The sequence below is a fragment of the Mya arenaria genome, chromosome 12 (genome assembly GCF_026914265.1).
Source record: "Mya arenaria isolate MELC-2E11 chromosome 12, ASM2691426v1".
Taxonomy (NCBI): Eukaryota; Metazoa; Mollusca; class Bivalvia; order Myida; family Myidae; genus Mya; species Mya arenaria.
The window spans coordinates 42,842,372-42,911,024 of NC_069133.1; the positions used below are offsets into that span (position 1 = coordinate 42,842,372).

Sequence of the window (68,653 nt, forward strand, 5' to 3'; positions counted from 1 at the left end):
ATGTTTTATCGGCCTCATACTAGCTCGTATAAATAATTCTAGGCTTATTTTAAGACGATATACTATATTTGCCGATCTAGTATACTCTAGCCGCTTTAATAAATTAAATCGTTTACGTTTCGTAAGATAATACATCGAAAACAATCATTATGTGTGAAATATGAGTGTTCCAGTGGTAATACATCATCTAAAGCTCCAACTTAAGCTTCATTGTCAACATTATTTCAAAGTGTGTCAAAAATCAGTATTTCTCAAGTTTTCCAATACATTTATTTCAGTAAATCAGCATTAAGATGTAACTGATTTTAATTAGGTGAAGCGTTTATTTTTAAACAGTAGTATTTTACACAAAGAAATGTAGACCACTAAAAATAATACAATATATTTAAACAAAATTAATGGCAGGTAGTTTACACAAAGAAATGTTTAGCCATTACGTAACGCTTTTCAAATTTCATTGATTAACTATTTATCAAAGTTTGTTCATAAAATTAAGTAAACTAAAATCAATTGCAACAGAGTTGGAAAAAATCATGGTCAACATGAAATCCGCGAGTGAGTTCTTTTAAGTGATAGCCTAATTTTAGAAGAAGCACTAAATAACGTTGGCTGACAGTTATATATATGCAAACCATCTCCAAGTCTAACATTTCTGCATATCATTATTAATCACAATGCGAAAACATATATTTTTTGACATGTAGCAAATGTTTTTGTTCTTTATACGCTTGTCAAAGACTGTCGTTGGCCAACATTTACCTCGCCAAAAATTGTAATAAGGAAATTGTTTAACGTAAACGTTAATAATCGACATAGCTTTTCTTAAGAATTGCATTAAAAGTAAAAAAGGGTGGTTAAAAACTTAAAAAACAACTTAAAACTTGTCTTAGTGGTCAACATTATATTTTGCTTAATCAGAAGTATTGCTCATTTTTTCAATTCATTTTTTTCAGTAAATCAGCAGTGAAACATTTTTGATTTGAATCAGGTGACGCGATTAATTTAAAACAGTGGCTGTCACAGTTAGGGGAAAGATAACACTAAAAACTCAAAGATTGTTAGTTTGTACTTACAAAAACAAATGATGTGGTGCGACGCACTAATACTTATATTATTTAGTACGCAATTACACAAAATAAATGGTAATACGACTGCGTCGCACCAAACTAGTTGTTTTGTAAGGACTCACTTATTGTATGTACAGATATATAGCAACATCTGATTCGAAAGTAAAGACTTACACGCACTAACCTATGACAATGACATAAACAAACGTTTTATTATAATGTATATGACAGTACAACTAATGTTGATCATCAAGTATAGTTTACTGTTCATTTAAAGGTCTGTTTTACAATTAATTGTTCAAATCTGACGCAGACAGGCGAACTATTAATTTCCATTTAGACCTTCAAATAAATCATATACGTATATTATAGTTGACATGATTTTAATACTGATACATTTCCAGTACAAATTTCATTGAAAGCGTCTTGTTACAGTGCTACTCACATAAAATTAGGCCTACAAAAATATGTCTGTTTCCTGTAACCCGACCGACCGTATTTTTTTACCGCCGACTGCAATTTTTTTATGCCCCAAAATTCGAAAGGTCGGATTTTTAGCGATCTCTGGCCTGTGATGACAACGATAATAAAAATAATTTAGCCGTGTCCAAACTCGTCGCATAGTTACAAACGTTTCCGGTTTGACATTTGTAGTATGCGTCAGTTTTGACCTGGGATATTTCGATGTGAGAGTCGGTATCATCTGAAAGGAGCCTCAATGCATGATCTGAATGTTTGTTTAAACCGCAAGAGCAATTAACACCCGAAGTTACAAGTGATTATCGATCTCGAATCTGATCGGTAACCGTGTCAATTAGCAGCACTCAAACTCAATGACGTAATATTAACTCCGCCCATTACGCAAATTAACGGATACCTTCCGCTTTTTCGCTAGGTGCGATGGTATTGAAAAACAACAATGCTAAGATATATTTTGTTCATTTATTTTAAGTTGTTTTATTAAACCTCCGGTTAATTAAAAAAATATTCTTATAAGTTTTTAATGAGTTAAAAGAAAAATAAACATTTTTCGTAGCACTTGGTCTGAAAAGCGCGGGAAACAGGTGCACGCTAACTTCCTGTCAATTTTAATGAAAGTGAAAGGAGAACTACGTAGATCGTTGTCAGTGTTACAGTTAAGCTCTATAACAAAACAGTATTGTATAACAGTTATGGTTATGCCATTTATGAAAAATACAATGTTGCAATATTGGCAATAGGAACGTTGAATGTTTTTGTTTACTTCCGGAAAAAGATAAACGTGAAAGTGAATCTGAAAGAAAGATGTCGTTGCAACTAAACAATCGCTGGTGCATATTGGAATTTGACAAGGATGCATTAGGTTACATAACGAACATGCATTAACTATATAATACGTTCGTCAGAGTCAGAACATATTTTTCCAAGTTTTGACTCTGGGAATGTTTTAATCACCTAAGTCCAATCAAGTCCAGAAAAGGAAATAAGACAAGGTATTCAAAGGTATTCTATAAAAAGTTATATTGATTATTTTTCATTGTGCTTGAGATTTTTACAGAATGAACAGTGGATCTAATACAGCAGATCTTTTTAAAACACTGGAAATTGTTATTCTTTTAAGTTGTTGAAACTATTTAATGAAGGTACTGTACGTGTACTAATTTTGCTGTTTTACTGTTTAAAAAAGAAAATGGTATTAATTTTTGATCAGTCAGTCTAAGCTTTTTTGATACAGATTCTAGTCAATTTAAACCTATTCCAGTCCAATCTATCATTTTATAAAGTATTGATTTTATATTCTATTATTATATATAACGTGAAGCACGACTATATCAGGCCTCTGTGACCTGTGTAGACCAATCAGGGTCTACACTGTTCGCTGCCGAGTCAGTAAGTAAGGTTTAAGTGTCCAAGCAGTCCCAAAGACCTGTACAATTCTGACAGCGCTCTAAGAGTTAAATGGTTTAGTCATTGATTCTATACATTTATCATTCGAAAAATTGATTTATATATGTTTTGTGGAGATTCTTGCCAGTTCACGTTGTATTAAACAGCGGTTTGATGCTAGTCAGATTTTATAGTCTAGTTATGATTCTTAGCATGTCTAGCCAACTGTTTATTTTATAATTGTTGCCATGTACATTTAATTGTAATACAACTTGATATTATTACACAGTCTATTTTAAAATAGTTTATGCAATAATATCATGTTTTATTACTACAAAATGTATGCATTTTGAAAGTTTTGTTTAAAACATTTGCCAAAAATAAATTGTCTAATTGTTATTTGATTCACTTTTTCACTGGGTTATATTTGCAAAGTGTAAAGATGAACTGCTTCCCTGGTGAACATACTGACAATGCTCAAAACCCATGTCGAACCCATGGCTTGCCCTTCAACAGGATGCATTCTACAACTGAAATACATGTACAATGGCTATCAAGCTAGCAGTTTTAGCTTATTAAAGGCAAAAAGCTTGAATCTATATATATATCACACTGAATTATTTTATTAAAAAATAATTCACCTGAAATAAACATGAATATTGGATCATTCTGACATTTTAAAACAAGAATAAAAAAATAAAAAAATCCCTACCTACCGACCCATCTTTTTTTCAGCATGTTACAGGAAACAGACATATTTTTTTAGGCCTTATTAAAAATAAATAATAATCAATAAAATTTCATCTTAAATATGAACGACTAATATGTTGATGATTCAACTCATCTCCGTACGACAAAAAAACTTAAATCAATATGAAAATTTAACGTTGAAAAATCTTCAAAATACTACCATACATCAAAAATAATTTCAACCATAATGGCATAATACTTTAAAAAATGATTAAAGGTTGTAAGTACGTGCTTTTATAAATAAATCGTAATGCGTTCATACTAACAATCACAAAGTTATTAAGTGGTCTACGTTATATTGTGTAAACTACCCACTTACTGGGCCAGCCGTTATTTTATATTTACCGCTTCACCTGATGAAAATCAATAACGGCTGCCTGCTGATTTACTAAAATGAAAGAAACTTGAGAATTACTGCCATCTCATTGGACAAAAGATAATGTTGACCACTTAATTATCACTCTAATTTGATTTCAATCACACGATCCATATAATTTGACTTCGGACATCTTGTCCAAAAACAATTATCTAAAGTGTAAGCGCAATTTTCAAATATCACTGCTCCCCAGTTTATCAGTAGCATCCTATAGCAGAACTATTTAAAGCGAGCAACAAATGGTATTCTGTATGACGCAGGGAAACCACCAGCGGATCCAGGAGAGAGGGGGTCGCACCTGGCACCCGCTCCCCCTAAAATCGTACACGTTTACTGTTATATTTTCAGTATAAGAGAAAATAAGTAATAACATAATTATGCCTTAAATGCATCTTTTCGGACAGGAAATTGTTAAACTCTGAGGGAGTGGCGCAATTAAAAAGCTAACGCATCTACGCTACGCCCCCTCTAACGTTAAAATAAGTTATTATTTGTATCAACTATCGGGTTAATACAAGGGGTATCTCCCAAAAATGGGATAACACTATTAATCATTTCCCTTGATGGATGAACTACTCTGAAAATTTTGGGTATTTTTCGTAGACTGATTTTCCCCGTATGGTTCTCATTTACCATAGCATCTGTAAATATTATTAATAAAGGACATCTCATGTTTCAGATATGAATGACCTCTTTGCCTACCAAGCCTTGACAGGGATGGGTTTTGGAATGGGTCCGATCCTTCCGCAACGACCAAGCGCGCGAAACCAAGTATTAAGGGACATAACGACGCTTCAAAGACTGGGGATTTTGGAAGGCGGCACTGATGGTCCAGATCCCGTCGGTCGAAGAGGTGGCGGACGGGCCCGTGGTGGAGAAGCCGCGGGTGAGGGTGGTCCCGGAGGAGAGGAAGCTGGAGGGAGGGGTGGTGGTCGAAGGAATCAGAATCGAGGTGGTGGCGGCGGCGGTGGTGGCGGCGGTGCAGCTGGTGCCGGTGGTAAACGTCGTGGCGGTGGTGGCGGCGCTGGCGGCGGTGCTAGAGGCGGTGCTGGATCAGGTGGAAAAGCCGCACCGAACCGTCAACGTCAGCGACCAGTTAGGGCGCAGTAAAACGGATTGTTTCAGCGCGTTACCTGTGAATGTGATTTCCGAGTGAATATGGTCGAAATGGACGCCGTTCAGATCAAGATTTCATCGACACATCATGGCAACTATCTCTTATAGGGCTTGAAGAATTGCCGGTGCCAATGTCATACTCAAAAGAGTCCTTCGCTAGGATCACCACATACATGCTGTCGCCGTTTATTGGTGTAATATGTCTATGGTAGTGAGAATGGTGTAAATGTTGCGAGTGTCGCCATTCATATGTTTGAGTAATATTTCATCGCGGAAGACAGTGAACAGCGTGTAACTTGGGGTTACAGTTTCTCTAAGTCATTTCGTTTTTTACATAGGGTATTATCATTTAATAAATTATATAATAATATATGTGAGATGCTCGAAAGCCAATATACAATACAACATAAAATACAGTGATATCGCGTTTAGTCCACGCCAAGTTGATTTCACTTAAGCCTTATCTGTTAAGTAGGTTTTGGCCCTTAGAAAATAAAGACCTCAGATTTAAAACCAAAAAATATAGCGAGAAAAATGCCTTTATGCATCTGATATTACATTTAAAGAAAGTAAATTCTAAAACAGAAAGAAATGATTAAGCATTTGTAATAATGAAAAAATAAGAATTATAGTGTGTTTGTTTATTTTTTCTGTCGACATTTCTGCCTGTTAGATATGTTTAGAAAATGCAACCTGTCGCTAAACATTGAAAAACCTTATAAAGATTCACATGTTATCTTCCGTAAATTCAGCTATGTTATTTCGATTATTAAAACTCGTTTCTGGCATAAATGACTGCTTGTTTTACATTATCGTGATGTTTGTCTTGTTGTTCTTCGAATATAAAGGGTTGTTAAAATAAAGTTTAATCATATCGTATATTGTTTGTTGAATACTTGAATATTTTATTAAAGTGACACTCTTATTCAAAATCAATACATACACAAGTATAAGAAACATAACTTTTGAGTGATACACCTTAAACTACTTACTAAATAATGCATTTATTGGGAATATCGATAACTGATAACAAGATTGTAACCGTGTATTTAATAGCTGAAAACGCATTTTTTTTAAATGATTGGTGAGTGCTAAAAGATTTACTGTTATCCACTATAGTCTCATAAGGAAGAAATACCATGTTTTCTGCACTTTTCTTTCAAATTATACACTTAAACAATTATATGAAATGTGGATCTTTAATCTTTTTAATTTGAAAAGAAAACGGTTTGAAAGAGCCTCATTTGAAGTGGTTTGTAATCGTCTGAAAACATTGTCTTTGGGCATTTTTTGTAAAAGCAGTTAAAAGTTACATTAAGCCTTATGGGTATTTGAAAAAAAGGCTAAACATGTCCTGAAAAAAGAGGTTAAAACAACGATTGGCGTTATTGAAAAGGCGAATCAAAATGGCAATGGGCCTTATTCGAAAACAGAAGTTTAAAATGGTCGTGGGTATTATTTGAAAAGCAGTTCCAAATGTTGAATGGTTATTATTTGATAAAAAAACGTTTGAAATATTCATTGGTGTTATTTGAAACAGCGGTTTGAAATGTTCATGACTTTATTTTTTTTTAAAAATGGTTACAAAGTTCAATGGCATGATCACATATTTTTACATTAAACTACGCTGCAAGTAAATCGCTTAGTAATTTTAAGGCCTAAGGCCTTTACTCTCGGGAATCTTAATTATTTATGCAATAATACACTTCATTCGCAATCAATTTTAACTTAGTAATACAAAATACACGTTAAAACACTACAATGTTTAATATTAACGACCTACTTTTACTGCTACCGGCATTCCTTTCTATATCCGAGTTTATTTTCGACGGAAAATAGCCGAGGTGTTCCGATTGATACCAGGCACATAGGGATGAATACGTGAAGTTGGCAGCGTGGCAGCGTAAATTAGCAGCATAGCAGAATAGCAGCGTGGCAGTGTGAAGCCCAAGAGCCTGACAGATTAGCAGCGTGAAGTTAGCTGCCCAGCAGCCTGGTTATTCCGATAATAAATCCAAATGCCCTCTCCCATAGAAACAACACAAACAGCAGATATCCTCAACAACTGAGTAAACTTCTTCTCAAAGTTACGGTGGCATAGAGGTGACATTCGTGTTATTTTTTTATCTCGTTTAAACGACACTCTTATCTCGTTTAAACGACTTTGTAAATCGTCAAAACGGCTCAGTAACTCGTTGAAACGACGTTGTAACTCATCAAAACGGCTAAGTAACTCGTTGAAACGACTTTTTAACTCGTCAAAACGGTTCAGTAACTCGTTGAAACGACTTTGTAACTCGTCAAAACGGCTCAGTAACTCGTTGAAACGACTTTGTTACTCGTCAAAACGACTCAGTAACTCGTTGAAACGATAAAAGTATCCCGTTTAAACGCATTTCGTATCTCGATGGTACGATGTAGTATCTTGTAAAAACGACTAACATGTGACGTTAAATCGGGAGCAGTACTTTTCAACCCCAAGACTTTTCAACCCATTCTCAAAACGAAGACTATTCAACCCTTAGACTCTTCAACCCCTATTTTAAAGACTTTTCAACCCCTACCTGTATGGACTTTTCAACCCCTAAATCAAAGACTTTTCAACCCCTAGTTGAAATGTTTTAATAGCCATATTGAAGACTTTTCAACCCCTATATCAAAGACTTTTCAACCCCTATTATTTTTTGTCAGCCAGGTGTTTACTTGTTCATTGTTTTTTGCAAGAAACTTAACAAATTGTTATTAAAATACAATTAAAGATTTGTTTGTCTTACTTGTTACACTTTTTTCCAAAGTATTGGATGAATTTACACAAAGGCTTTGCATTGATTTACTAATCACTTGATGACAGCAAATGATACCTTTGATTAAATATATGAGGTTTTTTTTTTATTATTAAATTTGAATAACTATAATATATATTTCTCAAGATGTGCTCTAGCTGGCATCTAGCCATTAGTTGCAATACCTCACATGATGATGTGCGTATGTATTCAATAGAGTAAAGGTTAACAGTTAATGGTTAGTGTTTTTCAATATGCTATAATATTCGGTACATTAACAATGGTACAGTAAAGTAAGATTGTGATGCCTGGTTACCCCGAACAATTGTTGTATTATTCTAAAGGGTATTACATATTTGAACGAATTCAAATATATTATTGACAAAGTTAAGACTATTCTTTTGTTCTTTAAATAACAAATTTGAATAATTGCAAAAGAAAATAAATGCAAAGAAGGTTTTACGAAGCAATCTCCTTAGTTTGCTTGTTAAAACGCCCTTAAAAACCTCAACTTGAACATTTATAAAACTTTCATTGCTTTTAAAAAAAGGTCAACAGTCGAAACATTTTGTTGTAGTACCATATTGCTATTTCAGTACAGTTTGATTTTAGTTTTTGATAATGTAATCAATAATGTATTATCTAAAAATTCTGAGATTTGGGAGTATAAATAAGTAAAATACATTTTATTTTTTTTTTTTAAATCCGGAAAATCATACACAAATTTTTTCAAGCTGCTCATAGTTTGGAATGTTGGCAATCAGGGTATTACAACCTTAAGTGAATGTCACTTTCAAGTTACTATAACCTAAATTAAAGGTGTTATGAAGCCCCTTAATCCCTTAGGAATTTATGACCATGTCACACATGTTGCCCATAAATGGATGTGTAAATTCTTTAATTGCATTTATTAAAAGACAATACAATGCTTATAGCATTTTCATTTACATGTATACCACATTATAATAGAATGTCCTGATTTTTTGAATCTGAGAAAAAAAACATTAATAAAATCTTATATTACACTTATGTAACATTTTATCAACACATTTTAAAAGCATTTAGCACTTAGTGATAAAAAATGTTTATTCTCTTCCTGAGATTGTTGATAATTGGCATACTGTTGTTTATTCACTGTTTAAAAATGTTTCATCTAATGGCTTGACATATTAAATTATAATTCTATGTTATTCTATTTGTAATTTGATAGCATTTTATCACACATTTCTAACAACTTTGAACTCAATGTATACTTTTGTATTTCTAAAACTTTGTCTGCAAAATCTAGATATTTAGAAATATTATTCTTAATATATTCTTGATTTTTAAAAGAAATTTCAAAATAAATTGTTTACTGTTGTACAGTAGTTATTTTCTAAAAAAAGGTGAAAAATTAAGGGGTTGAAAAGTCTTCGTTTATTACGGGTTGAAAAGTATTTGTTTTAAGGGGGGGAGGGGGGGTTGAAAAGTCTTAACACTTTTGGTGGTTGAAATGACAAAGGGGTTGAAAAGTCTTTGATTTAACAAATGACAAAGGGGTTGAAAAGTCTTGGGGTTGAAAAGTCTGAAAGCCGTTAAATCGGCTTACGTATCTCGTTAAACCGACATAATGTCAAATCAGAATTAAATATTTAAAATCGAACGTACCTTAGATCAGGTTGTGTAAACATATTTATACTCGCAATCGGACAAGGTCCATTCGGCGAATGATCCGAAAATATTGGTAGTCATTTGAGGTTTTTGGAGCAAAGTGCACGGACAGAACGTAGCCCTGGTTAGAGCGTTCCTGTTTTTTCAACGTGCACCAGTGTATAGCACTGTCACACGGGACCCTCATTTGAATCCCGGAAGAGATTTAGTATTTTTTATTGGTTTGGCGGGAAATCGAACCTGCGACCCCTGGATTGTCAGTCGAGTGTCTTACCACTAGACCACGGATCCGCCACAAAAAAAGACAATTAGCGAGGCATTTTTTTCGCAGAATAATGAAAAAAGTAGCGGTCTACATAATATAACCGCAGGTGAGTATAAAAATACATTTTTCCGCATAGCATCGTTCCTTTCGAAACATGTCTTTATAACGGGAGAATATCCAAAATCCTTTGAAAATATAGAGGAATTACACATATTTACATCCTTTCGAAAATAAACTCACAGATGTTATTAAATAGACTTACAAATTTGAGCAGTAGAAATGAAAAGCTTTAGAAAATCAATTTGTTTTCAAAAAGGAAAGTGATAGTGTTGTTTTATCGATTATGAAAAATGTTTCGATAAAATCACTAGACCACATCTACTCTACAAATTTTGACCGAAAATATAAGAAAGCGGTTTGTAAAAGCCAAACAAGCAATTTATAGTTCTGTCAAAGCATGGCATGTGTACGATATAAAACAAACCCGTCTCCATTCTTTACGTCAACTATTGGTGTGAAACAGGGAGACCCCAGTTCATGCCTGTTTTTTTTTTCATTTATCGTGAATGATGTATCATCAAATTTTAATCATAATGTAGACGGTATTTGAAGTATCAACATACTTACTTTTATTTGCTGACGACGCGGTCATTTTTGCCCCGACACCCTTAGCGTTACAAACGATGCTTAATTATCTACACGTATAAAATGTCTCTTGAGATTTGAGTGTAAAAATAGAATTTCACCTTGATATAATACAAACAAATAAATTAAGAATAGCAGCTACACAATTTTGGGTTTCCTGTAACGATTTATATTGAAACGGAAAGGCATCATAATATACGCAGAGCAGATAGAATTTGTACTTATTGCAACATGAATGTCATTGAAAATGAATATCATTTCCTTCTAGTTTGTCGCAATTATAATAATTTAAGGAAAACATACGTTAAACCTTCTGTTTGCCATTGGCATACAAAACAAATGTTAATAACTTTGTTGTCATCAGATTTTAGAAAGGAAATTACGACATATTAGTATATTTAAACACTATGTATCTATATAAGATCATGAACATTAGATAGTGATAACTAAATACCACTTTTATTATTATGTTTGAAATAATGCAATATCTCTCTATTGACCATGTCTTTGCTCTTCTCGACAATGTGATATATAATTTATGTTGGCTATGAATATTGTAACCGTTAAATGCTAAACAAATGTTATGTTATGTTATATTTATAGCATTGTCACACGGGACCCCAATTTAACGTCCCTCCCGGAAGCCAATCTTCATCCATATTTATGCGAGGTTATCAGGCGATTCTGATAGGCCATTTATGTGGTTTTAATTTTATGCTAATACGTATGGCGAGTATACTTACGGAGGAGACGGAAGTTGCATATTTCCACGTTCAACGATTTTTAAAATATGCGCATCTTGACTGAACCGCAAATATCGTGCATTTCAATTGATACATTGTAAGTTTTATTACCGACGTCTCATAAATCAAAGTTTCCTTTGATACCATAGGTATAATGGTACATTCATAACTGTTGAAATAATTAATATTCTGATGAGTGCAGCCAGGATTGACACGTGTGCTAGTAGACGTTTGCTATTACGGCGATTTGATAGCCGTATATCTATATGCATAGGCCGAATAAAAACAATGTACCAATGCGTTCTTTTTTTCAAAATTGTTTTTTATAGTTTTCAAAAAGAATATAGGCATTTTTTCTGAATTAAACATATAGTGCTTATCACTTTAAGGATGACGTGGATCAAATGCCACGAATTTTTATGATTAATTTTAAAGATGTACGACTAATTTTTGTTTCTTGGCCTTAAACGGAATATAATGACACTACACGATTGGGAACAATCGGCATGCAACCATTTTAGCCTTACTCATTGAAATGTGCATTTCCCGCACCGCAGAATAAATTAAAAGCAAACAGAGAACAATGTTCATCATTTGTCAAGTATTTGATGGGCTTCTTGTATTCAATATATACGGAAACGTGAATGAATTACGTTCCTTTGTATCTTAATATAATTCAAGTTCAATGGTAATCAGTTTAATGTCTTATGCCTATTGTTGTAGGTAATAGTTGTGGGTTACGCATAATTGTCTGAAAACTACGTTAACGTCATGTTACCGTAAATTGTCGCCGTGACGCCACTTTGTTGAATATAGAGACTATTAGGGAAGTGTCATGGATGGAGAACGTCAAACGGGTGAGTCGATAAAAATTTAAAAACAAATACACGGCACCATATTGGATCGATTTGTATGCAAGTGAAAAGATAATTAAGGAATGTTTAGGAGAAATTTGTAAAGTAAGACCCCACGGTAGTTGAACTTAACCTAGTACAAATAGTAAAAATATCCTTAGCCAATATCGGGTTACATTTATTTAATTGTTAGCTAGCAATACACTAGCGAGATGAAACCAATGTTCATATATCCTAGAGTATATGGGTTTATCAGTCAATGTTATGAAACTAGCTAGTTGTATTAAAAATTCACCAATTTACATGATCTTACAGGCACTGTTTTGGGCCACCCAAAAAATGTCTCCGAGTTTTTTTGCCCGTGAACAGAATTTAAAAAAAAAAAAATCACGCTTGTCGCGTCTTCAGCCTTTCAGCGCTTCTAGCGCTTTTATTGTTACGTGTGTGAAGTAAGCATCGCATGCCATGACTGATACAGTCCAAGTGTAGAAAGTTCTGTTCTGAATATATTGTTTTTAAGTGTATATTTGGTCAGCTTGTCAATGGTATTGCTGTTATTTTGTCCATTACATCTGAACGTCACAATGTTTTATAAGGACACCAATAACAAGTTCACCCTAACATAACATAATAGTGCTTACTGTTACCGCTATATTTTTTGTTTCTTAATTGCATTTTAATTTAATAATCGATGAAAATGTGGAAAAAGAAATCGTACATGTTATACTCGTGTTCGTTGAAACGAGCTTATTGACCATAGGCAAATATGCCATGTTGTTACATAGACCTGCCCTTAAAGCTGCACTCTCACAGATTTACCATTTTAACAACTTTTTTTATTTTTTGTCAAGGAAAGAGCAAGTTTTTGCGTGAATATCTGCAAATCAATAATAAAAGATTGCTGACAAAAGATCATATCACAGATTTTCATATTTCCGCTCGAAAATTAATGTTCTATGGCCTAAACCGTTACTAACGGTTTAAGAAGAATGGATAAAACATCAATTTTTGAACTTAAATATAAATTTGTCAGCAGTCTTATATAAAAAAAAGTTGTCAAAACGTTTAATCTGTGAGAGTGCAGCTCTAAGTAATGGCACTGGTGAGTAACTGTTCGATTACAATGCAGCTTAGGTTCATATGGCCCCTTTTCTCGTTCACATCTCGTTTTTAGATCACCACAACTAGAAATAGTACTTTTTTATTTTGTCAAAAGATCATAAACAATGAATCAAACGTTTGAACTATTTAATTTGTAATAGCACCATCGCACAAAGGGGATGATAACTAAGTAGTTGATCCATCTACGATCCACTTTTGGCCACTTTCACTCACTTCTCTGTTGACTATCGTCATTTGTCTGATAGTGAATTGGTTACTTTCACATTGAATGGGAAACCTCAAAAAGGGTCAATAGTAAAACTAAAAAAAATAGCTGTAATTGCACAATACATTTAAAAAAGACACTTATTATTATCAAATTATTTTTTGACTGATGGGAATCTGGTTATACGGTGCAAACTTGACGCAAATGTTTTTTATGCTCCTCGAATCACCGCGCTCACCGTCCATTTGTCACATCGTTGGCCGGAGAAGTACTTTAAAACTGCTACTGGGATTTCAATGGATTTGAACATAGAGAGAAACCAGAATGAACAAGTGCATTGAGCAAGAACCATTATCATAGCTTCAGTCATAGCTGATTCATCTGCCCCTATGACTCTTTCAGTATCAAATAATTAAAAAGGAAGCTGCCTGTTCGGACCATAACTCAATAAGAACTGAATGGATAAAAAATTAATCTTGAAATATAAATATATGGCAATGAGAGGTAGTGTAGTACGCAATCCTCTCTTCCACATATTACTAAAATGTGTCCCCTTTATTGTTGTTTAAAGAACAAATTGTCCGGATCATAACTCCAAATGTCTTTCAGGTATTGACTTCAAAACTCATATACAAATACATCTTGGAGTACATTCATAGGAACCATAACACTGTCTGTTTGTTAAAGAGTTAATCCTTTGTTGTAAGTATAAATTCTTGTTATTTATCTACAGCATAACCTTATGACATTCCCTGTTTTTATATTACAAGTTTTAGACTCTTTTATAGTTTTTCGGGCGAGAAATAAAGTACCTTTTCGGGAAGCATACAACGTTTGCCTTGTTCTATTCTCCTGTACTGTTTTCGGTAGGGGATATGGCAGTCTGTGACTGGTTCTTGTCCAGTTTGCACTTCTCTCCCAAATTGTTTTTGTCTGCTCTTTCATTCCACAAATGATATTAACAAATTCAAACTCATTTGACAGTAATCCTCTCAACAACGAACAAAACTGTTGACGGTCGTGATTCTGTCACACATTTGCATGTGCATATGATAACGGGTAGTAGAAAAGATGTGCCATTCCGTGACGCATACATCGTTTCAAAGTAGCCTTGTGTATTCTATTATCAAATAAGAAAACTCTGTCGTCCTGGGGGACAATTATGAACCAAAAAACTGTGGGGTACTGGGGGACAATTATCAACCAAAAGCCATGGTCAACAATACAAAGACGTGGTCAACAATACATTTTTGTTTTGTTTTTTGATTTATGAAATAAGGAAACTGTGTCGTACTGGGGTAAATTATCAATTTAAAGCCATTGTTAGCAATACCTTTTTGTAAGTATTTGTTGGTTGTTGTTTTTATCAAATAAGAAAACTGTGTGGTACTGGGGGACAATTATCAACCAAAAGCCATGGTCAACAATACAAAGCCGTGGTCAACAATACTTTTTTGTTTTGTTTTTTTGTTTTTTGTTATGAAATAAGGAAACTGTGTCGTACTGGGGTAAAATTATCAATTAAAAGCCATGCTTAGCAATAACCTTTTTGTAAGTCCAATCATTGTTTGTTATTTTTTATCAAATAAGAAAACTGTGTATATAGAGTTTGTACTAGTTTAATGGTACATAAATGATACGGATGACAAATACGCAAACAATTGGTTGTTACCAAAGATAAGCAGTTCATGCGCGTTGTCAAACCAATTATGGTCAAACGAAAACAGCTAGAGTTAACTTATAGATTGGTAAACGGGCAACCACGGCATTCATCCCCCTCTCCCCTGTGAGAAAATATTTGAAAATAAATATGCATATAATAAACGGGTTTTTTTAATAAAAAAAGTAACTTTAAATACTTTTCGACTCCATAAAGGACCAAAGGAAATAATAATAATATCTACCTGATTTCCAAAGTGTAAATATTTCAAACATTTTAAATAAGTTTAAAGAACAGGACCTTCCGGCTAAATTAACTTTCCGTTAGCCAAAATATTTTTAATAACGGTCTATGCATTTCTTTCCAATCTATTAATTCCGTGTAATGTTTATGTGGTTCAACGTAAAGTTATGAAAGTCTCAATTAAAGTGAGCATGGAAATGTGCAAGTCGCATTAAAGCCGCAATTGTCATTATCACATAGGCGTTTTGGCAGGTGTATGTTTATAGGGAATGAATTAACTATCATGTCGACAAATGTTTAAACAAAGTTTCATGAAGATCGAATAACAGCTGTTGTATTTTACAACACGGAAAAGAAATATCTAACCCAAAATTGTTAACGACACTGGAAGTTTGCACTTCTTTTCCAAATTGTTTTTGTCTGCTCTGTGTCCGCAAATAAAATGAATGATTTCAAAAGCATTGGACTCAAATCCTTTCAACATTGAACTAAAGTTCTGGTTATCGTGCTTCTCCCCTCAACCAACTTCTTTGCCGTATGTAAAACTGGTATTATACAAAACAATCAGAGATAAAAGTAATCCATTTCTGGAAGCATACGTCGTTTCAAACGAGCTTGTTTTTTTCTATCATCAAACAGGAAAACCGTGGCGTGCTGACGGACATTTATGAACCAAACGCCATGGTCAGCAATACGTATTTCTGTAAGTACTTTATTGTTGATTTTCTTGTAAAATATGTTTCACCAGCTTTAAACCGTATAAACATTCATTTTTTGTGAATGGAAAGTCACATATTTATAATATGATTCTGTCATTTTAACTCAATAACTAAAAGAACTTTTGTGTAGATTTACAAAAAAAAAAAACGTTTTCTTTTTTACATGTACATGAATGGTTTCACATGATAGCTTAAATAAACTAGAAACCAGATTGTCAAATTGGCCATCGAAGCACTGCCTTAAGCAACTCTAAATGTAGTCAAACTGGCCCCAGAATTACAAAATACACAGACCAAATCTGAATCTCACCTCAATATACCACATTAAAGCAAACTTCAGTATGATTCAAAATATTGCATGTTTTATACTTCTTGAAAATGTATTTTCTCATAAAATGTGTTGATAAAAAGATTTTGTCAATATTTGAAAGATCACTTATTCTAGAGCAAAAAATATACTTCAGAAATTGTGAAAAAACGACAATGATTTTTTATTGAGTGGCGGGGGGGGGGGGGGGCAGTAGAATATTTTTCCCTTGGAATCTTGACAAAAGTCGTTAATCAATATATTATATGATGCGCATTGAAAAGGTGTAAAAACATAAATGCTTTTTGATAACTTTTGATCTTATGTGCAAAAAATGAATTTAGTCGTATATTGAGATTTGACTTAAGTATGTTCGTGATTTTAGGACTCGTGAATTATTTGCTTACCTTCTTTTTGCGAACACAATGTTTGTGGACTACTTGCATCACATACTTGTTGTGACCCCTAAAGGGTGTGGACTAGTTTCGCCACGTACTTCTGTGACCCCTAAAGTTTGTGGACTCATTGTGTCACCTTTTCCCATACTGTTCATGATTCTTAAATTAAAATGCAACGGTCTATACGATATAACACTACTACCGCCCATGGTATCATTTGAAAATAAAACACATATTCGGCTGAATAAATAGTAGTTCAGTCTCAAATGAAGGAAAACTCGTCACGTTACGACAATATTTGTTTTCTTCATTTTTTAAAAACATGTAAGAAATATACGTATATATATGGCATCAGATTGTTTATTATGTTGATGTTTTGGTAAAAATAAACAGTCGGTATTTTACCCCTTATAAGTGTTTTCTTAGTCAATTAATAGGACTGTATAATATCAATTTGTAATAAATGCGACTAATGAAAATAATCTTTTGTTACCAGAAATTATCTCCCAATAGTTGTAGCCCGGAATTATAGCTATTCTGTTTTTTCCGACCTAATCCTCCGGTACAAACAAAATTAAACCGTTGTAATATACGCACGTTACTTAGGAAACAACAGAGTCATTGGACTGTTACATGAATTTCAATAGCTCAAACTTCGCCTTTTATTTGTGCCGGCATGGGAAAACCCTGTTATGTTAATTCCGGGCTATATGTATTAGGCTTTTTTATGCTGCAAAGGCAAATTATTTACGAGCAGTATAATTAATAGATTGACACAGTTTGTAGAAAGTTATTGTTTATTGATTGTTAATCAAGCCGGGCTCCGGAACCACTATTCAACTATTGACAATTTATGCCATGCATATATTGTTAGTGGAATACTTTCAATTTTATTAGAATAAACAATTTGTGACTTTGTTGATTTCCTAAAAGCTTTCGACTCTGTGTGATGAATAGGTTTCTGGTCAAAACTTGAAATGAGAACAAATTCGGGAATTTCTTGAACGTTATCAAGAATATGTATTGTTCCGTTAAGGTCATGAGTATCATTAAATGGTAATTATTCGAATTTCTTTGCACATAATAGAGGACTTCGTCATGGAGAAAACTCATCTGCTTTATTGTTTCACTCCACCGCAATAACTTCGAACATAATATAGTTATAATATAGTTATTTTTATTTTTGATATAATGTGGTACTCGTACCACCGTGGATGATGGAATACTTGTGCAGAGAGTACAAAGCACTTTAAAACTCTGTAATAATTCATTGTTTCTCTATTTATTGATAAATATATCATTGTTCGATATGCACAAGTCGAATAGGTATAACACAGAGCATAATCACAACCTATAAATACAAAGATTAAAATGTTCACAAATATATAAGACAACAAATTAGTTAGCACAATACTGTTAGTTTAGATTTAATAAAAACTCAATGTACCCTTTACATCATTTCGAACAAGCATTACACGACTATACCCCCAGCAGAGCTATTGAAAATTTTCTTTTTACGTTTGTAAGCGGACAGTGCACGATCATTTCGAGTAATCCCACTAGCCGATATATTGTATTTACAGAGGCCATGATAAAAATCTAATGATTATCTTTCGGAAATACATTTCTATTCATCTATTTATAAATCTGTATTTATTTATTTTTATATTTATGCATTTATTTGCTCATTAATATATGCAATACACTTATCGTCGTATAAGTCAGATACAGTTACTCGTTTTTTCTTTAAAAGTGTCCTCTTACAGACGTAAGAAACCGTTTCGCTTGAACGAACACCAATTTTGTTCCAGGCTGTTCTTTACTTATTCTCTATATTAATTGTTAACATACACACTAAAAGTAATGTTAAAGACTACATTTCTTTACAGTTATGCTCAGAGAATACAGCGTACAATTTATTTATTGAAGATTAAAGAGCTTCTACTTTAAATAACTTCTAAATGTTTTGTTCTAACGATTCGATATCTTATTTGCAAAGCAAGACTTTGATTGAAATAAATCGGAACAATGGAACTTTGCTAAAGTATAACGAGTCGTAAACTGCTACATATTAAAATCAAACATGCACAATTCAGAAGAGGAGATCAAGCTATTGTTAGTTTTGCTCATTCAAATTGTATTACGAGTATAAGAATACAACCTACATTTACAGCTAAGGCCTAAAAAAAATTTTTGGTTAGGGTTACATCCTTTTCAAAAATAGGTAGGGTAGGTAGGCTTTTTTTATTTATTAGGCTTTATATAAGAAAATCATTTTCATAATTGTAGAATGGTGTTAAAGCTATCTTCTGTATAAGCATTTAAGGTTTAAACTTCATATTGAAAGGCACTTTAAAAAAAATTTTTTTTTTTTTTTTTTAGTTTTTCATTTTTTTTTTTTCAAACTGACTATAAAAACGGCAGGGTCGGCACCTTTTCCGTAGGTAGGGTCGGGTAACCCGAACCAAATGTATTTTTTTTAGGCCCAATGAAACTTCAGATAGGCAGCTATTAAGTACTAGACTATATTATGAATTTCAACTTTCGCGGGTGTTTAAAGGTCCGCCTACTGCCACTCATCCGATACACACTCATTGCGTCAGTTTTTGCGTTGACAATGTGTCAGCCAGTGAGGTTGTATTCTAAGTGAGTTAGATTACCTGAATTAAATCTTTGCTATACGCTCACTCCGCCCATTCTTAATCATTAATATTTTAATTCTAACTATAACTTTAAAAGGAAATATTTTACTTTCGAAAATGAAAAACTTAAAACCTGACAGACTAACAAAAGCCATGTTCGAACATTTTGAAACAACATGGATAAAACACATTGATATGTAGAACATTCAAAATTGCACCCGAGATAATTTATTAGTTTCAAACATAAATGAAAATCCTCAATATTTACTTTTTACATCATATGCCCACACGATAAATGCAAGACAAAACACATTCACCGGAAGTGACGTCATCCTGTAATATAACGTAAACTGGGGAAATAAGGTCATCCGTTTTTGGTTGGGTAGACGGTCAAGCGGGTGGTCCGCGGAACACCGGAAGCGAGTAGCAGCAGATCCTTTTCTCGGTGGTATGCAACCAGATCCCGGACACTCGTGAACCCCTAAAAAAGACATCAATGTGACATGTTGTTTTCAAGTATACAGCCGTTGACCATAAATACTTCCACTACATAATTTGTCCCATTGCGGTCGACTATTTCAAACAGTGAAATAAAAGTTTGATATTTTACACGTTTTTAAAACTTTATGTCGCTTTCAATTCCATTTTGGAACGTTTTTCTAAATAACTACAACTTTTTATATCATTTTAAAGAATAAACTAAACAGTGTAAGATCGCAATATGTTTCACCTCATGAACATCATAAGTAAGTACATGTATTTAAGTCATGGCTACACCACTCATGAAATATAGCTTTTTGCGCTCTCTTGGTGAAATATATTGCTATCTTACACTGAAAAAAACAGTTATCTACAATTGTGTGTATCAAGACTTAGTACAGTTATTTCATTTAAAGCAGTGTGCATTGTGTTGTGATCTGATCACCTGTAAAAAGTCTTGGTTAAACTAAAATACATTAAAGAACATAAATATATTTTTGTTTAACCACGTGATTCTACAGATTTGTTTCAGTGTAAGATATCAATATATTTCACCGAGTGAGCACAAAACGCTCGATTTCCTCGTTGGCTTGAACTGGGTGTAAAGGGCCGATATATTTCTACATCAAGAAAGCATTCCCGCTTGGTTCGAATTTCCCGAGGTTCGTCGGTCAATGGGAATTCGAGCCAACGGGATTCGACTGAACATATTACACAAATCGCAGTACTTAATCAACAGGCCACAATAATTCGTACAAACATACAGGTACACGTACATCCATATACGTTTACGTACATCAATACACGGTCAAGTACATCAATACACTGTCACGTACATCAATACACGGTCACGTACATCAATACACTGTCACGTACATCAATACACTGTCACGTACATCAATACACGGTCACGTACATCAATACACGGTCACGTACATCAATACACTGTCACGTACATCAATACACGGTCACATACATCAATACACGGTCACGTACATATATACGGTGACGTGAACACAAGCACCTGCATGCACATCCATCCATACACGTTCACGTCTACACATACACTTACATCCATTCAAGTTCATGTACATCCATACACGTTCACATACACACACCCACGTTCACGTACACACATTTACGTTCACGCAAACACATACACGTACATTTATACACGTAACCGTACGAGTTGCGTTCATAAATTAATACATTGTATGTTACCCTACCAACTCATCCGTTTTGGCTTTGCCCAGTGCCACTTGTCCGTCCGTCCGTGTGTGTACGAGAAGATTATACATTTCGCCTCCATACCACGTGGAAACGACGTACGGCTGGGATAAATAGGCAACTCCTGCTCGGTCGGTGCGCCGGACTAGGAACGCTCCGTCCTAATCAGGAATAAAGTGGGGAAAAAAACAAATAATAGTCTTTAGAAGAAAGAAAGTCGCAAAAGCTTTAAATTGCGTGCTCAGCGCTATTAGCAACACCAAAACTTCGACCGTGCTCTTTGAGTCCCCCAACAAAGTTTAAGACCATACATGTTTAGTTTAAACGATGATAAAAATCGACCCAGTTATTTCTTATGTAGAATAGGGCTACCTTTATATAACATATGGACGTATACATGTAACTTTGCTTGGTTGGTTTATGTTTTATACATGTACTTACTGATTTTGATATATGGCTTTAGTATATTTAACAATACAAACTACCGGACCTGCGCCAGTGATTTGAGCCTGATCTTTGCCTCCTTCCTTCCCAGCACGCCATGAAACCACGGCTCCCCATGCAGCTCATCTAACTGAAACAGAAATGAAATCATAATAAAAATTGATTGCCGGAAAAGGTCCCATACTTATCTCAAAGAACTATGTTTTTATTATATTAAGTTACATACGCATTACGGACGCGTTTCAAAAATTATAAAAAAAAAATCAAACGTCCATAAATAAAGGAAGTAACGTTGGGGTATGGCGTTTTCTTTACCAGACTGGTGGCATCATCGTAAATGTCCTCGCCGTCGTCCCCGTTAGTAAGGGATGCGTCTGATGGAGGCATCGGCGGAGGGCTTGTGGGCGATCGTGGAGAGGGTGGCGGCGTGTTAGTCGTCTGGAAATGGCAGCGGTAAAACATTATATTTCGTGGGATAAGGTTACCTAGACTGAAACTGAGGGTTAACGCCAATACTACACCAATTATTAAGTCATTGAATGAAATTTGAACACAAAATGTATATAACGTAATTTTATAAATGCCATCCTTTTCATTTTATTTTTGTAAGAGTCATTTTTGGATACCAACCCCAATTAGGTACCTCTTTGAGAAAAAACAATCAGGTTCATTTAAAAAAAAAAAATCATTATTGTTGACTGATCGAGTGCTAATAACTCACTCTGGGGGAACGGACACCGGATACAGCTCAAACAGTAATAAGTAAACAGACAAAAATGCAGTTATTTTTTTCTTTACCAGAGGGAAGATCTTGCTGTTTTAACGCTTATTTACCGTATCTACAAATGAAGCAAGTGTTTGAACTAATAGCTGAATGCTCAATTTGGCCTGTGGTGTACTTTATGTACTTACGATTTAGCAGACCATGAAAATGTTACTTCAAATCTGAGAAGATCACCTCAAGACTCACAGAATTTCGACAAGTATTGCTATTTTTAGGAAGTAAATAGAATAAATAAAAAATCTGAATCGAAGGATTTTACAACCATGAGCTCAACTATTCTTATTGTTAGAACTGGCAATGTAACTTTTAAACTGTTAAAGATATGCCCTTAGAAATGTTCACAGTACTGAACTGGGGATAGCCGTATTATTTACTGAGGATAGTTTCAAAGTTGAGAAATGTGTACTGGGGATAGCATGTAAAATGGGACAAAAATGATAGTAACACTGTTTATATACAATTGACATGTATGTATCACTTTTTAGCTATATCCGGTGTCCGTTCCCCCACAGTATAACTAGAAGATAATTGTTTGTTACCGTGTAAGCTCGTACTATATTTCACCGAGTGAGTACTAAAGGCTATATTTCACGAGTGATGTAGCTACGAGTAAAATATCTATATTGGTACTCATTAGGTGGAATATAATTGTTGTACGAGTGTTAAATAAAGGTAAGACAAATAAGTGTGACTTAAAATGTTCTACTTAACAAGCGCACAGCTATTTTACTAGATCATCAATCGGCCACCTCAGCCATAAGAGCAATCGTAACAACTCGGCCAACTCCGGTAAGCTTCGGGATAAACCTCGAAAATAGGCTTCACGATATATAAAAATGTGATGTGATGCCAGGCAATTAACTCAATTATCATAACGCCATAAGTAAACCCATTTGATAACGTAAGTAATGTACTGAAATGAATTATTTTGATTCGTGTCTTTATTGCGCTTCGGAGAAACTTGAAATCGACCCATGTAGGACCGGTATAATGTCACTACTCCTCCTCTCTAAAACATTAAATTTGTCCCTTTACGGTTGAAAACAAATACAACACGTTTTCAATATGGGCGCCGCCATTATGGGCAATCTTTAAATATCCTTATTATTTCCAAGGTCATAAGTGTTGGAATACGTCGAGCCTGGGATGTATGACGATGCATCGGTAAAAGTAGTTCGTAAAACTAATAATGATGATAATAATTAACTGTTATGTTTAAACGTGTAATTTGCATTACTTAAATAAAATTGATTCCCAGTTTAGTGTATTATCGAACAAACTACTTGCAGCGTAGTCAAATGTAAAGAAATCTGACATTATAAACTGTTTATATACATCAGGCATCGATTTCTCGAAAGTTCTTAAGCGCAACAACCTTAAGTCGGTTATTTCGTTTCCAAATTTCTTTTTTAATGTTTTTACTTTTTTCAGCGTTTTACTATCATAATTGTCATACGGATAATTTTCTTTCAAGGTCCCAAAAGAGTAAGGAATGTATATATTACACCAATTATACAAAAACAAAATACTAAACTAGGCTTCATTCAGTCATAAGGAATTTCAGAGGTTTCGAGAAATTAGGGCCTGAAGATGTTTGGAAGGAAAATGGCAAAGGTGCTCCGAATGCCTTGATAAACTCAGTTTTTAAAGGTGACGTCGGACGGTTTTTTACTTAACCATTTAGAAAGCTGCCGATGAAAATGAATGCAAAAGATCCATTGAGCCTTTACGTGATTTTATAAAGGGGTTTTAATAACAACCAATTTTCGTACACCAGAGTGCTGATGCTATCCGTTAGATTCATCATTATCAAACCTCTGATGAATGAGAATGATAACAACCCGACTGGTACCGATTTCATATCCGGAAATGCGAAGATTAACAGTAACTCTTACATCAACTTTTTTGGTGGACTAACCTCTTTTATGGACGAAGTACTCGACGATGCCGACATTTGACGTTGTGGTTTTTTGGCTACCTCGGGTTTCTTGGCTACCTCGGGTTTTGACGAAGCTGGTGGTGGGGGCACTACTTATGAAAGAATACCGTAATAACAAATATTTATGAAAAATGACGATGAATCTTTATTTATAAAAAATAAATAATTGGGTTTTTAAAAAATCAATAAATGTAATGATTTTTACGTATTAATCATATGATTCTTGGTATTATGAGCTACATCGTTGTCATAATCGTTGCAACGATACAATATAAGAGGGGTGATCAAGAAGTTCGGGTAAATGTGCTGTATTTTGTGTTCTATTGCTAATAAATAAAAAAATACCACAATACTGTTAAATGAATAACAATACTCCATGATAAATATTATACGAATCCATTCAAAAATTTGATAGTTACATCAATATCAACACAGTCACTATGCGTCACTTAACGCACGCCAAAAACGTAAACGAATAGTCCGGGTTCCAAGTCCTCGTTTTTGAGAAAAAAGTGTCCGGCATGTTATACAAATTATTTTTATATGTCGTGTTAGGAGAATGTCTATTGTTTATGAAAAGTGCCTTTGGCCACATGGCGGCTCTTGCGAATTCGCTAAATTCAAGATGGCGTTCAAAATGGCCGCCAAAATTTGTAATACTAGTATGAAAAATAATCAAATAATATTTTGATATTGATATAATGATATTTTGAAAGTAAATATTAAAACCAAATCACTTTTAAATATATACATACACTCACTACTGTTCAGATTCAAGTTTATTTACATTTTTATATTTTAAAGGTCAAGGTCATTTTAGAGGTCAAAATGTAAATTTTGAGAAAAATACACTATCAGACTGGAATCTTTCTTTTATTAGAAGTCGATTAGCGTCACGCGTCTTCCATGTTCAATGAACGGCGCACTTTTTCTACGTAGTCACCGCGCAAGGCTACACAATTCTGATATCTTTCGTATATACATGTTTTGCATCTAGGGAATTTGGCGTAGTAAGATTCATTTCTGTTACACTAGAGAGAATGCTAGCAAATAATAGTATGGCTCGAACATATTTAACTTTAAAATCTAGAGAATATTGTAAACTAAGAGACATTGGGCCAATTGCTCAGAGCATCGTCAAAGTTAACAACGCCGTTAACAATATCGTTGTTAACTTTCAAACTGTTACTGCTCTTGAAGTTTAATGTATATACTTGTACTCTGCTGTGTTTCTAGCAAGGTTTGAGGCAATGATTTCAGCTGTAATTGTTTTTATTAAGATATATATGATCACATCATCATATGATTCGCGTTTAAAAGTTAACAATGATGTCGTTTATCACGTTGTTAACTGTAACAAAGTTCTGAACAATCGGCCCAATGTCTGTTTTTGTTAGATAAAATAATACTGTCAAGGAATATTGTGACAGGTTGTTCCTATCCCTGTTGGTTCGTGTGAAACAAAAATGATAAACAGACATCAGTTTGCAAGGATCTGCTATAAACAAGCATGGCCATGTAGGGAGCGGGCTTAGTACTGTTACCTAAAATGTGACCGAACATATACATATATATATATATATATATATGTGTACACCTTACGTTTAACGAACTTGCTTATGTGTATGAAAAGCAAAGGCTTTGTTTCAGTCACAAAAATTGTATGAAATATTAAAATATTTAAAATGTAAAAATATCCGACCAAGAGTAGATTATTTGTTTATTGTGTATCATAGAGACAAGAACTCATTTGTTATAATTCTCAGAGCAAAAGACCACACTAGAGACCGAATCGCTCGAATCAGATAGCTCGACTGGCCAAAATAGCTTCTTTTTTTGGAGTTATTTTTCATCGAAATTAAATAAATACATATTTCAATATAGGAGAAAAAAGTATTAAAATGCGTCCAAAATGCACCATTTCGGACTAGAAAATGTCAAAATTCTATTGGGGGAGTACACCCCCCCCCCCACTGCGCGCGCCTTCCAACGCTAATAACAAATAAATTTCGGTTTTGACGGATGGATGTAAGTCAAATGGTTACGCCCCTAAGATACGCCCCTAAGATACGCCCCTCTAACATCAAATCCTGGGGCCGCCCCTGATATGAACTTAAAAATTTATGGAATATTGCATACTAATGGCGTTTTTTGATAATAAACTAGTTTTGGTTTAACATCGGTGTCACGAACTGTGCTATCGTTGTAACAGTTTCAAAAAAAATGAAAACTAGTTTTATCATTTGTTTAACAAAAATTTAAACTGTTTTTTAAACTATCGAATCCCATTCCGGTTTCGACGGTTCGTTCCTTCTGAACATTAGTTCACTTTGAAAAGAAAAAACATTGCGGACATTGATCTAACAAGTGTTAAAAAAAACACTGTTTAGTTAAAACATGCAAACGACCATCTGCGGTATACATGTAATTGTTTTGAAGAGATTCGAAAGTAATGGCTACATGGAAAAGCTCCATTAGGTTGTTGAATTTGTACACAAAACCATGCATTTGTTTCTTCAAACGAACTTTCGAAACAGGTTTCAAACCGTCGAAACCCATGAAACCCAAAAACTGAAACTAGTTCGGTATCAACAAAAATGCCATATGAGAATATGCCTGTATTTTTTGTTACAAAACAGAATATTGTAAAAGAATATCGTGACTTTTGTTCTTTTTTTCTGATGGTTTTTGTGCAATTTAGGATAAAAAAAAATCAGTTTGCAAGCATCTGCTAACAAGGATCACTATGTAGGGAGCGGGCTTAGTACTGTTACCTCAAATGTGACCCAATATTTCTTTATTTACATACATAAACCTTATGCACAACGAACATGCTTAATAAATGAAAGGCCTCATTTCAGCGCCTACTGCGTGAAATCCGCCGCAAAATCGCAAAACAAAGTATAGTTTGTTAAATTAAATATTATTCACCAAACTCCATAAATGTATATTTGATATATGCAATAAATGTTTTTATTTGTTCGTTCATGTAAAACACATCATCAGTTTGTAACGATCTGCTAACAAGAATCACCATGTAGGGAGCGGCTAAGTACTGTTACCCAACAGTGTTTACAGTACAATGTAAAATTTTCACATATATATGAACAACTGGCCCCCAAATCACGAAATTACTTAAGTCAAATCTCAATCTCTGCCTCAGCTCATTTAAAGCTGCACTCTCACAGATATACCATTTTTACAACTTTTTTATTTTTAATCTTGAAAGAGCATTTTTTTGCGTAAATATCTGCAAACCAATGATATATGATTGCTTACAAAAATCAGTTCGTAGATTTTCATATTTCCATTCGAAAATTAATGTTTTATGGCTTAAACCGTTCCTTACGGTTTAAGAAAAATGCATAAAATATCATTTTTTGAACTTAAATATAAAAATATGCGATCTATTTTTTGTCAGCAGTCTTATATAACTGGTGTCCATGCGTTTTCGAAAGAAATGGCTCGTTCCAAGACAAAAAAATAAAAAAAGTTGTCAAAACGATCAATCTGTGAGAGTGCAGCTTTAAAATATAGCATCAAAAGTTCATGAAAATCACATATGTTTTTACACATTTTAAAACCACATTCTATCATTGATTATGTTGTTAAAACCTTTGGTCTAGATTCCAAGGGAAAACTATTCTACAGCCCAAAATGTACTGATAGTCCATGATTACAATTTCTTGCCTTTAACATATATTATCAAGTACAATTTTTCTCTAGAATTAATTTTCTTTGAATATTGTCAAAATCTTTTTATTAACACTTTGTATGAGAAAATACCTTTTTATAAAGTATAAAAACATGCAGGATTTTAAAGCATACTACGTTTTTATGTGGTAAAATAAGATTTAACTATTTTTGTTATATATGGGCCAGACACGTACATGCTCATTTCCACTAAAATCAAAGGCCTATTTCGGGGTCTACTTAGTCAACGTCCGACGATAAATCGCAAACACGATCTTCTTTTTTATACCAAATTGAAAATATATATTTCTATACAGTCAAACCCCGTTGGCTCGGGACCGGCGATTACCTCGAGCCTCGAAAAGTATTGTTGATCATCAGTTTAAAGAAATCGGTCCTTTACATCTAGATCGAGCCAACGGTGAATTCGAGCCAAGCGAGTTTGAGCCAACGGGGTTCGACTGTATTCAATTATAAATTGATTTTTATGGCAAGATTGTTGCTATAATGGTTTATAATGATTGTATCAATACCATATATAAAAGCTTATCTAAAGAAAATAGCATACTAAGAGAGGTTTCTGTTACACAAATGAGAATACTGGAAAAGAATAGTATGACTCGAACTACATTTTGATCCGAAACCAGCTGGTTCTTTTGCAACTAGAGATGATAAATGAACGTCAGTTTGCAAGGATCTGCTAACAAGCATGACCATGAAGGGAGTGATTTGAGTGCTTGAACCCAACACAATCGGCACTCCTCGGCCATTTTCCATCGAAAACAAGCGTACATCAGTGGAAGAAGTTCGTAAAGTAAATAATAATAATAATTATCAATTGTAGTGTTTTAACGTGTTATTTGTACAACTAAGTTCGAATTGAGTCCCAGTGAAGTGTTTACTTGCATAGGTAATTAATATTCCTATGAGTGAAGTCCTGAGTTGAACTGTTCAATTGTAATTACTACGCGATTTACTTGCAGTGTAGTCAATTGTAAAGAATTCTGAAAACTTTCCATTTACATCTGAGGTATTTTTGAAGAAAAATGGCCGAGGTGTACCAAATGGTAGCCAACCAAGGTTCCCAACAATGTGAAATTGTCACAACAATATCTATTATTTCACGGCCTACTAATTGAATTACACGTAAATGTAAGACGCAACATATTCAATATTCACAATTGCCACGTTAATACCATCCGCAATGTGAGTAACAAGAATTAAATTCGGATTGCTCTCGCACTGATTTGCAATATATTGTCCAACTAAGCGCGATATGATAAGTCCATATTTAACAAACATTATAAAATAATGTTACTTGGTTAAAAACATTTGAACTAAGTATTTTCGTTTCTTTTTAACCATACTATTCAGCAAACTGGAACGTAACAATGTGTACGAATCTTGCAATGATTTTACAACAATAAACAATTGTCCAATTACGACAGCATCGATTGCTTTTGTTTCGCACATGTTTTCCAAAAATGTGTTTCAAAGCCCCATATCGTTTGTCTGACCGCGCTGTCCCCTCCACCAACCCCAACCCTGTTCCTTCGCCTCACCTTTATTTTGCACTGGTCGAAGCTGAACATTCTTAAGAAAACTTGGGCTCGTGGGATCCTTGACCTGGTTTGGCGGCATTGGTTCCTCGCACGAGTCAACTCGCCGGAGTTTGCCGAGTTTTGAATTAAGCGCTGATTGGTCCATTTTAAACATCGGTTTCTTTTCGCCTCCCGACACTCTTCGGAGCAGCGGAGGAATATCCCGAGAATTATCTGGAATACCAGAAAGAACTTGAGCTTATAGGTGTTGGCATTTATTAATGATATTCATAATTTCACATGCCGAAGTAACGTCGGCCTGATGATTTGGATGACCACGCACACACAAACGCACACGCACACGCACACCAAAACAGACAAACACACACACACACACACACACACACGCACACACGCACACGCACACACACACACACGCATACGCACATGCACACACACACACGCACGCACGCACGCACGCGCGCATAAAAGACTGTATTGCAGATTTATAAGCAAAATTATTGGAATGTAGAACATATGTAACATCGAACCCTTTTTATTTATACGGACGGACAATAAATACGTTTATATCATCGGGGCCTATTTCGTAGTTAGGGTCGGTTAACCGAACCAGAAGTACTTAATCAGGCCTAGGCCAACTTCATATCATTGCATTGCTTTCTCCGAAGATGTGAAAATAAAGAACTTTATTGTTGTTTTTTTAAGCACATTTCCTGGAAACCAAACATATTCTCCTATTACCTAACTCACAATCTGTACATATTTTTTTCTAAAACAGTCCTTGACATGATCTTGATAAAATAACACAGATGTTCTTCTTGAAAAAAAACATTTGCACTGTTGTTTCATACGAATTTTTCCAGGAACGGTAAAAAATCGAACATTTCTTACCTGACTCATTATCTGTGTCCAATTTTCTGGCCTGCAAGTAAGTAATTATATTTGAGGGCTTACACAATACTAATTGTACGTGTTCGGTAAATAGATACAATTGAAACTTTAGGGGCAAGCCCATTTGCCAAATTCGAAGAGCGATGTAGCTAATCGGATTGCTTTAATTGCGAAATAACGGACATATACAGTGAATGAAGGATGTGATGTATGACTAAAAGATTGGCTTAAGTTGGAGTATACTAACTTATCCTGATAGCTTGATTAATCATAGATTTTCTTGGCAGAAACAAGTACTGTTTCCTTTTAAGGGGCCCTGTGAAAGTACCCCTGATCTGAATCAAACCTGTCGTACGACATCCACTACACCGCTCTCATCCTTATAACCTAATCTGTACATTGAATCCCACTACTGGGGTAAACACATATTAAAAAGTCTTACGTGATTTAGTAGGCTGTTTCAAAAAAGGATTTAAGTCATATTTTTAATCCTCTTAAATCTTTATAATCATCACAAGGGGCCTTGGGTTTAGGGGAACTGGGAGTAATTTTCACAACTTTTAATTCATTTCTAATACTGGCTCATTTTTAATTCACTCAAATATGTAGAAAAATGATGAAACTATGAAACAAAGATAAGGACTAAATTAAACTTATTGAAACGGGGTCCAGCTCTTTTAGGAGCTGTATATAACAAGAGCACCGCAAAACGGAGCATTATACGCCCGAAGAAGATTCGGCTTGAGGTCTTTAATAAACATTTAGGTTATGCTAGTATACTGCTTACTAAGTTTAAAAGTAGCAGGACTTGGAAAGTGCTCACAACACATCCTTTTAATGTAGCAATAATTTGTATAAAGTTATCTAAAAATTGCTTTATTGGTTACAAAGTTGTGGCTAGGACACGTTTTCTAAAAATTCCTTTATTAGTAGTAACACAAAGTTGTGGCCTGGACACGGAATTGCTAACGGAATTGCTAACGCCCCCAGTAGTGAAATAAGCCTTTGAGGTACGGACCTGGAAAGCATGCTTGACAAATCCTTTTAATGTAGAGATGATTTGTATAAAGTTATTTGAAAATTGCTTTAGTAGTAACCCAGTTATGGCCTGGACATGAAATTGCTAACGTCCCCCCCATGGTGATTCTAGTGTTTGAGGTATGGACATGGAAATTGCGCGCGACAAATCCTTTTAATGTAATGATGCTTTGTATAAAGTTATTTGAAAATGACTTTATTAGTGACCAAGTTGTGGCCCGGACACGGATTTGCTAACGCACCCCCATGGTGATTCTAGTCTTTGAGGTATGGACCTGGAAATTGCGCGCGACACATCCTTTTAATGTAGTGATGATTTGTATAAAGTTATTTGAAAATCGCTTTATTAGTTACCAAGTTATGGCCCGGACACGGAATTGCTAACGCCCCCAGTGAAATTAGCCTTTAAGTACGGACCTGGAAAGCATGCTTGACAAATTCTTTTAATGTAGAGATGATTTGTATAAAGTTATTTGAAAATTGCTTTAGTAGTAACCCAGTTATGGCCTGGACATGGAATTGCTAACGTCCCCCCATGGTGATTCTAGTGTTTGAGGTATGGACCTGGAAATTGCGCGCGACACATCCTTTTAATGTAATGATGCTTTGTATAAAGTTATTTGAAAATGACTTTATTAGTGACCAAGTTGTGGCCCGGACACGGATTTGCTAACGCACCCCCATGGTGATTCTAGTCTTTGAGGTATGGACCTGGAAATTGCGCGCGACACATCCTTTTAATGTAATGATGATTTGTATAAAGTTATTTGAAAATCGCTTTATTAGTTACCAAGTTATGGCCCGGACACGGAATTGCTAACGGACGGACAGACAGACAGACAGACGGACAGACGATGGAGGCCATAACATAATACGACCCTTCGGGCGTATAAAAACGAACCAATGGCACTTCCGAGCTAGAGCAAAAAAACGGACATCATTATAAAAAGTAAGTGTGACCTGTCATTTTTCCTAATTTGCGGTATCATTGTGAAGAAGTTCAGAAGTAATGGCTACATGCAGAAGCTCCATAATGTTATTGAAGCTGTACACAAAACCATGCATTTGTTACTTCAAACAAACCTTTCGAAACTGGTTTCTAAACAGCCGAAACCAACTGAAACGAGTTTGTTGTCAACAAAAAAGTCCTAAGTTGAAGGATTGTGCAGGTGTTTCTGAGTGCGTATATTGACATTTTTTTGTAAAATTTATATTTATGTGACGTTTTGAGAAATAAACGTGCTTGAAAACTGAGAAGTCACTTCTTGAACAAACAAAAACTGGCGAAAAAAACATGTATGTACATTAGAAAGCAGTATACATGTATGTTTTTTTGTGTATATATATATATATATATATATATATATATATATGTATGCTTGAGCGTGAAGCAAATTTCACAAAGGAATATTTTATTAGCATTTGGTAAAACGGTATTTTCATCAGCTATGCTGTAAGATCCAAATATAATTTAAAAGATCTCGCTGACGGATTTAATGTTGACAAAATATATTTAAATGTTGTTGATATAGAGAAATTTTTATTAATTTTATTCGCAAACAAAAAACAGCATCTGGCAGCTTCACATTTGAACAGAATTTTGTAAATCAGAGCCTAAAATTATTCAGGCTCCAATATAACATTAAGGCTCTCATTTACATCTTCAAAATTGTCTTTTAATTCATTTCGTACATGTGTATTTGATAGGATATCACTCGCTTGTCACAATAGCATTTTGATTAAGTTCTATATCATTGGATGCTAACGGATTTTCAAAAAAGGAGTTAAGTGAGGTTATTTTTAAAACCAAACTCCATAACAGACTAAACCATGTAATGAATGGGTTACGTTATCGCTTTGGGAAGGATTGAACCACAAACATACATTAATAAAGTTTAATTGTTTTGCTTTCTCCACCCACTTTTTCCATGGAAAACGTTTTGATATAAAGAATTTCCGCACTGCCAAAGTGGAAACACAAATTCCTCAAAAATACAATATTTATGTTGATTTAAGGCTCAATATCAAGCTCTAGTGGATCAAGATGGGGGCGCACTTTGCGCGCCTCCCCCTCACCTCCCTTAAATCGCCCAAGTTTACAGTAAAATTCAATATATAAGCTGGAAAAAGTAATAAAATATGCCCCAATTCACCATTTCGGACTAAATATTGTTAAAATATGTGGGGAGCACACCCAAACCCCCATGCCAGCATTTTAAATAAAAATGGTTCTGAGGAGGAGGCGCACGTCAAAAGTTTACGCCACAAAGTTACGCCCACTCTAACGTCAACTCCTGTTATCGCCCCTGTAAGCAAGCGTAATAATTGTGTCCCTTCATACGTGAGCAGATGATTTTGGTGACAATCGACATTTTTGAAAGAAGATTTTATCAGATTTAGGTTTAAAAAGCATTTGCATTTTCTCTTAGGAATGGTTTAGAATGCACGATACAATCGTCAATGTTTGGAAGTTCCGCGTAAAGGGGCGTGTTTTTCAACAGAGGTATTTGCATGTTCGTAAACTGTGAAAATAAGGCACAATGTACCGTTTTCGTTTACTATATGTTTTATTATATTTATTGAAATATTTCATAAAGAAGCCACAAGTCATTTTTTATTAGATGGTCTGAAACATTTTGTCACAAAAACATAGCCTAAGTGTTGAAGAGCACAGCATAAATTCCAACAAATCTCTGAATACAATTTCCTTCTTAAACGTTTCTTACCCTAGTTTTATACGTACACATGTTGTAAAGGATCTTGAAAAATATTGTACCTCAAAACTTAGTAGAAATTAAAATTTTGAAACCTTTGATTTTCCGGACCACCATTCACACTTTTGTATAGTTTAAAGCCCTTTAGGGGACTCGTTCATTATCGATTGTTCTCGATAATCGTTGCATAACTAATATTTGGGTGTCCATATTTGTACGCTTTTTTTACTGTTTTTTACTTTGTAAATAAAGTTACGCTTTTATTAGCATCTTCACTATGTTTAATTATGTTGTCATGCTTTCAAACATTTTTGCTAATAAGTTATATTATTTTAGCTCAGTTTTTTTCTTTGTTTGTTGTTTTTTAAAAAAAAAAAACTATTAATTATTATTTTTTACTACTCGATACTTTATTTTTAATGATAAATTTAGCAAATCTGTTAGCTTTTAGAATACATGTACATAAATATTGTGTAGATATGTAAAATATTACTGTAAAAGGTCATGGACCATCTCTTTTAATTCCGAATGGAATGGCATTGCAATGTTTTAAATATTATTTTTATATTGTATGTGTTTTATGGTATGTGCAACGATGAGATGTAAATAAAGATACAAACTGTGATGTCAATTGTACTATTCCGGAAGAAATAACAAAAAACCTACTGGTGAATGCCAATTTGTCCAGCTTTCTCAGTTGAACAAGCAACAAAACTTGAATACAACACATATTTGAAACACAGTGATTGAAAATTTTAAGGAGATTCACATTTGCACATTGACGTTGTAAAGATGTGCACCAAGTTTTATGTTAATATCTTCCAAGGTTTCATAGTCTGGACAGTTAGCGAATCAACGACGACAGAATGTGTGTGTACAGTCGAACCCGCTTAGCTCGAATTCCCATGGACCAGCAAAAATACTTCAAGCCTCGGCAAATTCGAGCCAAGCGGGAATGCTTACCTTCAGTATATAGATATCGGTCCATTACATCCAGTTCGAGCCAACAAGGAATTCGAGCCAAGCGAGTTCGAGCCAACGGGGGTCGACTGTATAAGAATAACATACTTTCTTTTTTTCATATGCAAGTGAGATTTTAATAAATAAGAGCCACTTACCGTATCTGCATCACGTGACGGGTTTCTGGCAGGTGGACGGCTGGCTGGTAAGGCTGGAGGGCTGGAAGGCTTCTGAAATAGCAACTATATGTTCGAACTCCTTGGCCGTGATCGCACTCTTAAAGCTGCACTCTCACAGATGTACCGTTTTACAACTTTTTGTCTTGGAATGAGCAAATTTTTGCATAAATATTTACAAACCAATGATAATAGACTGCTGACAATAGATCAGATCGCAAATTTTCACATTTCCGTTCCAAAATTAATGTTTTATTGCTAAAACCGTTACTAACGGTTTAAGAAAAATGCATAAAACATCAATTTTAAACTTAAATATAAAAATCTGCAATCTAGTGTTTTGCCAGCAGTCTTATATGACTGGTTTACATTAATTTTCGCATAAAGACAAAAATAAAAAAAGTTGTCAAAATAGTAAATCTGTGAGAGTGCAGCTTGAAGGGCCATTTCACAGATTGTATTTTGACCACACTTTTGGGGTACTATACTTTATATAAAAATCACAAACAGCAACTGGCATATACTCCTTTGAACAGAATTTTGTATAACCCAGCTTAGGCCACTCCTTTTTTATTTTTTGGTTTACAAGAATTTTTGGAAAAAATGTCCACCGGGTGGTCGAAAAAAAAAAAAAAAAAAAAAAAAAAAAAAGGAAAAAAACATACTCTTACAGGGTGAAAATCAGAAAACAACATAAAAACATTGAAAATTGTTTTAAAGCTGCACTCTCACAGATATACCATTTTTACAATTTCTTTTTTTTGTCTTGGAGAGAGCATTTTTTTACGCAAATATCTGCAAACCAATGATAAAAGATTGCTGACAAAAGATCAAATCGCAGACTTTCATATTTCCGTTCAAAAATTAATGTTTTATAGCTTAAACCGTTAATAGAGTCAATCAATATAAAATAATGTTACAAGCGCTGTTCGGCAAAATAAAGCATTTGCTGTCAAATGCTAAACAATGGAGTCCTTGTTTTAAATATGGATGATAGTGTAACTTTGTTACAAGCATTTTGATTGCATTTCAAATAAAATTAATTTGTTCGATGTCTGAATCTTTAAAATGCGAAGGAGTCCCTTTAATAAATATGATCCCCTGCTTGTATACTAAAAATGGAAATAGGGATGTGCTGAGTACTGAAATAAGTTAAAGCACACAGTTGTTTACATGTCAGAGTTTATTTTATGTTAGAGTTGAGTACCTTTTGCCCCGACTGGGGGACGGGGTTATTCCCCGATATTTCTGGCAGCACTTCGTACAGAACCTCCCCCTCAGCTCCGGCCTGGAATTAAATACATATATACTAAGTATAAGTAATGATCAAATATCGACAAAAGCAAACAAAGTCACCAACCACAATTCACAAATTGACATTGTGCAAAATTTCGTAATCATTTGTCAAACTACCAGATAAAAACGGATGCAAACAACAATTCTATTTCTTTATTGACATTCATGTATGTATTGCCAAAGGTCAAGCTTGTAACGTTGCAGGTCAGACAAAATTCGTATGAATGAAGGGAATATACAAAAAACATAGCTCAAACTTATTTTTATTAATCAGTCATATGGGAGAAACCACATTGGGGAATGTAAACTATCTATATTATTACCCATACCTCCCTTTATTTTTATCAAGGTTCAAAAAAGGTACATTATCATGATAATAACAAAGCATAGGTTCTTGTACAGAAAATGAAATGGAGGCGCCGATTATGAAGCACTTCTTAAAGTGGCACTCGTATTAAAATCAAATCATACACATGTATAACAAACATAAATTTTGAGTGATAAACTTTTAACAACTTACTGAATAATGCATTTATGGAAAATATTAATTACTTATAACATGATTGTAACCGTGTATTTAATAGCTGAAAACGTAAAAATATTAAATGACTGGTGAGTCCTTAAAGATTTACAGTGATCCACTATTATATGGTAGAAATACCGTGTTTTCTGCACCCTTCTTTCAAATTAAACACGGTAGCCTTCACAAGCACCATTTTTTTCGATATTTACTCATCCCTTTGGATAAATTAAAACAATTGAATTAATTGTGGTAATGCTTATTTAGGAGAAAGAGTTCATCTTTAAAGGTGGTGATCAATTACATCGAATGGAAATATTAAGATATGCATGACGAAACAAAAATCCCAAGTGTCAAATTCCCTTTATGACCTATTTTGTCTTGATAAAGCTCCTTTTACAAGACGAGCTCGTTAAATACATATCGTTTTGCAGGAAATTATAGGCATACAAATGTTAATGGATGTTTTCATCATTTTGGGTCCATCAAAAGAGTAACTGAGATGTTGCATTGTCGTGTTGACTGTACAAACAATACGCGGGGCCCTTCTGTATGGCTCTAACAGAGAGTCGTGTCGTCTGGTGCAATAGCAGATTCAATAAATCTAGGTTTACATAATTAGCTCCCTTTAAATGCTCGTCCTTCTAACCATAACTGAAGACAGTTCAAAATATGAGCGTGCTCCTACCTGGTCTATCTGCTCGCCCTCCCCAACATCCACGTACATCTCTAGACCGTCCTCCGTTGTCTGAAATATAACGGAAACATATTCAGCAGCATACAGGGTTCTTATTTACTCACATTTTGGTACTCCACGTAGCCACAGCATTTGAGAAAATATTAGAGCTAAGACTTCATGTCGAGGGGTAAAATCGAAAAGGTTCTATCTTCTTCTTTATTTAATGTCACTTAGAACCTTTTCGCATTCACCCCTCCATGTGTTTATCTACTGCGAGTTTCCCCGCAGTTTTCATTGTGTTATTTTTAAGTACGGTGTTTAACTTGTACTATAGCATGTGCTTAGGGCAAAGGGGCTAGAATCAACAGAAGCAAGGAATGAAATACATCCTTTATTTTCCCTAGGATACTGGTTTAAATTGTCTTTAATAAATCATAATTTAATTTACAACGATTGTGAAGAAAGTGATATTAACTTATGCTAAGTCACTCTTGCTGGCACGACATTGTACCACATAAAATACATTATTTAAAAAAAAGTTCTTATTACATAAACCTTCAATTGACGTACTTTGCTGACGCTTCGATGACTTCATTGCTTTTTTAAGGATTGAATGTTTTGGTGATGCGGTCAATCGGTGTATAAAAACATATGATCAGTGCACGGTTTATTAATTCCTTCGGACTTGACGATTATCCGTAAACAAAATCAAATGTTCCATGAAATGAAAACCAGTGTTAGCGTTTGTTCAACAAAAACCGAGACTGGTCTTTCAAACTCTCTCCGAATGTGGTTTCGTCGGATCGTTCCATCGTAACCTTTATTATGTACATCAATAGTTCATCCGAAAACTAGTTCACATAGAAAAATATCATGTCGGACAGTGACCCAACACAGGTGTTGCCATCTGCGGTATCCTTGTTTTGAAGAATTAGTTAGCGAAGTGATTAGCGCACTCGCTTCCAACCAAGGCGACCCGGGTTCGATTACCGGCCTGGGTGCATGTGGGTTTGGTTTGTGGTCTCCAAGCCTGACAAGTGGGTTTCCTCATGGTACTCCGGTTTCCCCCACAACACAAGACTTCACTCTCGCGTAAAATCGTGCCAACGACAGTGATTACTATAATGTTGTAATAACTTGTTTCACAATCGTTGTAAAATAAGTTTAAACTAAACTAAGAATTAAGAAGTCATGGCTACATGTAGAAAATCCACCATGGTTTTGAAACTGGACACAAAACCATGCATTTGAAACATCATGCACAACTTTCGAAACAGGTTCCAAACCGCCGAAACCCTTGGACCAAAAACTGAAACGAGTTGGAGCGTTTTTACGGTTACCGAACTAGTTTCAGTTTTAGTTTTATGGGTTTTGGCGGTTTGGAAACCTGTTTTGAAAGGTTTCCTTGAAGTTCCAACACACTTGATATTGATATTTGTTATTTGAAAACTGTTATAACAAACACACAGTTCGTGACCGATAAGGAAACAAAACTTGAGCACCCTTAGTTTCAACAAAAACGCCCTAACAGATACTTATACAGTACATGTTTGCTTTGAACTTAATGGCGTAAATAAATGAAAAACTGCCAAATGTTCTAAGAACATTCTGACATAGAAAAACTATGAAAAATATGTCTGCACTTTGTGACACTCAAACATAACCATGTGAGAATCTCTATTGAAACAGAGTCTGAACTTTTATGCAAAGTGTTGTATAATTGTCGGTTAAATTATATATATATATATTTCGCTAATCAATAAAAAATATTGCGAGTGAAATAGCGGGTCCAGGGGAGGGTCGCATTCGACGCCTTTCTGTCCCCTCTCCATCCTAAAATATGCATAAATCACACACAAATGCACCATGTCAGATTAAAGTGGAAACATATTCTATAGTGAGGACCCCCAAACCACCATTGTCGCGTTTAGAAACTTTTATTAATTGGGAGCCTGCGGGTATGGACGCACGCCTTAAGATGCCCTCCTACAATGCGCCACCTCTGATATAAAAACCTGGTCCGAAGTCTGGACAGTGTACTGTATTTATGGTTATATATAAGACACTATACGTCTCCTTTTGAGAAAAAGATAGCCAATGGACCAATTGAATATTCCATTTATTGTAAGGAAATTATGGCATACGTTGTGTTCGAATGTGATCTTTGTCTTTGAACAATCCAGTACATTTGAATAGATGAACATCTTGACGATAGAATTTCCAGAATACAGAATTCCAGTCTCACAGATTATGAGAAGAAAAAAATGATGCATACCATTAAGTCGGCGTGATAAAAATAGAAGCAAAAAAAAGCATGACGATCATCAAAAAAGTTATTTACTTAAATGATTACATGTTAAGTATGCATATGTTTGAAAGACATTATTGTTGATAATACTGTAACAATTGTATGTGTTTTTGTGAACACACTTTACTATAATGAGTAAATTGAACGGGGATAAAAAGATTATATATTATAAGGGAATAAACTGGAATTTGTTTTTTGAATGACATTTCCAAAATAAACCATTAAGCCTAATTTTAGTTTTTCAAAACTCCCTTTGTCGCTGCTCACCAACGGAGATTACTGTGTTGGAGATTGAGAAACGTATAGAAAAGTGTTATAGTACCGTGTAACCTACTATCTATTTAAAGAAAAGTTGGTATTTAAAATGGATAGTTTCAAAAAAACAATATTCAGGGCCGTTATAATTTATTAAAGACTTCGTTATCAATTGGAGTATACATTTTTTTAACACACTGAACTTCACATTATATCGTGCAAAGTAAAAATATCAAAGGCATTCTTCTGCAATTTATGAACTGGTCCTTAAGTAAAAGCTACATTTTGGACACAATCAAATATAGTCGGCGCCATCCAGACCGACAAAAAATAAATAAAAGTAGCTTAATTTGAAGCAGTTCTACCGCTTTTCCTCTTGGTATACTTAATTTTGTCCCTATGAAACAAATCGATCGCCTTACTTCCAAATGTCGAAGCTACAAAACCCCATGTTTTCAGTAACAACGTTTTTAGTAATTAATCTTGGTAATTTGATCACACGAATGTTTTACAAAATGCCGAGGTAGTCACAATTTCTGAAGGTTCGGCCTTTTTGCTTCTCTGTGAGATGTCCAATCATTGCTAAACATTTTGATCACATGATACAACCCCATGTTGCTATTGGACTATTTACTCGGCATTTTGCAGGTGGATGGGGCTCGCCTTTATGATTTAACTTATTAGTGATGTAAAAATCCGAAACAGAAAAATGCAGCTTCGGCATTTTGAAGGAATGCCACTGAAATAATTCTAGACTCATTTTAATGGTAATTAGCGAGCTCGGAACGTTTCCGTCATTATGCTGTCCTTGAATTCAGTTTGCTTAACTTAATACATTGCGTCATTTCCAGTACAAAAAAAAAACAGAAACGCCGCTGTGCGACGACACCAGGTTTTCAATGATTGACAGAAGAACTTCAGCCTGTGTCTGTTTTTCTATTTTTAGTAACAGTGACATTGACCATAGAGACCCCAAACGCAATCACATGAAAGGTATCCATAAACTCTTCCTATAGACCAAGTTGAGTCAAGATATGTCAACCCTAACTAAAGTTATTCAGTTTCAACCGTTTTTCTATTTTAAGTAACAGCGACCTTGTCCTTGACCATAGGGACCCCAAACGCACTCCCATTAAAGGTATTCATAAACTCTTCCAATAGACCATGTTTAGTCATGATATGTCAACCCTAAAGTTATTCAGTTTCAACCGTTTTTCTATTTTTAGTAACAGTGACCTTGACCTTGATCCTAGTGACCACAAACGCAATCCCATGAAAGGTATCTAAAAACTCTTCCTATAGACCAAGTTTAGTCAAGATATGTCAACCCTTACTGAAATTATTCATGTTCATAGGTGAGTTTCACGCCGCCCGGCCGCACGGCCGCCCGCCCGAACAACGACGTTCGTCATTCTAATAACCAGGTTTCAGTTTGTTAAAACTGGTTAAAAATTGTATGATTCACATAGATAGTCAGGCAAAGATTAGGGAATTTCCAAAGTTGTCAGCAAAATGTGGAGCTGAGAGTTTTGTAACTATTTGCATAGTAGCATTATTTTCATGGAAAAAAACAACAAATTATTTTTCTATGGAAGTGCATGGTCCGCTCTGTCAAATGGCCTACCTATGTAAGCTGAAATTTAAGGAATTAATTGCTTGATTGATGTCATTATCGGTGTATGAACGCAGTTGGTCCGGTTAAAGTGTGTGGAATCCGAAGGGCTCCACGCGAACTTTAACCAGCCCAACTGCGTTCAAATCCATGATAATGACATCAGTCAGGCAATTAATTTCTATATATACACCAAAAGTACATGTTTTCTTTCAAGGATTGTTCATAAAATACATCTTTTTTATTATTTTATTGCTACGGACAAAAATGGTCCCAAAATAGAATCACTTTTTAACGAAAAATTGAAACACTAATGACAACAATGCATTTAACAAATCAAAAATCAACAATTTTCAACATGTTGACTTTTTGTGACCAGCTGACATAAATCATAGCGTAGTACGCGATTTATATTCATACGCTATGATTTGCGATCCGAACATTTTCGAAAATGTTGCGTCCAACGTAAAATATTCGCAATTATTGAAAGGCTGCCCATTGAATGCATGAAAGATGAGGTGTAAATAATCCACTATTTTATAGAAATGACCTGCCCTTGTTTATTCCACCTTAATAAGTTTATAACAGTTGTTCGTAAACAGAAAGAAAGAAAACGTACCGTTTCTTCATATGTCTGCTCCTCTGGTGGTGGGGGGTGGCGATGGGCTCCACCGCTCCCAGGTGGCTCCGGCTCCACCTCATACAACTATGAAATACAATAGCATGAGATAACAAAGGAGCCTGGTCGATATCAGAAAGAGATCTAAGACACTCATATTTTCGTTTTCTGAATGTCGAATGTTATGTCGAATGACATCATTTTCAAATGTCGAATGTCCAGCACAACGTTAATTTGTTCAATGTCGAATGACGTTTGTATTCATTTTTAATGTTGACTAACCAATGTGGTGCCAGCACGATATTCATTTTTTCACAGTGTTATAAGTTCATATTTTGAATGGTGAATGTCCAATGTGCTAGAACGACATTCATTTGTTTGAATGTCGAGTGAATAATGTCCTGCTTCTATGTCAGTCAAATAACCAATGTCGTCTGTTGAGCTTAACACAACCCAAAAGAAGACCTCTTGATCAAGAGGTTGAGTTCACAATATCCTTGCAGTTGTCGTTCGGCATTCGGAAGGACACACACAGTTTCCCGACGCATTAGACATTATGCCTTTTTTTCTCCAGGTTAATATGCAATTAAGATCCTGTTGTCATTCAACGCTAGACTTTTCGAGGTTTTGTACACAAAATCCATGTTGTCGTGGTTCGGCAGTACGCCATCTTTTTCTAGGGATTAAGAACACAATTTACCTGTTAAAATGGGTAAGCATTGCAGCCTTTATGCTCTGAGGTAAAGTACACAAATAACCTGTTGAAATGGTTATTCATTTGGCAGTGCAGCCTGTTTGCTCTGAGGTTAAGTACATAAATAACCTGTTGAAATGGTTATTCATTTGGCAGTGCAGCCTGTTTGCTCTGAGGTTAAGTACATAAATAACCTGTTGAAATGGTTATTCATTTGGCAGTGCAGCCTGTTTGCTCTGAGGTTAAGTACACAATTAACCTATTGAAATGGTTATTCATTTGGCAGTGCAGCCTGTTTGCTCTGAGGTTAAGTACACAATTAACCTATTGAAATGGTTATTCATTTGGCAGTGCAGCCTGTTTGCTCTGAGGTTAAGTACATAATTAACCTATTGAAATGGTTATTCATTTGGCAGTGCAGCCTGTTTGCTCTGAGGTTAAGTACATAATTAACCTATTGAAATGGTTATTCATTTGGCAGTGCAGCCTGTTTGCTCTGAGGTTAAGTACATAATTAACCTATTGAAATGGTTATTCATTTGGCAGTGCAGCCTGTTTGCTCTGAGGTTAAGTACATAATTAACCTATTGAAATGGTTATTCATTTGGCAGTGCAGCCTGTTTGCTCTGAGGTCAAGTACATAATTAACCTATTGAAATGGTTATTCATTTGGCAGTGCAGCCTGTTTGCTTTGAGGTTAAGTACATAATTAACCTGTTGAAATGGTTATTCATTTGGCAGGCAGTGCAGCCTGTTTGCTCTGAGGTTAAGTACATAATTAACCTTTTGAAATGGTTATTCATTTGGCAGTGCAGCTTGTTTGCTCTGAGGTTAAGTACATAATTAACCTATTGAAATGGTTATTCATTTGGCAGTGCAGCCTGTTTGCTCTGAGGTTAAGTACATAATTAACCTATTGAAATGGTTATTCATTTGGCAGTGCAGCCTGTTTGCTTTGAGGTTAAGTACATAATTAACCTTGAGGTTAAGTACATAATTAACCTATTGAAATGGTTATTCATTTGGCAGTGCAGTCTGTTTGCTCTGAGGTTAAGTACATTATTAAACTGCTGTTGTGGATAAGCATGCGGCAGGACGCCATCTGTTTCTGAAGGTTAAGAACACAAACCTGTCAAGATGGTAATTTATTTGGCAGGGCACACTGTTTGCACGGAGATTAAGTACACAATTTGCCTGCTGTTTTGGTTCAGCATTCGGCAGGACGCCATCTATTTCTGGAGGTTAATACCACAATAAAACTGTGTTTAGCGTTCGGCAGGGAACCTGTTTCCCCGAAGGTTTAGTACACAATTAACCTGTTGTTTTTGTTCCGTATTCGGACGGATGCCATTTAATTCTAGATGTCAAATGAATAATATACCTCTTGTTGTGGTTCAGGATTCGGACGGACGCCCTCTATTTCGGAATACTCCTCTTGTGGCTCCTCTGGGACGGGTGGCGGGACCCGGCGGACAACCGGCGGGGGAGTGCCGTCTTCTTCTTCATCACTTCCGGCGTACAGCTGCAGAAGCAATGCAAGTTAGAGCTACCACAGAAATGATAGAAACCCCCGAACGGCTTCTTGACACATAATGTAAATCAGTCATTCGGAAATGTACGTGAAGTTAGCGGCCTAGCGGCCTAGCGGCGTGAAGTTAGCGGCCTGGCGGCCTAGCGGGCTAACGGCGTAAAGTTGGCGGCCTAGCGGCCTGGCGGCCTAATTATATTTTCTATTTCCAAGCAATTTTTAATGAGTTTTTTTTTTAAACAATGATAAATCAAGGTTTTTTATTCATATAGTTACATAGCGGCCTTAAATTGTTATCTATTCAGAATATTTTTCTTTACCTTTTATTCTAAAACAATTTTAAATTAACTGCTTTATGCACAAATTATCACTCTGAAGCGTTTTTCAATTTTTTTTCAAAAAAGTCGATCGAGCACTTCAGCGGCCTAGCGGCCAAGCGGCGTGAAGTTAGCGGCCTGGCGGCCTAGCGGCCTAGCGGCCTAAAATGGTATCCTATTTTAAAGCATGTATGCATGCATTTTCTTCTAAAACAATGACATATTAACTGTTTTTATGCACAAATTAACACTTTGAAGCTATTAGCGATTATCAACAGTTTTCTTTTAAGAGCGTCGATAAAGCAGTCAGCTATTTCAAAGCATTAAACATGCCTTCCTTCTAAAACAATGATGTATTTACTGTTTTTATGCACAAATTATCACTCTGAAGCGTTTTTCATTTTTTCCCCCAAAAAAGTCGATCGAGCACTTCAGCGGCCTAGCGGCGTGAAGTTAGCGGCCTGGCGGCCTAGCGGCCTAGCGGCCTAAAATGGTTTCCTATTTCAAAGCATGTATACATGCATTTTCTTCTAAAACAATGACATATTAACTGTTTGAATGCACAAATTAACACTCTGAAGCGTTTTTCAACTTTTTTTCAAAAAAGTCGATCGAGCACTTCAGCGGACTAGCGGCCTAGCGGCGTGAAGTTAGCGGCCTGGCGGCCTAGCGGCCTAGCGGCCTAGCGGCCTAAGATGGTTTCCTATTTCAAAGCATGTATACATGCATTTTCTTCTAAAACAATGATATATTAACTGTTTTAAGCACACACTATCACTCTGAGGCGATTATCAACCTTTTTTTCAAAAAGTCGAACAAGCAGTCAGCTTTTCAAAGCATGTGAACATGCCTTGTCTGTGCATAAAAACAGTTAACATATCATTTTCTTAGAAGAAAATGCATGTATACATGCTTTGAAATAGGATAGCATTTTAGGCCGCCAGGACGCTAGGCCGCTAACTTCACGCCGCTAGTCCGCTAGGCCGCTGAAGTGCTTGATCGACTTTTTTTTTAAAGTTGAAAAACGGTTCAGAGTGATAATTTGTGCATAAAAACAATAATATATCATTGTTTTAGAAGAACATGAGTGTTTAATGCTTTGAAATAGCTGACTGCTTTATCGACGCTTTTGAAAAAAAACTGTTGATAATCGCTTATAGCTTCAAAGTGTTAATTTGTGCATAAAAACAGTTAATATGTCATTGTTTTAGAAGAAAATGCATGTATACATGCTTTGAAATAGGAAACCATTTTAGGCCGCTAGGCCGCCAGGCCGCTAACTTCACGCCGCTTGGCCGCTAGGCCGCTGAAGTGCTCGATCGACTTTTTTGAAAAAAAGTTGTAAAACGCTTCAGAGTGATAATTTGTGCATAAAACATTTAATTTAAAATTGTTTTAGAATAAAAGGTAAAGAAAAATATTCTGAATAGATAACAATTTAAAGCCGCTATGTAACTATATGAATAAAAAACCTTGATTTATCATTGTTTAAAAAAAACGCATTAAAAATTGCTTGGAAATAGAAAATATAATTAGGCCGCCAGGCCGCTAGGCCGCTAGGCCGCCAACTTCACGCCGCTAGGCCGCTAGGCCGCTTGGCCGCCAGACCGCTTACTTCGCGCCGCTAGGCCGCTAGACCGCTAACTTCACGCCGCTAGGCCGCTAACTTCACGTACATCATTCGGAACTCATCGGCAATTTTTATCGAATTCAACCTCAGATGTATGCAGGTACATCAGTTGAAGTAGTTCGTAATGTTTTGAATTATATCATGAATTAAATGTAGTGTTTAAGACTTGTGTTTATTGATCAAAGTTTAAATGGATTGCCAGTGAATTGAATTATTGCACACATCAAGAAGATTCCCAAAAGTTAGGTCATAAAGTTTAACTGCTAAATAAAATTACTGCGCGATCTACTTGCAGCGGACTTAAACGTACCACTTTTTGAGTATGTAAACCGTCCAAATTTCGATAAAAAAACCCCGAGGTGTTCCGGATGTGAAATCAGTTCTAATGGTACTTCTGTATTGGTCGGGTACCGGGTACGAACATACTAAAGAATTTTATTGGTCTTTAATTTCGCGGAGTCTTCTTAGTTCAATGGGTTTTTTTTCTTCTGAACATCTAAATTTAGCAAAAGCATTCCAATATTTGAATGGAATACCCCCAAAAATATTTAATATTACATTAGTGATATTTTGAGGAAATATTATTGACATTATGCTATTTGTGTACTTTACAGTCAAGTCTACGTTGTCTAATAGTATATATTTTATCATTATATTTGCTTCTAAACATATCCAAAGCCACAGGTGAAAAACTATGATTTTATTTCTAACGATCTAAGCATTTTGTAACAATGATTGGGGATATCTATGATTAGGCATGGACACACAACTACAACATACAATTAACAAAGTAAGTATCACATAATGGTAGACATCCGCATTCACCAAAGGTAATACATATATGTTCGTCGTTCCTTCAACTTTTCGAACATTTTACATTTAATTGTAGCTATGGTATCAGTTTACTTATATTATAATTATGTATATATAAACACACATAGGGAGTATTTATCTCCACTTCCTCCTCCTATATTTGTAGCAATAATTATACGAAGTAAAGAATATGGACACACGACTCCGACAAATAGGATATCTTCTTTATGCTCATATCATTTCTTTTATGCAGGTATGATGCTAGTCTATATAGTTAAAAATACAAATCACCAAATTCATTATGAAAGTATATCCCAAGAAAAAATATTAGTGTATCAAACCGTAAAATTATCATGGCAGAAACGTGTTTTCGCATAATTGCCGGACAAAAACGAGTACTTATGTAGTCATGTGATTTAGAAAATCTCTTTTTTCCTATCAATTATATCAAAACAACGTTCAGTCTAAAGAGAAACCGTATCCAAACATAAACATGTTATATTGTCACTGAAGCTGTATTTGTTTACTGAACATTATCGTAGAACAGTGGTAATTCACTTCACAAGCAAATGAATCTGAATGGCTTTCGATTGGGAAAAGTTTTGGCACTTTCAGAACCGCAGAGTTCTAAATTACCAACAGTTCACGCCTTATACCAACCTCCTGGCCCTCTTCGGCTTGTACGACGCGGATAATTTCGTTGTAGAGTTCCTGTGATGAGGCTTCAGTGAATTCCTCATCCTGGTCAGAGTCGCCCTGGAAATAAACATCATAAACCATGACATAAGCGATCGCAACTTCTTGGCCATTTCCGGAACGTTTATCGATTTGAATATTAATAACCGATCGTGTTCAAATTCATAGTTAAATTTTCTTCCGAGCCAGTCGGAGATGGCCGATTTGTTAACTATAAAACTAGTATCAAATTAACCAATATTGTACAAATATTCTGAAGTGTGCTTGACCCTTTGACGTAAACTTCTCGGGAATGGCCGAGAAAGACCGAGTGCAATCGGAGACCGCTCGACTCTATATCAGGAGTTTTCGAGTTTCGAATGAACATGTATGGTTATCTAACGTACGCAGAAGATACATAAATATCTCAAATGCTTGCCCTAACATCTAATATCGCAGGTTAATCTTTGGCAACAGTGGACCTAGGACGTTGACTTGAGTACAATTTCAGCCGAAAATTAGTAGTCAGCGATTATCTGTCAAGTGCAATTCGCAGTCGTTAAATAACGCGAAATTGTAAGACTCTTGAGTTTTGTAAATATTTGATTGATGGAGGAATGTAAACGTTAATATTCGACCAGGATGTGCAAAACATACTGTCTGTCGCCTTGCATCGCAATTTTGTACAGATAGATCTACAGCCGTATGTAGTTGTAGTATAATCATCACAACCAATTCCTTTCTTACGATATAAGTTTTATTTCTAATACCATATTAGTAATGAAATAGTGTGTAGGCGAAGCTCGGTGGTGAATTACAGTTTTTCCAGTTACACAATAGTTGTGTCAATTTTACATAAAAGGTACATATGTGTCATCCAATCATGGTAAAGCTCAGTGACATGGTTTATGTTCACAATGCCCCAAAACCAGTTAGATGGTGGGATGTCACCCAAGTAACACCAGAGTGATTTCCCTTATACAGTAATACTATAGTTGATTAGTACACCCTTTAAGTTAATCAACTAAGAGTTGCACCCCTTACTGGAAATGACGTCAGTTGATGATAAACTCTGTTTTTACATTCGGAACCTCTCGTCCATTTTCCATCAAATGGAAAATAGCCAAGGAGTTCCGAATGCTGTTAAAGATACTATTTAATCTCGTTATAAAAATGTTAAGGAAATAACTGTGCTTTACCTGACCGTTTTCTGATAATGGCGGGGCAGAGGCCTTCCGGGTCGGCAGCGAGGGGTTAGCTCCCTGAAATCAAACAGTTTAGATGAACTTAATCCAGTTCTAATGGTAGAACACAGGGAGGGGCGGATATAGAATTCGACGTTAGAGGAGGCGTTACTTACGGTCGTTAGCTTTTGACTTGCGCCCCTCCCTGAGAATCGATCTTTATCTGGTTTAAGATGTTGGCAGGGGGTAAGGGTAGTCCCCCAAGAAAAGATTAAGGAATGCTAGTCCGAAATGGTGCATTTTCGGCGTACTTTATTACTTTGTTTTTCATAAATTGAAATATAAAGTAAGCTTGGACAAATTTTTTATTTATGTATTTATTATTATTTATTTTTTTTTATTTTATTTTTTTTTTTTGGGGGGGGGGGAGTGCGCCGGGTGCTCCCCCTGGTGCGCCGCTAGTGAAACAGATTTCTTTGAAAACAATATTTTTGTATACAAACTTATTATTTGGCTTTTCATAACTTGTTTTTGGTTTGTTTTTAAACACAAGTATAAAGTACTTAGAAATTAGAACGTATAACAATTGCAATTATTATCGCATTTGAACAAATTCATCCCTGCTACCCTCCAATTATGATTTCAAATATAAGATTAAAATCTCTTCCACTGCTATATAGTGTTTAAGTCTATGTATTTTTTTTCAATAAGATTGTTAGCGTTTGTTTATATCATTGGAATGTAATTAATCGGTGATCACATCTCAAAATATATTCAATTAGTTTGCTAGGGGATTGTCAGGGGGAATTTGCCCTCTCGAAATTCATGCTACAGTCAAAACTCGATATATCGAATTCGTTGGGAAGTAGGGAAATACTTCGACATAACGAAGATTCGATATAACCGAAATACAAATAAAAGTGTATAACAAAACCGAAAAAAAAAATCAAATAAAATTCGAGTAAAATGAACATCGAGATAACAGAATTCGACAAAACGAGATTCGACTGTATTAAGTTTGCAAACTCACGTGGAGTGACGCTCGGCCTCCCCCGGGTTGGGACGGTGGTGGTGGCAGCTTCCGGGTAGCCATCGTACCTGGTTACATGGAAACACTTGTTAAATGAAACATAACACGATAGTATGTTAGCTCAACTTTTCAGAAAGAAAAAAATGCTTACAGTGCCGTGATTTCATACGTTAACAAATATGCTTAGTGAACTCATTATTTTGATACCACTGAACTTGAAGGAGTTTGCGTGATGAAAATGTAAAACGAGGGGTGATTAAAAATACGTTGAAAATATAATTTTGTTGTTCTCGAGGTGAAATATACCTTACACTGTAACACACCGTGTTTTTTTTTTCTTTTTGTATGCACACGTTACGTCGTTTTGAAAATGACGTCGTTCAAATTGGGTCACATCCCAGTGCGCGCTGACGTTTGATTTGGGATGTGGATCGAGCTAAGCTTTCAAAACTTGATATTTTCACTCTTTGAAGCAGTAATTGGTTATCAAGTATGACTGAATCTGAAATGCATTAACGCAGTAGTTTGGTATGCAGTTTAAAGTGACACTCGTATTTAAAATCAATACATACACATAAACATAACTTTCGAGTGATAAACTTTTGACTACTTACTTAATAATGCATTTATGGTAAATATTAATCTTTGATAACAAGATTGTAACCATGTATTCAACAGCTGAAAACGCACACATATCGGGACGGGATGAATCTTTCTCCCACCTCAGATTATAAGTATCTTTCATGGCCGAGAGTGTAAGGTTCATTCCGACCCGAGCGTAGGGTGTTTTGCGGAACCGAAAAGATAGTTAAATTATTGGATCTACTTATCTGAAGTGTGAGAAAAGTAGATCCAATAATTTAACCATGCTAGAAATTCTTATGTTGCCCACGGGCGAAGATAAAATGCCTTTATGGAACTGCTTTTTAATGGTCACCACATTGTAATTACCTCCCTTGTCGAAGGCTGTCGTCTGTAGCATCATGGAAATCTTGTCTTGTGGCAATATTTAGGACGCTAATTATTTCTCGCTTCAAATGTCACAATAAAACAGTTTTCACGCAACTTTCAAGAAATAATGCTTTACTCTCCTTAGAACTATATAATGACCGATTTGACTATTAACATAATCTGAGTCACTGCGCGCATATCCATGACAACCGCGAACTATCGCATATCTATACGCACTTATATTCACTAAGCACAAACGATTTCCAGCAAAAAATACATTTTTACTTAATTTTGTTTAACTGAGGTGGGAGAAAAAGCATCTACTATAGCCGCTCGTTTAAGATAGGTTCATCCCGACCCTCGCGCAGGGTGTTTTGCGGAAACTCGGTAAACCTTGTTTCCGCAAAACACCCTACGCTCGGGTCGGAATGAACCTATCTTACACTCTCGGCCATGGAAGATACTTATAATCTTACACTCTCGGTCATAGAAGATGCTTATAATCTAGTTAACCAGTTATTATGTGACTTACGAAGCGGAATTTGCAAACTAGATAACCAGTTACTGCCAGAAGCCGGAAATGCATTTATAGGTAAGTGGTGACACGAATCGTACCTAGTTAACCAGTTATAATGTGACTTATTAAGTGAACTTCGTAAATCGTAAATATAACCAGGTACTGCTAGAAGCCAGAATTGCATTTATAGATAATTGGTAACACGAATCGTATCTAGTTAACCAGTTATTATATTGCTTATTAAGTGGATTTCGCAAACCACAACTAGACATCCTGTTAGTGTTGTACAGAAGTAGTGTTGTAAAAAAGGTAACAGGCTCTGTGCACTTTCAAGACTGTTTTTAGTCTTATGATATTTATCTTACGGAAAAAAGTCTTGCGAATATTAACTTGATGGCTAGATAATTGTCGCGAAAATTAAGTGGTTAACATGACACAATTCGCGAACGTTAACATAACGTCTTCTTGCATAACAGACATGTGTGTTGACCGGCCATGGAAGTATACGCCTTTACTAGCGGATCCAGGTCGGGGGGGGGGGGGCGCACCGGGCCCCGTAGAATCGACCAAGTTTACTAATCATGTTAATATCGGAGATTAAAAAGGTAAATAAATGCGAACTCAAAATGCACCGTTTCGGACTAAAAAATGTGGGAGATCCCTGTCCCCCTTGCAACCGATTTAAACCAAATATATTCTGGTTCTGAGTGAAGGGAGAAAGCCAAAGGTTACGCCCCTTAGTAACGCCCCCTCTAACGTCGAATCCTGGATCCGCCCCTGGTCTAACCCATCCCGGAATTGTAGACTCACGTGCATTAACGCGCCGTTTTAGAAAAATATTTTCATTGATGATGATACTAAATTAAAAATATAACGATTTATAGACAGAACAAAGTACATCAATAAAAGTATTAATACAAAATTTAATGAGAACCTCAAAACGGCAACGTAAAATGAAAACGTTTTGGCCTTCATTTCAAATCACTGCGCGTTATGACGTTGGCGTTTAATTAAGAACAAGTATCGTTCCGTGACATGTATGCGGGGCGGTTGAAAACATTCTACCCTCGGGCACGCTGCGTGGCCGGTAACTCGGCAAGACTCGTTACCGGCTTCCGCATCTCCTCTCGGTAAGGATTTTTCCATCCGCTAAACATACATGTGGAAAATACTTATATTCTCTCGGCAGTAATATGCCAACATAGATTGACGAGTACTTTGTTTTTTTTGCAAACAGTAGAATTCTACACTTTATTCCTAACGCATTAGATATGTCAACAATCTAATACAACCATTGGTATAGAAATCGTGCTGAAATATGAACGACCAAAGTAATAAATACACGGGGAATTACCCAACTTGAATGTCGATTGTATGTTCCACCATTCAAAATCAAGAGAGATAAATAATTAGCCTTGGCCTTCGAAAAAAGTGTTTACGCGAGAGAAGAATGAAGAAGAATAAATAAAGCTTCATATTTCCTACAAATGTCGAAATTGACTAAGGCTACATTTGCGTAATATTTAGCATAATAATAATGTTGAAATTCATCGAACACATCAAGGATAAGCTGCGTCAAAGATATGTTTATGTCTACGCAGACCGCAAAAAGGGTTTAAGTTTTAAATGCATTGCCAATTATATAATGGGATTATCGATTGTATTAGAAGATGAATTGAAATCAAACACATACTGTAAATCCATCGTATGCATTTAATGCACCAAACATATCGAAAGAATTAAATGCATCCACAACCATTGTATATTGGGATTACACTTTATTATGTCGAACTAAATGCATCAAACATCATTTTGTCGAAGTAATGCACAAAACAACATATTGTCGAACTAAATCAAACATCATTATGTCGAACTAGTTGCATAAAACATCATTGTGTAGATCTAAATGCATCAAACATCATTATGTCGAACTTAATGCATCAAACATCATTATTAAGATGTTAATACAACAAATATAATTATGTCGAACTAAATGCACCAAACATCATTATATAGATATGTCGAACTTAATGCAACAAACATCATTATGTCGAAGAAAATCCATCAAACATTATTGTGTCGAACTAATTGCGTCGAACTGAAAACATCAAAGATCATCATTTAGAACTTAATTCAACAAACATCATTTTGTCGAACTGAATGCATCAAACATCATTGTGTCGAACTAAATGCATCAAACATCATTATGTCGAACTAAATGCATCAAACATCATTATGTCGAACTTAATGCACCAAACATCATCATGAAGAAATTAATGTATCAAAGACCGTTAAGAAGAATTAATGCATCAAACATCATTGTGTCGAACTAAATGCATCAAACATCATTTTCTCGAACTAAATGCATCAAACATCATTATGTTGAACTAATACATCAAACATTATGTCGAACTAATACATCAAACATCATTAAGTCGAGCACATTCATCAAACATCATTATGTCGAAATAATGCATCAAACATCATTATAAAACTTAATGCATCAAACATCAAAGCGTACAACTAATGCAGCAAACATCTTTTATCGAACTAATACATCAAACATCATAATCAAGAACTAAAACAGCATTATATAGAATTAAATTCGAACAAACATCATTAAATGCATCAAATATTATCGTGTACGATTAAACATCATTGCTTTCGATTGAATATCAAGTAAATACAAAAGACTGCTATTCGCTGTTCGTATTTTACGTCACAAAATGGCCATATATTATATATCAAATACTACATGTATGTTGAATTTAAATTCGGTTTAACACGTAAGCTAAACAATGCCAAAACAAAAGTAAATAGTAAATATTATAAAACATTCTTACCTGATAAGTCGCTAAAAAATCCAATTATGCGCTGTTTTTTTTTATTTTCGCTTCCTGGTTTAAAGAATAAAATAAGTCGACTGTAGAGGAAACATGACACTTTAAATATAGGACGTATATATCGTTATGTAGCGATAATCAGAGTGCGATCGAATGAGGTAAAAACTCGCCTTTATCATTGAAGTTTTACAACTGGATGGAAAAAGCGTGTTTTTACATTGAAGGGATGATTAGGATCTGTTTGGTTTTCCTTCAAAACCCGATTGCATTCTATTCATATTTAAGATATTTATTGCGGGGTTCATGTCATTATCGGGGTATGAACTCTATTGGGCTGGTCAAAGTGTGTGGAGTCCGAAGTCTAAATGACGTCACAATAACGCGGGAAAATATCAACCACTTGAAATCACTTTTAAACGTAAAACTGAAACCATTATAGCAACAATACATTTAAAATATAATAAATTAACACTTTCTAAAATGTTGATTTATATTTTACGTGAGCTGCTGACTCAATACAAACAACAACAAGATCGATAGTTTTCATGTATATTGTTATGCGATGAATTGCGATACGAAAAAATCCGAGATGTTGCATTCATCGATTGATAAACCCAAATGCCGAAAGGTAGTTCATTTAAGGAATGAAAGTTGAGGTGTAAATATAAGGCTATGAGAACAATTTCGTCTGAGAATAGATTTTTTGGTCCATTGAAATATTTAAAATAAAAAAACACCGCTTACTCTCTATGTGAAACGCCAAGTGTGTGTAAAATATGAACGCTAGTTAAAAGGATGCAGTCACTTTGAGAAAAAGAGTTCAAACACAATTTTTCACATATCTATTCCGTATCTATTTTTCATAAAATGTGTTTTAACTAATACACCAGTCAATTGTAACCACGGCCCCCAGGTCCAGGGAATAGCGGGGACTTTGACTTTCGTTCCAGTCAACCCCCGGTAAAATATCCGTCCTGTGGGGACAAACCGCTAGAAAAATCCCCGCCAAAAGCCCCCGCACCCCAAGGGCATCCTAGGTTAGGATCATTCCCCGCTGTTTACGGCGCGAAAACAAAACCACCGCATTCACTCGGCACTGCAGGTCCACCTCAAGGGTAAAAACACGGTCCATTTCCCCCGCTATCCCCAGTATACCCCCGGACCTGGAGGAGCCGTGGTTACAATTAACTGGTGCATAATTGGTGAAAGAAATACAAGTGCATGCATTTTTGCATTAAATAAGGTTTTTTTTTCCTTTCAGTATATGTTTCGAACCAAAAATAGCGTTGTTGTTTTTTGTGTTGTTGTTCTTTTCATGTTGTTTTTTCGTGTTGTTTCTCGAGTTGTTTTTTTTTAATTGCGAGACCAAAATAAGCCTTAATGAACTTAAAATAAAACGAAAAAACGTTAGTTGTTAACAATCGCCATGTGCACCAAATAATCTAGGAGATAACAGTATAAAGAACCTAAATATATGTTAACAACCTATTTTAGATAGTGTTCCGTCAAACAAAATGAACAACATATCGAAAAGCATTTCTAAAAATGTATTATCTCGGTGTCAAAGCAGATGTTTTCACTTAAAATGTTTTCAGTCATAATTCCGGTCACCCGCTCGTTTGAAAGATACATATTTTTTTATTTATGAAAAAAAGTTTAGTTGCTTTTCTTGTATATGCTATTTTGAGCTTTTCTTTGGTTAACGCGTCATTCCATTTATTGAAGAGGAACTTTGCTCAATGTATGTACTAAAATGGACTATTAAAGTTACACTCGTATTAAAGCTGCACTCTCACAGATTGGCCGTTTTGACAACTTATTTTATTTTGTTTGGTCTTGGAACGAGCCAATTTATGCGAAAATCCATTGAAACCAGTCATGTAAGACTGCTGACAAAAATTAAATCGCAGGTTTTTTTATTTAAGTTAAAAAAAATGATGTTTTATGCAATTTTCTTTAACCGTTAGTAACGCTTTAAGCCATAAAACATTAATTTTCGAACGGAAATATAGATATCTGCGATCCGATCTTTTGTCAGCAGTCTTGTAACACTGGTTTGCAGAAATGAACGCAAAAATTTGCTCATTCTTAAATAAAAAGTTGTATAAAGCCGTTGTGACCCGTGTTGACCTACGTGAGAACCCCTTTAGGTCACGTTATTCCTCACCCTGGTTTCGTAAGATTGGCCGATTGTTCAGAACTTTTATGAAGTTAACAACGTTGTTAACTTCATCGTTGTTAACTTTCAAATCTATATTGCTCTGTTAGTTTCACAGGTACACTTATGATCTGCAGTATTCCTAACAAGAGTTCAGACAACTGTTTCAGCTGTACTTTTTAAATTAAATATGTGAGCATATCATCAAATAGTTCACCATTAAAAGTTAACAACAATGTCGTTAATTTCATTGTTAACTTTAACAAAGTTCTGAACAATCGAGCCAATATGTACGTAATGCTAGTGAGGCGCATGTCACATGAAACTCAAGAATATCCGTAAGCTTCGTGCCACTAAATGGCGCCCGTTGGCTAGTTTGGCGCCTTGTTTTCTCACAGGAAGCCGCCAGGTGCGTACCGGGGGCATTTTTAGTTGTACGAGGTGTCGACATGCGGTATGTCAATATTTGGGTCTCGATATAAGTTATTTGGGAGAGGAGCGGCAGGTGTTTTTTAGCATACAGCCATAGACGATAAAATACCAGTTTTAAGCACCAATATTCAGCATTCAGTAAAATAACGCCCTAAAAGGGACTCGTGGTTTATAGAAAATGCATTTTTTTACGGATTTGTTTTATAACAAAATAAAGTGTGGCAAATCATTATGAGTGTTATAAAAGAAGTGTTTTCAGATGCATTGCCGGTAAACCTCATTTTTGGTGCCGAAACATGAGCGAGTCTCTTTAACCGATTAAAGGGAGAAGACACCAGATGTTACCATTGCAAAAAAAGAAAGATAATTGTCAAATACTTCTACATGCTTAATAAACATAAACTGGGAAACCACTATGTCCTGTTTTTAATCGTGACATCTCAGCTGGGGCAGCGACAAACTATCCTTTTAATCATGTAAAATGATGTATTATCTACCTCATACTAGCTCGTAGTGATAATTCATGGATTGTTTTGAGGAAATACTGAATTTGCCGATTTTGACAGGATTTGGTGTCTAGTCCCTTTAAAGGAAACGGGTTTCAGCATTGTCAATTCAGGAGAACCAATATTGATGTTTACAGCAGGCGAATTGGGATATTCCAAGGTACACCACATGCACCTTAACGTTTACTTTTTCAAGGTACGCGTTTAAGCACTTGCCACAGTATGGTGCTGATTGGTCAGTCTTGCACGAGGATTTCATGGTATAGGGGTAAAGTTGTTATGTGGTCATTCTACCTGTCGACTTCACGCCGTATACATCGTTTATTTTGTTCGCATTGCACGTTATGTCGTATGTGAATCAGACAAATGAATGAGGCTCAATATTCATACTTTGTGAGCCGACACTTGGCAAATGAGCACAGGTTTCCAGTGTTAACCGTCTCTGTTTTTACCATGGCCAGTCGAAGGCACAGTGTAGGACTTTTGTAGCCAATGCTTATTTCAGTGCTGAAATTTACTTGTTTTACATATCTTACATGTGCTTTTCTTTGTCGGCTGCACGTCATCACTCAATAAACTGCTCGTTTGGTATTGCATGAATAAGTTGGTGTTTTAGTTAAAACGAAGTAAACCAAAGACCCAATACTGATGCTTACCCCACTTCGTACTGGAGTATGACTAGGTACGCCCCTGGCCGCTCTACTGTTTCAAGGTACGAAGCTTACGAAAAATGACGCGTTTAAAGTAACAGAAATGTTAAACCTTCACAGCATAGCCCTGTGACTTTCACATTTCAACGACGCCATGTCCCTAAGCGTCTATAAATTGGAGATGTCTGTCGAGTAGTGTAGTTAGATTGCCTGCAGATGCCGTGGAGCATTTTTACAATGCTATTGCTTTTTTCATACGGAGAATGATTAATCAACGCTTTGAAACTTTGCCTTGATAAGGTAAGATTGTTGTTGTTGTTGTTGTTTCTTTTCTGTTGTTTAAAGATGCACTCTCAAAGATTTATCGCTTTTACAACTTTTTTATTTTTTGTCTTGGAATGAGCCAACTTTTGCGTATGACTGGTTTCCATGCATTTTCGCATAAATTGGCTGGTTCCGAGACAAAAAATAAAAAGTTGTCAAAACGTTCAAAGTGTGAGAGTGCAGCTTTAAGGTATGTTACATTGACAAGAAGTTTGATTTCATAGGCTGACAATCTTATTACTTTTCATAAGTTGGAAGTGTTAAAACCGTATAGCTCTCCCGAAAGATTAGGCAACTTTCGGAGATGACATCAGATGATATTATTCTGTATTCTAGGTACATTCAAAACGTCAAAATGTTCAAGTCAACTGCATTTTGTGTGGCATTTTTTGCAAGCGTTTTTGGATCCGACGCCCAGCTGAATATGACCGAACTATGTCCATATAACACCTTCTGCACTTCTGGGCCTCTAAAGGTTTGTTTTACTCAAATATTAACTATTTATTATATGCTTTCCGTTGGTCTATAGAGATATATCAGTGAATTAAAAATGTTATTGGCACTACAATCTAGAAGAGACATCCATCACAAGAACAACAAACCTGTTATTAGGCGTAAAAGCAGCAGTCTCGGTTTTATAACGACTGAGGGTAGGTGAAGCACGGTCAACATCCCGTGCCTAGTCTCCTCCGTGCCTAGTCTCCTCCGTCCCTAGTCTCATCCGTGCATAGTCTCCTCCGTCCCTAGTCTCCTCCGTCCCTTGTCTCCTCCGTCCCTAGTCTCCTCCGTCCCTAGTCTCCTCCGTCCCTTGTCTCCGATGCCCCTAGTGTTCTCCGCCTCTTGCGTTCCCCGTCTCTTGTATCAGACGCCCCTAGTGTTCTCCGCCTCTTGCGTTCTCCGTCTCTTGTCTCCGACGCCCCTAGTGTTCTCCGCCTCTTGCGTTCCCCGTCTCTTGTATCCGACGCCCCTAGTGTTCTCCGCCTCTTGCGTTCTCCGTCTCTTGTCTCCGATGCCCCAAGTGTTCTCCGCCTGTTGCGTTCTTCGTCTCTTGTCTCCGACGCCCCTAGTATTCTTCGCCTCTTGTCTCCGACGCCCCTAGTTTCCTCCGCCTCTAGTCTCCTCCGTCCCTTGTCCCCGACGCCCCTAGTGTTCTCAGTCTCTTGCGTTCTCCGCCTCTTGTCTCCGACGTCCCTAGTGTTCTCCGCCTCATGCGTTCTCTGTCCCTTGTCTCCGACGCGCCTAGCGTTCTCCGCCTCTTGCGTTCTCCGCCTCTTGTCTCCGACGCCCTAAGTCTTCTCCGCCCCTAGACTCCTCAAACCCTAATCTCCGATGCCCCTAGTATTCTCCGCCCCTTGTGTTCTCCGTCCCTAGTCATCCCAGCCCCTAATCTTCTCCGCACCTAGTCATCTCTGCCCCTTGTCTCCTCCGACCTCGTCCCCCACCCCTAGTCTCATCGCCCCTAGTCTCCTCCCCAAAATGTATCCTGCCCCTAGGCTCCTCCGTCATAGTCGCATCCACCTCTAGTCTCCCTCACTAGTAGTCTACTCCATCCGCAGTCATCCCCACCTCTAGTCTCCGACGCCCCAAATCTTACCCGCCACTAGTCTTCCACTCCCGTAGTCATCCCCGCCCCTAGTATTCTAGACTTCCCTGGCCCTTGTCCTTCCCGCCCCTAGTCATTCCTCCCCCTACACTCCCCGTCCAATAGTCTTACAATCCCTTATGTCCCTGGCCCTTGTATCCTCCGCCCCCTAGTATCCTCCGTCCGAAGTCCCCACCCCTTGTCCCCGACGCCCCATAGTCATCCCCGCCCCTAGTCTCCCCCACCCATAGTCATCCCCTCTCCTAGTCTCCTCCGCTCCGAGTATCCCCGGCCCATAGTCTTCCTCACCTCTAGTACTCTAGTATCATCCGCCCCTAGTCATACCCTTCCCTTGTTACCCATATCCATAGTCACTCCCTCCAGTGAATATTTAGTGTTCCGAAGTGGACATATAACTACGAAATACATTGTGAACGAAGGGGCCACGAACATACGACAACATATCATTTGTAGCATGCGGCCGCATATCATAAGTAGCCTACGATCGCATATCATTAGTAGCGTACGACCACATATCATTAGTAGCGTACGACCGCATATCATCAGGAGCATACGACCGCATGTCATTAGTAACGTACGACCGCGTATCATGGGAAGCGTGCGACCGCGTATCATAAGTAGCGTACGACTGCATATCATGAGTAGCATACGTCCGCATATCAAAAGTAGCGTACGACCGCGTATCATAAGTAGCTTACGACCGCATTTCATAAGAAGCGTGCGACCGCATATCACGAGTAGAGTAAGACCGCATATCATATGTAGCGTACGACCGCATATCAGGAGTATAGTACGACCGCATTCATATGTAGCGTACGACCGAATATCATGAGAAGCGTTCGACCGCATATCATATATAGCGTGCGACCGCATATCCACTAGTAGCATACGACCGTATGTCAAGTAGCGTACGACCGCATATCATTAGTAACATACGACCGCATAGCATTGGTAGCGTACGGCCGGATATCATTTATAGCATACGACCGCATTTTATTAGAAGCGTACGACTGCATACCATTAGTAGCATACGACCGCACAACATAAGCAGCGTACGACCGCATATCTTAAGTAGCGTGCGACCGCGTATCATTAGTAGCCTACGACCGCATATCATAAGTAGCGTACGACCGCGTGTCATAAGTAGCGTACGATCGCGTAACATAAGTAGCGTACGACCGCATATCATGAGTAAATACGATCGCATATCATAAGTAGCGTACGACCGCATATCATAATTAGTGAACGACCGCATATCATTAGTAGCTTACGACCACATATCAATAGTAGCGTACGACCGCATATCATTAATAGCATACGACCGCAAACCATTAGTAGCGTTCGACCGCATATCATTTGTAGCTTACGACCGCACATCATAAGCAGCGTACGACCGCGTATCATAAGTAGCGTGCGACCGCGTATCATTAGTAGCGTACGACCGCATATCATTAGAAGCGTACGACAGCGTTTCATAAGTAGCGTACGACCACGTATCATAAGTAGCGTGCGACCGCATACCATGAGTAGCATACGACCGCATATCATTAGTAGCGTACGACCACATATCACAAGAAGCGTATGACCGCATTTCATATGTAGCGTACGACCGCATATCTTAAGTCGTGTACGACCGCATATCATGGGAAGCGTGCGACCGCCTATCATAAGTAGCGTACGACTGCATATCATGAGTAGCATACGTTCGCATATCATAAGTAGAGTACGACCGTGTGTCATTAGTAGCATACGACCGCATGCCATAAGTAGCGTACGACCGCATATCATTAGTAACATACGACCGCATATCATTAGTAGCGTTTTAAAAAGTCATACCGTAGATGCGTGTTGTTGATAAGATGTTGCCATGGTACTGTAGTCACGTTATGACCAATTGGGTATGATGTCGCAACGGATTCTACCAGACAGAGTGCGTGTTTGTAAACAATCTTTATATATATATATACTGCGCATGTCTCTTCTTTTAAAACAGACATGGACACCAGATGAAAATCAAAGACCTTGTTGCGAACTCTGTCTTTGTACTGAGGACTGCGGATTGTTTGGAAAGTGCTGCTACGATTTTGAGTCTGAAATGGGCATTGAACAAATCCATAGATGTTACACTCAATATCAACTTTATAACATTCCAAGGAACTTATCAATGCCATCCACACGGGAAGGTTTCATTACCATAACTAGCTGTCCAGATGATAACCAAGGCTATGAATCTTGTCTAGAAATGCAGAAGTTTGATGATTACATTACGGTGTCGAGGAATTCCGACGGCCGCATCTATGTGAACCGGAAATGTGCACTATGTAATGGAGATGAAGATGTTGTCGAATGGACTCTTAATATCATGGAATGTGAACATATTATGAGTAACAGATTTAATAGCACAGACCATTTTGAAAAAGCAGTTTTGGATTCCTGTGGTCTTTACTCGATGCCTCCAATCAGCTTATATGAGGATATTCTCAGATATGGGTGTTCGGGTACGATTAACATTTTAAACACATGCAGGCAACACTCAGGTGATATGAACGCGTTTATTACTGAAAACGAGATAAAATGTAAAACCGTTGACAGATCACCTAACATTCTCCAACGAAAAAACTTATATCAAAATCTATTTTGTCTCCATTGCTTTAAGAATTCTGCATATGTTGAAGAAATGTGTGAAGATTATTATCTGGGGAAAAGATTTGACGGCATAGATTTCAGTTTGATTTTGTCCACAAGAGTTGAACCAAAAGACGCTCCGTTGTGTGGCAAGGATGAGATGTTTGACCCACTTCAGGTAAATCTGTTCTGCATTATACTAATAATTTATTTTATTTCGCTTTTGAATAGAGATATTGGCTAATTTTAATGACGGCGTATACGCCCTCATCTTGTTGACGTAATACTGCTTCAAAATGACCAACCGAAGTCTGCGTTACATATCATAATAAACGTTTTAATAAACGTTTTGAGAAGTCGCATACCATATTGAAAAATGCCTACAGTTGAGTTCCAACGCACATAGTACAGACCATGTGTTCATAATTTCGACCAGTTGATCTGTTTTGAAAGTTCGATAATCCGCATGCTCAGCGAAGGTTCTTTTCGATGAATTATTTATAACGTGTGCCCTGTGGTCTTCTAAATGACCTACGGCGGATTATTACCTCAAATTAACATCATATTTGGCAAATAGCATTTTGATCGTCCTTTTTGTATTTGTTCCTCTAAAGAAATAGGTCTAGCTAGTATGTTCTGAAGATCATATGCATTCTGAAGTTTCTCTAAATATCTATCAAGCGGTTATGACCGCCATTACGCATATCACGTGATGATTATCAAATCACGTGACCGCATTCAAATTATTGAAACAGTTTATAATTTCAAATAAATGGTAGCAGAGATCTGTTCACTCATCCAGATGATCACTGAGTTCTCTGTTTCTCTTGCCTTAATTTTGATACTCTACTGTTTCTATTTTCGTTTTATTTCAGAAATCGTGCATACAGCTCTACTGTCCAACATTCTACCTGCCAGGATTCGGTGTTTGTCTTGAATTTGCTACAACAGCGTCTAGTCTCATGTTGAACTTTGCCTTTTCTGCGGAAACCAACGGTGAAATAATGGATTCAGATGATTTAGGATTACATCTTGTTCGCTTCTTTAAGAACCACCTCAACTTCAATGTTCTCAAAAATGAAAACTCGCAAAGATGTAATTTGGTCACCTTTGATTTATTGAAGTATTATCGAACGTCAAACAAAACCATTTTTATACATATTACAATAATGACAACCAAACTCTGCACCGTATATGAAGTTCTTCGCGATACAAAATACTCAGCTCCATTGATTGCTTCAAAAAGGTTAAACTTTCAGAGTATTAATATATCTATATCAAACATTACCTTGTTACAAACATTTAACGCGTTGGAAGCTGAGGTTATATACCATAAGACGGTTTCTATTGTACTTTTTGGAAACATTTTCGTAACCCCAGGTCTTCTAGAAGAATGTCCATCAGTTGAAATAGACGTGAAACAACATACCCTGAAGGACGAAATTGAAAAATACGGCAAACTCCAAATTGGCGACGGTATGGTACAGATTTGTGTTGCAGACTACTTGGCGTTGATAAGTAGCACCGATCACCATTCGATATCAAAAACAATTTTGTTCTTTGGTTTTGTTTTCACAATGTGTTCATACTAAAATTCAGCACCACACACTGAACTTGTTACTAAAGTTAATCGTTACCTATTGGAAAACAAGGAATTAAATGTTAGGTTCTACAGGATATAAAGACATGAACATATCAACCCACTTAGAACCTACATCTACACGTATATTATATTTACGATCTTTAAAACTTCGGAAACGCTTATCCAGGACCAATGACTACAATTGTAGCCTAAGGGCTTGCCAAAGTGAAATTGCTGTGTGACTATCCTCCCAAACCGTTTTAGGCACGGATGGTGCTTAGAACTGTTTCTTCTGGATGGTTTCCCATTCGAAACGCTTAGGAGCGAACAAAACATGTATAGTTTCTTCCCTCGTACATTCCGCGTTTGTTTCCCGAAAAAAAAATACAGCTTCTTTCTCTATAACTTTCGTGCTACGTATTCTCTACCGAAAACTACAAGTAATCTTTCTTCCCTAATACCTTCCGTGTCTGCTATCCCCTACCGGTTAATACAAGTAAAGCGCATTCCCTTATACCATTTGCACCGATAACTTAAAGTAAATTTTCTTCTCTCGTATCTTCCGTGCCTAGTACTTTCCACCGACACCAACAAGTATAGCTTCTTCCCTCCTACCTTCCGCGCCTGGTACTCTCCACCGACACCAACAAGTATAGCTTCTTCCCTCCTACCTTCCGCGCCTGGTACTCTCCACCGACACCAACAAGTATAGCTTCTTCCCTCCTACCTTCCGCGCCTGGTACTCTCCACCGACAACAACAAGTATAGCTTCTTCCCTCCTACCTTCCGCGCCTGGTACTCTCCACCGACAACAACAAGTATAGCTTCTTCCCTCCTACCTTCCGCGCCTGGTACTCTCCACCGACACCAACAACAAGTATAGCTTCTTCCCTCCTACCTTCCGCGCCTGGTAGTCTCCACCGACAACAACAAGTATAGCTTCTTCCCTCCTACCTTCCGCGCCTGGTACTCTCCACTGACACCAACAAGTATAGCTTCTTCCCTCCTACCTTCCGCGCCTGGTACTCTCCACTGACACCAACAAGTATAGCTTCTTCCCTCCTACCTTCCGCGCCTGGTACTCTCCACCGACAACAACAAGTATAGCTTCTTCCCTCCTACCTTCCGCGCCTGGTACTCTCCACCGACAACAACAACAAGTATAGCCTCTTCCCTCGTACTATCCGCACCTGGTTCTCTCTACCCACAGCTATAAATATAGTTTCTTCCGTCGTACCGTCCGCGCCGGGTTCTCTTTACCGACAACTATAAGTATAGTTTCTTCCCTCGTTACTTCCGCGCCTGGTACTCTCTATCGACAACCACAAGTTTTGTTTCTTCCCTCGTACCATCCGCGCCTGGAATTATATACGGGCGACTTGTGCCAAGGCTCCTGACTTAGTACACTTCAAGCAAGAGCTTGCAACGGCATTTTCTATCATCCAAGACTCTTTTAGGAACCGATGATGGCTAGAGCTGTATAGGTTGGGTGAGATGCCATTAAGCGCTTCGCATGCCGGGTTTGTATGTTGTTAGGGAACCGACGTAGTCTTGAAACTGTCGATTATGCCCTATGTATTTCTTAAATTTGCTATTTTCTATGCTATCATTAATAATGATTATCTCTTAACTATGCTTTTAAACTATTCTTGCCACGAGCCAAAACGTTACGGCCAATGATGACAGAGCTTCGTATGATTAGATGTAGGTTTGCGGTAAATGGTTTTCCCTTATATTTCACTTTGAGATACATACGACTTTCAAACCTCTTAATGTCATGATTGTAAATGGTAGTATATTGTGCATGTCGGAAAACTTATGATACGATTATTATGTTTTATATGAACTAAAACTAGATCATACCTTAGAATACATTCATATTTGCACTCTAAGAAATATGTCGAATTGTCTTATATCTAGTTTGATTCTGTTTCATAGAGAACAATATTCAAATCATTATGTTCAACCATATTCTTTACCCAATCTGAATGGAATTTCGGACTTGTTTGATACCATGTCACTTAGTTAACCCAATTAATGTAACCTGTTCCCATGGAGTTGTGAAAATAGCTACACAGTACCAGATACAACAGTATATCTCTTTTATTTTAATTCAAACACCCGTTGTACTTGCCAATAAAGATGAGGTTTAGTTATCAACTGGTAGGCGCTTAATCACTCATATTTATGTTGCCTTTCTTAATCGAACAATAGACAAGAGAGTGTTTGGTTTGTAGACAAGAGAGTGTTTGGTTTGTAGACAAGAGAGTGTTTGGTTTGTAGACAAGAGAGTGTTTGATTTGTAGACAAGAGAGTGTTTGGTTTGTAGACAAGAGAGTGTTTGGTTTGTAGCAAAACGTTAGAAGACCGATACAAAAAGGTGTTCGTCCAGGGAAGGTCCAAAAATAATCGAAAGCATAATCATTTTATTATGATATATGTCCTTATCTTCTTTGTTTTGTTTGACATTCTGGTTTGTAAACTGATACAATTATTTTGAGACTGTATGCACACTTAGTTTTAAACCTTCAATTCACTCTGAGGAGCTATGTCAGATAACTGTCTTTGGATGATTTGATCTTACGGTGATGTCTGTATTTGGTTGTATTTAGTAACTTAAGGAGTTGGCACTGTTGCGCCAGCTGTATACCTTCGTTGATCGGTGATGTCTGTGTATGGTTGCTGAGAACTTTAAAGAGTTGGCACCGTTGTTTTAGCTGGATGCATTCGTTAAACGGTAGAGTTTGTATCTGTTTGTGAGTTTAGAGTACCTTAAGGAGATGGCACTGTTGCTCCGGTTGGATTCATTCATTGAACGGTGATGTCTGAATCTGATTGTTGAGTATCTTAAGGAGATGGCACTATTCCTCCGGCTGGATTCATTTATTGAACGGCGATGTCTGAATCTGATTGTTGAGAGCCTTGAGTAGATTACACTATTGCTCCGGCTGGATTCATTCATTGAACGGCGATGTCTGAATCTGATTGTTGAGAGCCTTGAGTAGATTACACTATTCCTCCGGCTGGATTCATTCATTGAACGGCGATGTCTGAATCTGATTGTTGAGAGCCTTGAGTAGATTACACTATTGCTCCGTCTGGATTCATTCATTGAACGGCGAGGTCTGAATCTGATTGTTGAGAGCCTTGAGTAGATTACACTATTCCTCCGGCTGGATTCATTCATTGAACGGCGATGTCTGAATCTGATTGTTGAGAGCCTTGAGTAGATTACACTATTCCTCCGGCTGGATTCATTTATTGAACGGCGATGTCTGAATCTGATTGTTGAGAGCCTTGAGTAGATTACACTATTCCTCCGGCTGGATTCATTCATTGAACGGCGATGTCTGAATCTGATTGTTGAGAGCCTTGAGTAGATTACACTATTGCTCCGGCTGGATTCATTCATTGAACGGCGATGTCTGAATCTGATTGTTGAGAGCCTTGAGTAGATTACACTATTGCTCCGGCTGGATTCATTTATTGAACGGCGATGTCTGAATCTGATTGTTGAGAGCCTTGAGTAGATTACACTATTGCTCCGGCTGGATTCATTTATTGAACGGCGATGTCTGAATCTGATTGTTGAGAGCCTTGAGTAGATTACACTGTTCCTCCGGCTGGATTCATTTATTGAACGGCGATGTCTGAATCTGATTGTTGAGAGCCTTGAGTAGATTACACTATTCCTCCGGCTGGATTCATTTATTGAACGGCGATGTCTGAATCTGATTGTTGAGAGCCTTGAGTAGATTACACTATTCCTCCGGCTGGATTCATTCATTGAACGGCGATGTCTGTATCTGTATCTGTATTGTTGAGTACCTGAAGTTAATTTATGTGTCTATATGTATTGCTTTACTCTTGTCTTCTTTGTCTTCAGGTTGTTTCTGGCTCCGATTAGGCGTATACTTGTAGGATTGCAAATATTAATAAATGCTGGGTTTTATGTGAGTTTTGAAATCCATAAACTAGATTTA

The 68,653-nt window shown here is 36.4% G+C and overlaps 3 protein-coding genes across 7 annotated transcripts in view; 1 reads left to right on the forward strand and 2 right to left on the reverse strand.

The window, feature by feature from the left end:
• The window catches only part of LOC128211299 (acanthoscurrin-1-like), an 11,549-nt gene extending 5,500 nt beyond the window's left edge, over positions 1–6,049 (forward strand). Inside the window, exon 3 of the mRNA XM_052915955.1 lies at positions 4,739–6,049. Coding sequence (XP_052771915.1) covers positions 4,739–5,169 — 431 coding nt within the window. The 3' untranslated portion in view covers positions 5,170–6,049. The remainder of the gene's footprint in view (positions 1–4,738) is intronic.
• An 11,986-nt stretch (positions 6,050–18,035) lies between these two features.
• LOC128211293 (uncharacterized) lies at positions 18,036–54,904 on the reverse strand. Of its 5 annotated transcripts, none has more exons than XM_052915949.1 (17): positions 54,791–54,904; positions 50,803–50,981; positions 50,480–50,547; positions 49,465–49,527; positions 48,251–48,346; positions 44,684–44,824; positions 42,609–42,695; positions 37,824–37,883; positions 36,527–36,607; positions 35,302–35,373; positions 30,432–30,462; positions 29,541–29,753; positions 24,265–24,374; positions 21,878–22,000; positions 21,609–21,692; positions 21,118–21,279; positions 18,036–19,892 (listed from the first exon to the last, which is right to left on the reverse strand). In XM_052915949.1, exons 3-17 carry the CDS (start codon positions 50,540–50,542, stop codon positions 19,776–19,778), a joined length of 1,503 nt encoding a protein of 500 aa, XP_052771909.1. In that variant the 5' UTR covers positions 50,543–50,547; positions 50,803–50,981; positions 54,791–54,904; the 3' UTR covers positions 18,036–19,775. The 5 variants fall into 5 exon arrangements, with proteins under 5 accessions (XP_052771909.1, XP_052771905.1, XP_052771908.1 ...); XM_052915945.1 differs by having other exon boundaries at positions 24,265–24,377; XM_052915948.1 differs by having other exon boundaries at positions 24,265–24,377; positions 50,791–50,981.
• A 4,747-nt stretch (positions 54,905–59,651) lies between these two features.
• LOC128210714 (U1 small nuclear ribonucleoprotein 70 kDa-like) lies at positions 59,652–60,366 on the reverse strand. The gene is made up of 2 exons (XM_052915067.1): positions 60,260–60,366; positions 59,652–60,099 (listed from the first exon to the last, which is right to left on the reverse strand). Exons 1-2 carry the CDS (start codon positions 60,364–60,366, stop codon positions 59,652–59,654), a joined length of 555 nt encoding a protein of 184 aa, XP_052771027.1.
• Between the last annotated feature and the right edge of the window lie 8,287 nt (positions 60,367–68,653).

What these genes read in the sequence shown, in the direction of transcription:
- LOC128211293 (XM_052915945.1), bottom strand. Translation starts at nt 50,542, where the DNA reads ATGGCTACCCGGAAGCTGCCACCACCACCGTCCCAACCCGGGGGAGGC. An exon ending in GAGGCCGAGCGTCACTCCAC is followed by an intron (nt 49,528 to 50,479) that starts GTGAGTTTGCAA and finishes GTTTGATTTCAG; the next exon opens with GGAGCTAACCCCTCGCTGCC. An exon ending in GTACTTCGTCCATAAAAGAG is followed by an intron (nt 22,001 to 24,264) that starts GTTAGTCCACCA and finishes TGCCATTTCCAG; the next exon opens with ACGACTAACACGCCGCCACC.
- LOC128210714 (XM_052915067.1), bottom strand. Translation starts at nt 60,366, where the DNA reads ATGACGGAGGAGCCTAGGGGCAGGATACATTTTGGGGAGGAGACTAGG. An exon ending in CAAGGGGCAGAGATGACTAG is followed by an intron (nt 60,100 to 60,259) that starts GTGCGGAGAAGA and finishes GGAGAACGCTAG; the next exon opens with GCGCGTCGGAGACAAGGGAC.